Source organism: Hippopotamus amphibius, chromosome 6 (genome assembly GCF_030028045.1).
Source record: "Hippopotamus amphibius kiboko isolate mHipAmp2 chromosome 6, mHipAmp2.hap2, whole genome shotgun sequence".
Lineage (NCBI taxonomy): Eukaryota > Metazoa > Chordata > Mammalia > Artiodactyla > Hippopotamidae > Hippopotamus > Hippopotamus amphibius.
In genome coordinates, this window is record NC_080191.1 from 74,982,447 (window position 1) to 75,054,535 (window position 72,089).

Here is a 72,089-nt window from a genome sequence, read left to right on the forward strand (position 1 = left end):
ACATGCAGGGAGATTGAGGGAACTTTCAATGTATTGGTTTAATTTGGAAGAATTCCATTAGACTATTTCTTTCCCCTCTAGTCTCCACTCACTTTCCCCATCTCACCATCTCTGTATCATTTTAAAAAGACATTAGAGTGGCTAGCACACTCTAATTCCCAGATCTACCATATATTTGCATATGACTTTAAAGGGAAGGAATTCTCCAGTGATTCTCCTTTAAATGTTTATAAATGGCAGTATCTAGCTGTGTAAATGGCAGGTAATGGCCATTGCCTGATGGGTTTTTAAAAAGCATTGTGTTTGTACATGACTTCTGGCTTCTTTGGGTCAAAGAATTATATCAATTAAAACAAAGATTCTGACATAATACCGGTTATTACTGGAAAATAGAAGAACATGCCTACAGTAAGAACCACGGAGCTCAAAGGGCAAATGCATTCCATTGTGTGAAACTGATAAATTATTGGAGAACACTTTTCCAAAAGAGGAAAATGTCATGTATATAAACAACAGTATTATTATTAACTTTAAAAAGATACAGAATGTCTCACACTGCAGCCTATCACAATCATCTTTCAAACATCTTCATTCAGAAACAATGAACTACTACCATGTTTATTTAGAAACCGAAATTCCCAGTGCAGAATAAGCACTTATCTCATTGATGAAACTCTGGAAGCTTAAAAGGCATTATTAGATGGAGGTGGTGAAAGCAGCCTACTGACCTTCTCACAAATGAGATCACGACATGCCCAGGAGAATTACCAGAAATGCCGATGTCTGGTCTGAAGCCGAAATTGACAGTAGATCAGAATCTACATTGTAGACATATATTATTGAAAACATAGGCTTTATAGGATAGTATCATAGATTATCATTTACTATTATCATTTACAATAGTGCCTAGCCCATATAATTGAAGTTATTATTTTAGAATGTTTGCACTAAGGTAAAACTGATAAGTTCAATATGTTATGAGGACATTTGCAGTCTAATAAAGGATCTTGTTAATCTGAATTCACTTCTAATTGGAGAAGTCACAGCTTCTCTTCCCCTAGCAACCACTCATTCTCCTCATCTCATCTGTGGGGTCAACATCCTCCACCTTTTGCTGCCTTGCAAACTAGTCCCGTGTGGTGTAAAATGCAGAGAATCAATACAGTTTCTTAGCAAGAAGTCTCGTGTCACTTAGACTTCTCTATCCTAACACCTTTACCAGTGACTTCATGTCTCATGGGACTTGGTAAAGATAGTCGTTTTTGGAGGTAGAAGTGAATGTTAGCTCGAAGCTAATAGATGTTCAAAATGCAAGGAACTGTGGGCCCATGACTGCAGGGGATCACTTATATACTATAAATTATCCCAGAACCATATAATCTCCAAGGGGCTTTGAGCTGTTTCCCCAGTGTAGGCAATGGATTCGCACAAGTATGTGCTGAATGAATAACATATAAATCAACAAATAATCAGATTCTGTTGATTCATGTCAACTGTCATTAAGGAACAGAGTAAAACAATTTGGTCTTTGCACAGGGCTTTAGCCTGGCTAAAAAATCAAGAACAATGTACTCCTAGCAATAAGTAATTACTCTAACATATCATAATGGGATAATTGAGAGCTAGGACTCATGGTACGTCCTGGGTTTTTTTATTTGTTGTTTTTTTGCTTGTTTGTTTTAGCTCCTTATTGGAATATAATTGCCTAACACTGTTGTGCCAGTTTTTGCTGTACAACAAAGTGAATCACCTGCATCCATACATATATCCCCCATCCCCTCCCTCCCACGACTCCTTCCCAACCTCCCCATCCCAGCCCTCTAAGGCATCACCCATCATCAAGTTGATCTCCCTGTGTTATCCAGCAGCTTCCCACTAGCTATCTATTTTACATTTGGTAGTGTATATATGTCAATGCCACTCTTTCACTTTGTTCCAGCTTCCCCTTCTCCCCCCAGCCCGTGTCCTCAAGTCCATTCCTTACATCTGTATCTTTATTCTTGCCCTGTCACTGGGTTCATCAGTAACATTTTTTTTTTTAGATTTCATATATATGAGTTAGCCTACGGTATTTTTTTTTGTCTCTTTCTGGCTTACTTCACTCTGTATGATAGACTCTAGGTCCATCCACCTCACTACAAATAACTCAATTTCATTCCCTTTTATGGCTGAGTAATATTCCATTGTATATACGTGCCACATCTTCTTTATCCATTCATCTGTTGATGGGCACTTAGGTTGCTTCCATGTCCTGGCTATTGTAAATAGTGCTGCAGTGAACACTGTGGTACATGTTTCTTTTGGGATTATGGTTTTCTTAGGATATATGCCCAGTAGTGGGATTACTGGGTCATATGGTAGTTCCATTTTTAAGGAACCTCAAAACTGTTTTCCATAGTGGCTGTACCAACTTACATTCCCACCAACAGTGCAAGAGTGTTCCCTTTTCTCGGCACCCTCTCCAGCATTTATTGTTTCAAGATTTTTTGACGATGGCCATTCTGATCAGTGTGAGGTGATACCTCATTGTGGCTTTGACTTGCATTTCTCTAATGATTAGTGATGTTGAGCATCTTTTCATGTGTTTGTTGGCCATCTGCACGTCTTCTTTGGAGAAATGTCTGTTTAGGTCTTCCACCCATTTGTGGATTGGGTTATTTGCTTTTTTGATATTGAGCTGCATGTGCTGCTTGCATATTTTGAAGATTAATCCTTTGTCAGTTACTTCGTTGGCAAACATTTTCTCCCATTCTGAAGGTTGTCTTCATGTTTTGCTTATGGTTTCTTTTGCTGTGCAAAAGTTTTTAAATTTCATTAGGTCCCATTTGTTTATTTTTGCTTTTATTTCCATTATTCTAGGAGGTAGGTCAAAAAGGATCTTGCTTTGTTGTATGTCACAGAGCATTCTGCCTATGTTTTCCTTTAAGAGTTTTATAGTGTCTGGCCTTAGATTTAGGTCTTTAATCCATTTGGAGATAATTTTTGTGTATGGTGTTAGGAAGTGTTCTAATTTCATTCTTTTACATGCAGCTGTCCAATTTTCCCAGCTCCACCTATTGAAGAGGCTATCTTTTTTCCATTGTATATTCTTGCCTCCTTTGTCAAAGATAAGGTACCCATACATGCTTGGGTTTGTCTCTGGACTCTCTATTCTGTTCCCATTGATCTATATTTCTGTTTTTGTGCCAGTACCTTACTGTCTTGATCACTGTGGCCTTGTAGTATAGTTTGAAGTCAGCAAGCCTAATTCCACCAACTCCCTCTTTCCTGTTCTGTGGCAGTTATTTTCACCATTCTATCTTCCAACTCAATTACTCGTTCTTCTGCCTCAGTTATTCTGCTGTTTATACCATCTAGAGTATTTTTAATTTCAGTTATTGTGTTGTCCATTACTGTTTGTTTTGCTCTTTAGTTCTTCTGTGTCCTTAACTGTTTCTTGTATTCTGTCTATTTTGTTTTCGAGATTTTGGAGCATCTGTACTATCATTACTCTGAATTCTTTTTCAGGCAATTTTCCTATCTCCTCTTCATTTAGTTGGTCTTGTGGGTTTTTATCTTGCTCCTTTGCCTGCAAGTTATTTCTTTGTTTTCTCATTTTGTCTAATTTACAGTATTTGCTGTCTCCTTTCCCTGTGTTGCCTAGTAGTAATTCCTCTTGTCTCTTTTCTGTTTGGCTTGAGGTATCCAGCACTGCAGCTTGCTGACCTTTGGTTGGATTTGAAGCTTGGTGTTGAGAATGAGACCTCTGGGAGAGCATTTGCTGATTAATATTCCATGGCATTGGGAGTTCTCTGGTGGTCTAATGTCCTGGACTCAGTTCTGCTGCCTCAGAGGACCAGGTTTGACTCCCAGCTGGGGCACCAAGACTCTGGAAGCTGTACAGCATGGAGAAAAAGGAGATGGAAGGAGAGAAAAGAAAAAGAAAAAAAAAAAAAGGAAGAAAGGGAAAGGACAGACAAATCCCCAAGACTGGTGGTAAAAGCAACTCTAATCAGTCAAAATCACACAAAGAGATGTGCACACTTGCACTTGCAAAAAGAGAAGAAGAAGAGAAAACAAAGAGAAAGAGAGGGAACAAAGAAAACAAAGAAGGGAGTAATCAAACCAATAAACAAACAAATCCACATACAAATATATACAGTAAAGATTAAGCTAACAAATACATAAAACCAGGAACAAGTCAAACATACCATCAAATACTTCTAGGTAGGTCTCTGCATCTGCTGTGGGGAGAGCTGTGCAGAGCCCCAACTGTGATCTGGTATTAGTTCTGTGTGTATTTGCCCCCACCGTCCACAGTTGCCCCCTAAGTCTACAGCCTCTATTGTAGAAACAGTCATCTGTTCAGGTGATCCACAGATGCAGGGTCTATCAAGCCTATTGTGGGTGTTAAATCTGCTCCTACTGTGGCTGTTTCCCCTTCTCTTCTTTGGTCCTGCAGTCCTTGGGGATCAGTTTTGGTTTTGGTCGCTTCTTTGCATGTGGGCTACTCTCAGGAGTCGTTTCCCTGCCCAGGCAAGAGGGGGTGAAAGAGGGTGATTGGGGCTCACTTGCAAATTCAGGCTGGGGGGAGGGAGGGATATGGCTGTTGAATTGAAATGTGTGGGAGTGCTTGCAGCAGCAGAGGTCGGCGTGAGCCTGAGGTGTGCCATGTGTTCTCCCAGATAAGTTGGACCCTTGGCCTTGGCGGGCTGCACCTACTACCAGGAGGGTGTGGCCAATGACCTGCCTTACACACAGGACCATTGGTGGTGGCGGTGGTGGGCGTGGCTGGGGGGGGCACAGCTTTGGGGACAGGCTCCATGTTTCGATTTAGCAGCCACGGGTCATGGATGGTGCTCGCACGGGCACTGCTCTGCAGCTTGTGAGTTCACGGAGCAGCAAGCTTCTCTTGAGTACCCTGAAACAAAGGTCTCCTGCCTCTCTGTCAGGCCCAGGCTTTTCCCCAAACTCTCTCCCAGCTAGCTGTGGTGCACTTGCCCCCCAGGCTATTTTCAAGCAGCCAGCCCCAGTTCTCTCCCTGGTCTCTCTTCTCCAAAGCCCAAGCCTCGGCACCCAGCCCCCCCTGCCGCCGCGGGTGAGCAGACGGGCATCTCTGGCTGGGGAGTGCTGCTTGAGTCCTCTGTGCGGGAATCTTTCCTCTCTGCCCTCCGCACACCTGTTGTTGCTCTCTCCTCCTGGGGCTCTGACGCTCCCGCTGTGTATCCCCACCATGAGGGGGCTTCCTAGTGTGTGGAAGCTTTCCCCCCTGCACAGCTCCCTCCCAGAGGGGCACGTCTCCTCAGGATTCCTTTGTCTCTTTTTTCCCCTTTTTTCTTTTGCGCTATCCAGTTACATGGGGATTTTCTTGCCTTTTTGGAGGAGAGGTCCCCTGCCAGCATTCGGAAAGTGTTCTGTGGGAGCTTTTCCACAAGTAGATGTACTTTTGATGTATTTGTGGGGAGGAAGGTGATCTTCACATCTTACTCCTCTGCCATCTTCCTGTCCCCCCTCCTTGTACATCCTGCTTTTGAAAGTCAAATAGACAAGCTAAGTTTTTCAATCTGTATTCCCAAAATTGATTCCCCAAATTAAATCTCAAATCGGTACTGAAATAGTGTTATCAATTACACAGAGAAGTTCAAGTATAATTCTAACTCCAATTATAGACTACCAAATGTAAAATAGATGGCTAGTGGGAAGCAACTGCATAACACAGGGACATCAACTCAGTGATGGGTAATGACCTAGCGGGGTGGGATAGAGAGGGTGGGAGGGACAAGAGAGAGAGATATGGGGATATATGTATAAATACAGCTGATTCACTGTTGTACAACAGAAACTAGCACAACACTATAAAGCAATTATACTCCAGTAAAGATCTGGAAAAAAATTTTAAAAAGAAAAAAATAACTCTAAGTCCACTGGGAATTGTCTATTTTCTTTATTTTCAATGTCTTCTATTTTTTACATATATATGATCTTTGGGGGAAAAATAACATTTATTGCAAAGTGTTTGACTTTATATATGAATTCTGTACACAGAGATTGACTGCTACTGAGTCACCCAGAAGGCTCTGGGGAGAGCTAGGTGGCACTGAATTTGATCATAGGAGACAGAATCATATTTTAAAAATAATTCTCCCAGCAGTTCAGCCACATAGCAGAGGTTTGCCCCTTTTCTCTTCAGTGTTGGCTGCAAACACTACACTCCCCTCCAGGTTGTCAGAGCTCTTGGAAGTAGGCAAAGAAGGTGAGACAGAATAAAGGGATTGGCCCTTATTGCAAACTTGTGGGAAGACACACAGTCCCTCGGACATGACTTGCAATGCTGTCTCATTTTCTAAACCCTCCCAAATAAAATCTTATGTGAATACAACATTCTATAGACTTATGTAGCCACAGAAATGATCCCATTTAATCACAATTCTAGCCCATTGGTTCTGCAAAAGAGCCAGAAGAACAATTACTGAGGCCTCATCTATGGGGCAGGAAAGAAGTACAGCCAAGCTTAAACTCAGCTATTGAGTCAGGTCTTGAACCTGCGCTTGGTGTCCTTTCCAGCACAGCACAGTGGCTTCACAGAGTCTCTGCACCTTTCGGCAGCCAGGGAGAGAGGGCGCTGCCTGATGGTGACGCCCTTTCTGGAGAGCCTTGCGAGAGGTCCAAGGCCAGGCACTTAGCCTCAGCACCCAGTGGACACGGACAAAATCACTGCTAAATGGAAGTAAAATCCCCTCTGGCAGGCTCCTGCCTTGTTTATGGTCTTCTTTCTGTTGCTTCAGAGCTAATTATGTGGTCTGCTGAATGTCTCTGCTCCCAGACCTCGCGCTGCCCGCTCCCCGACCATTTGCCTGCCTGTTATTCCTGGCAGCAGACAGAGGTCAGCGAGAGAAGGCCTCAGACTTTAATCAGCCTCCTCTCCCACTTGTTAGCATCAGTGGAAAAAATCTTTACAGAATGCTTCATATTTGGCTCTCAAGGATCTGGACATCCGCGGATTATTTATGGATTTCATTACTCACTTCATTCCATTCACTATTATTGTGAAGAGCTGAGGTTTGCCTACGTTCCTAATGCAATTTCAAGTTTGCAGAGGGGTCCTATGCCCTGAGGAACTGAACGTATTCAGTTCGTTATATCCATCCATGCAAACAATTTCAGGTTACAGAATACAGAAGGATGCAAGAGACGCTTGTGTAGGATGAGAGAGTAGGAAAGGTAAAAAAGTTTTAAACTATAAGAACATCTTCCTTTGAACTTTCTGAAAAGTTATTAAAAATTGGATTTATGCAAAACTACAATGAGGTACCACCTCACACTGGTCAGAATGGCCATCTTTAAAAAATCTACAAATAACAAATGCTGGAAAGGGTGTGGAGAAAAGGGAACCCTCTTACACTGTTGGCGGGAATGTAAACTGGTGCAGCCACTATATGGGAAAACAGTATGGAGGTTCCACAAAAAACTAAAAATAGACTTACCATATGATCCAGCAATCCCAGTCCTGGGCATATACCCAGACAAAACTATAATTCAAAAAGATACATGCACCCCAATGTCCATAGCAGCATTATTTATAGTAGCTAAGACCTAGAAACAGCCTAAATGTCCAACGACAGATGAATGGATAAAGAAGATTTGGTAGACATATGCAATGGAATACTACTCAGCCAGAAAAAAAATGAAATAATGTCATTTGCAGCAAAGTGGACGGACCTGGAGATTATCATACTAAGTGAAGTAAGTCAGACAGAGAAAGACAATTTACCATATGATATCACTTACATGTGGAATCTAAAATATGACAGAAATGAACTTATCTATGAAACAGAAACAGACTCAGAGACATAGAGAACGGACTTGTGGTTGCCGAGGGGGAGGTGGGGTGAGGGAAGGATGGAGTGGGAGTTTGGGATTAGCAGATGCAAACTATTATATATGGGATGGATAAACAATAAAGTCCTACTGTAGAGCACAGGGAACTATATTCAATATCCTGTGATAAGCCATAATGGAAAAAATTATGAAAAAGTATGTATATATATGTATTATAACTGTATATTTTGCTGTACAGCAGAAATTAATGCAACATTGTACATCAATTATACGTCAATAAAATAATATTTTTTAAATGGGTTTTATGAACATTTAGTTACATTTGGAATCCAGCAGAGGGGTGAACAACTGAAGGCACACCCTGCTGTGAGCTCTTTTGCAGGTGCAAAGGATTTTTGTGAGGAAATAATTCCCTCCCCATTTGTCTTTTTTATGAATTTGAATTAGAATCTATCAAGTTGTCTTAAAACACCTGTACAGCTAAATCTGCCAAGATGCTTTTCATTGACTACCTGGTAGATGAACTAACTTATTCTCTCCCGGGAACATGAGAAGCTGTCTGGCTGTTGCCACGTTCAAAGGTGAGAAGTACTTATCGCAAATCAGACATAAGGTTTTTAATGGGCCACGCATGGTTAGGTTCCTACAATTTTTGGACACATTCTCTGTCTATAGGAGAAAAGCAAATGGACCAGTTTATACAGCCAGGTTTAGAAGCTTCTGCTTTATATAATGTTAAATCTATTGGTTATTGTGTTTACATATATTTGGGTAAGAAAGACCTATTTGTTTTTAAGTTTCTAAATCTAATACCTTTGCAAATACTTTAATCCCTTGCTTATGGAATTTTCATTAGGCCCGAAGAGTTATATAAGCTCATTTTCATTCATAAATTGCATTTTCTTTTCTGCTTTTTATACCTCATCTTTACTTTCCTAGCTACAGAAAAAAACTAGTGTTTTTAGCTCCCATTTTCCAGATAATTGCTGTCTTTGCTGTCCTTTGTGCAAATGGCTTCAGAGTTCCAACACAAACATATAGTGCCATGAAAAACAAGACAAAAAAATTTGTAAGAGTTTAAAGTATAGCAAAGCTGATTTTCCCCAGAGTTTTCATCTCTCTTGGCCCACCAAGAATCACCTGACTATTCTAGCCCTGGACACAAAGGAAAGAGCTTGCTTTTTAGACTGGTTTGTTCCATTTACTGTCAGAGATGACAGCAATGAGAATAATGGCATTAAGCCTTGTTGCCAAGTCCCTTGATTCATGACTGTTCCCTGGCATTGGTGTTCATTTCCATCTTTGCAGCTAAGATAAGAGGTCATATGTTGGTTACATGCTTAGTCACCCTTAGAAGCAGCCCTGGAAGTGCTTTTGGTTGTCCTTCAGCTTTAAGAAGGCCAGGCTGTCCATAAGGAGAGCTGTGGAAGCTGATTTCATTGGTGGCCAGTGCATTTTAACCATAGTGTTGCTTGTTTGTAGCCTCAGACTATCAAAAGTTGTCTGGGAATACATCCACAAAGCCTCAAGAAGCTTCCTGTTCTCCTGCAGGCATCTCCTGAGGCCACCTTGTTAAAGAATTTACTTTCATAATCAGTTTCTCAGAATCAATATTTCTTTTCCTATTTCCCTCCGCTTGGACGTAATGTGATTAGAACAAAGAACTCTCGTGCTTTGGGACTTATCGGAATTGTTGTTAAAGAAACACTGTCCAGCTGTCCTTCTCTCACATGTGAACTCGGCTGTCCTCTTTCCACACAGACATGGCAATGGTTGTGAGAGCAGGGGAGCTCAGCCCAGCAGGCTTGGGACTGGGGTTCTAGGGGAAGCAAACGTGCCCCATCTTCTCAGAGGGGCCACGGGGAGGCGCAACTTGTGCCAAGATCTTTGGGGATTCATATTTGCTGTAACAGCCACACCCTCCAGCTTGCTTGTCCCTCCCTGGAGGCTGTCCTTGGGAGATGGTGGCATTTTATAATGTGTGACCTATTCTGGGTCATTCAAAGCGATATTTGAATTTATCTATGTCAGTGGAAAATGCTGACATACGTAGGGTTTTTCCCCTTGTTAGGAACTGGAGAGCATTTTCTAAGGCTTTCTATCTCTAATTCTCAACCAGTGAGAAGGGATTAATATTGTACTTGAAAGTATTTGCATTGGATGACCAAGTAAGACAAATTGTTCATAGCCACCCATGTTAGAAAGATATGGGATGTAACAAGCAATCAGAGGCTGAATTGAACGGCTAAAACGTCTCTGTCCCTTTCTAGAATAATCAGAGATTTGAATGAGGCACAAACCAGAAAAACTGTTAAGTTTATAAGTGCAAGTAAATAAAAGCTATCAAAAAATATATGACAAAGCTCCCCCCCACACACCTTAAAAAGACACAAAATTTCTTTGAGTAGATTTTGTGAACTTGAAAGGATTAATGCCAGAATATTTTAAAGCTTTATTCCCCTCCCCACAGCATAACTCAAAGATGTTTTCAGTTTTCCCCTTCCCTTTATAAACTCAAACGCCTCATTGAAAAATCGTCTGTGTAATTCAACATGAATGAAATAATTATACTTGCATCAGGTGTAGGGCTGGGTTGCTTCGGACAGTTTTAAAAGATTCTCCCCCTTAGTCCTTATCTATTTATTCCCTGAAGGATTTCTATATCTCTTTGGGAAAACCAGGCAGTAGCAGCAGCAATAATCTTATTTACAAAGAGGGCAAGAGGGCACAGGGTTGGAGACCCCAAGGGCTGGCGTTCAATAGCGTCCCTGTCATCCTGAGATCAGAGGGTTTGCCCCAGCCCAGGTGAATAATGACCAGGAACACTTTGTGACTGATGACGGCTCTGTTTGGGGAGCTAATTGATGTCCCTCAGTTCCTAGTGAATAATGCTCTTTCTCGCAGTGACAGTGATGTCATCAAGAGGGAAAATATGTGGCCAGCTAATGAGGAAACAGGATACAGAGCCCCCACCCCCACCCCTGGGTGCTCTACCGGGCCAAGCAGGAAGTCACACGTTTACATATACTCTCAATGCTTTGTAAAAAATCTCTTTCAGTCAGCAGGACTAGGGGAAGAGCTACCTAAAATCTGATCTTTTTTGACTAAGATTATGAATGGGCGTAGGTCTCTGTAAATCACAGTGAGGTGCACCAAGAACGATGAATCTCCTTAGCACCTGTGACCCTTGGTGATCTGGTGGTTGGCCCTCATCCTCATTTCTCTCCTATGGGTACCACAACCCAGTAACATCAGACTATGTGTCATTCTCTGGACATATCACGATCTCTTAAATCTCTCATCTGTCTCTCCCACCCCACCCTTATTTCTCTCCCTATAACATCCTTTAGCTCTATTTTTTTCCCTTTTCTTTTTTCCTGGCTAGCTCCCTCTTGGTCTTCAATGTTCTGCTCAGGTATCACTTTTTCCTAAGTCAGTTTTTTGTGCCCTTTCTGGTTTCCCATAGCCTTGTCTATTTTAGTATTGGTTGCATTGCACTGAGATTATCTGTGTAAGATAATCTTTTATTAGATCTTCTTTTATTAGATCTTAAGTAATATGAGGACTTATGGTAGATACTCAATAAATAATAAATGTTGCTTGAATTGAACAAAATAAATGCACAGTACGTTTTGCTAAATAGAGACTGGCTTAAGGCTATCAACTCAGTAATGTAGTGGCTAAGAGCAAATCTGAGCTCTACCCCTGGCCAGCTGTGTGACCCTGGGCAGGTTCCTGTCTGTCAAATGGGGATAATGATACTTCACAGGCTGGTTGAGCGGCTAAATGAGATGCTGCATCTCTAAATAAATGAGATCATGCTAATGATTATTGTCAGTGCCAGGTACAATATAGGTTCTCAGTAAATACTTGCTACATTGTATTTCACAATGTTAACAAATTATATTTCATTGACTAGAGGAGTATTATTTCCTAGATGCGGTGTTCTACATACAACTTAAAAATAAAGCACTTTTTTTCAATTAAAAGAATTAAAATGAAAACTTTGTGGTAGGAAGTGGCCAAAGAGGTGGAAAAACAGCTAGGTATAAGTGGAATGAGGAATATATTTGTAGCCTCCAGCTCAGGGGATAAAATAAATCAAACTTCTCAGCCACTGTTTCAGCTACTCAAGGGGAGTGATGATTCATGCTAGGCAAGTGACAAATAACACAAATGTAATGTATTTTGACATCCCGAATGGGTTTGATAAAGTTTCGAATTGCTGCTGTCTGGAGAATGAAGAAAGGGAAACCCAGGTGTCTGATTAGAACTGTACACCTCATCACACCCCATGCAACCTTGCAATGCGGTGGGAGGAAAAGTTTGGAGCCTAAGGACCCGGGTTGGAGCTCCAGAGATTCAACTCACTGCTAACTGTCCACGTGAACTTGGGCAAGACCCTCACCTATGTATGTGGAAATGTGCTGTAAAACACAAGAATGTTGGGCATTATTTGTACCAGGCATTATGGAAAGAAAGGTAAGTTTTCATCTTTGCATTTACTAGCACAGGGGAAGTTTTCGATAAACACATGTGGAATATATGGCTTTAAATGAGTAATGGATACATAGTGGAGGCACTGTGGTTTAATAAAATTAATATGGGGTTTGGAATCAAGAAGGCCTGGGTTCTTAAGCTTGGCTATGTGGTCTTTACCTCACTGAGATTTTGTCCCACCTATAATATGAAGGTAATGTGCATATATGATAGGATTGCTGAGCGTACACACACACACACACACGTATATATGTATCTATATCTATAGATATGGTGCCAATATAAAGTGCTTGTACAATGCCTGTCACTCATGGGCACAACAGAATGTAGCTTCTTTATTCCCAATTACTAGCTAAAGGACTGGGATAGAAATTGACTGAATAAGAGAAAATGAGTTATTTGAACATGGGTTAATTCTAATACTTATGTTGGTATAGCCCTTCATAGTTTTCAGAGCCCTTCAAAACACTTTACATCATCTGATGCTACTGATATTTTCAGAGCTGGCATTTTTATTGATGAGAAAGCCAAATCACAGGTTGTAGTTTGTTCAAGACCAAACGGCTAGAAAGTGACTGCTCCAGAACTACATCCTGGGTCAAATAAGTTCTTCTCCAGTATTCTCACCCGCATTGGGTATCTTTGACATTTGTCATGATTCTGATGCTAGCCTAAAAGATTGTGCGCTGGATGGGAAACATTTGAAAATTTTCAAAATGGATCAGGCTTACCCAGAGATGTCAGGAATTCTGTTGTTATTATTATTAAAATAAACAACTGAAGTGCTGCTTTAGTCATCGAATTTCTTAGAGTTTAAAGAAAAATTATTCCGTTGCTCTACAAATATTTGAGTACCCACGTTCAAAGCAATGAATAAGGTGCTGCAGTTAATACTGGGGAGTCCCAGGATTACATTTGTCTCTTAACCCAAGACTGCAACTATATATTTTAATTACTCATCCCATTTGTCATCCCTTCCTGTCTCTCTCTTTCCCTTTGCATATGTCACAGGGAACTACATATCTTATAATCCTCTATATTCGTTACTCAGCCTTACCCAGAAACTTGTGAAGTAGTTCACAAGTACCCCAACCTGTATTTCTGAGATGTTCAGATGCACATTTCATCACCTACTAAACTAATCAGATGTGTACACTCCAGATTTCCCTTACCAGCATTCCAGGGACAAGGAGCTGAAGAACAATAATGTGTATTGCTCGCCTTCTGTATTCCAAGATTGAGCCAAGAACTTCACGTTATCACCTTCCAACCAGCAGAAACACTTCCTATAGGATATTCTAAAGGGGATGGTGATATTTTTCCAATTGGAATCATCTAGGGGCAGGTACCATGGAGCTTCTTGCGTACCTCATGTGGTTTTCTGTTTCTACATCATCCTTCATGTGCATTTCAATATAGATGGCAACACTTATTACTGATTGGGATCAGTGTTGATTTTCAAGATGCTATATGAAGATACTGAAATAAGTATCTTATTCCCTTCAAGCCCCAGTATAAAATTTAAGAATTAAGAACACGTCATTTGCTCTTTGTGAGAAGCATTCAGCTTATGCAGTTAACTACAGTGTTTACTAACAGAAGAATGAAGAGTTTTAATTATAGTTATTTAAAAAATAAAGATAACCCATTTTCAAATGTTTGCCAATTTATCGTTTGAAAAATTTAGTCTTCTCTCAAAATGGACTGTAAGCATACTTTATTTCAGATGGTAATAATGTGTAAACTTTGTTGTAATGTTTTTTTATTTCATTATAAAACTTTCAAACTATTTTCTCTGACTGTTCAAATAAAAATTATGTTTTTATAAGTTAAGGTGAAAAGTAATTGTTTTTTTCATATGAATATATGATGTTCAGAATATATGATGTTATAAATTCTTTAGATTTATATATTTTACTGTCTGCTAAGTTCCAATTTAATTTGTACATTGCAAATAGTACATTTGCTTTGATTTACTGCAAAATCATTAAATGCTTTAATTAAGTAATGATTTTAAAAGGTATGGCAGGCTTTTCTCCTTTATTATGTAAATGATGGCTTTTTGCATGTTTTTCCTATGTTAAAAATGAATATATTACTCCAATCTGTCCCCATATTTCAAATAAAGTCTTCATTGCTTTTGGGGAACAAATCAATCTTTTAGAACTTAAACCCCCAGTGTTTTAACATTTGACTGTGAAATAAGGCAGAATTCAAAGACGCTGTATGTTCTTTGTGATAATCTAGGATTTTTATTTGATTCCAGGTAACTTTGGACAATAGACATGATGGGATGTTTTCTCTTTGAATAAATAACAGTTTAATTACATAATTGAAATAAAATATAGCATGGGCTTAATACATTGTAAATATTACAGAAATACTACTTCACTCTAGTAATTTAATGACTGAAGCTACATTGAATAACAATCTTACTAGTACTTGTGTACAAAGTTTTATTACTAACAAAGATATTGCAGCGGTTGCAAGGATGTTACCAGCTCAACAAACATCTAACAATACAATATTCTTCTAAGAGGAAAAGTAATCATGTTTGATTTACAGACAATCAAGAGTTATGTTTTCCACTTGAAACATTGGAAATAAGAATGCAGATCATCTGGTATCTTGCTTCATATTATTACAAGAAAAGGTTTCTTTTCTTGGGGACCCTGGATCCCCAGCAGGCCTAGTACACTAAGCTTATGTGACGATAGCTTCAGGAAGCCACAGCAGCGTAAAGAAACTCTCCTGTCTGAAAAATACTGATTTGTAGGCCACTGCCTAAACATCTGACTTTTTTAAAACCTATTTACATACATTCAGCCCAAATCAGCAGATAAAATGTTTTGTCTATATTACATTAGGCATCGTTAACATTTCATCAGAAGGCCAGTGCAAGACAATTGTTAATAGCCATTGCCCAGCATTTCGGAGATTTTAAAATATCATACAAATATACAGTTAGATTGTGAGAAATCTAATTTTGCGCATGATATTGGTGGTCTCTTTTACAGACACGGGATGGCAGAAATTAATCAACAGGACAGTAACTAGAAGCTACTCATCAAGGGCCTAATTCTCAACAGGCTGGGCCTGTTGCCTGCAGTGTGAGTGTAGACAGCCAAAATCCCATGCACTTAATGCCACATAGACCTGACTCAAGTGACAGGGAGGCTTGGGAATCATCTCGAGTGTAGGCCTATGTCTGTAGCTTCTTCCAGATCCGTGTTTCTTTTACATTTATTTCATAGGTAATGGAAAATTAGGGGTTCTTGGAGACAGCCCTCCTTTTCTAAACGAAACTGTTGGTCTGGGATTGAAAAGTTCATCGTTACTCTGAAGAAATTGAGCAGGTCATCAATTTGGCCCTTTCTGAAGACATATATGATGGTGAAATGCATGATCAGGACACATATGTCAGCCTCAGAGGAAAGCAGATAACTCTGAAGTTAGACCTTATAAAACTTACTGAAATCTAAATTATACTTAAATCAGTGGGTCTCATTAAGGGACTAATTAATGAATGACACTAATGAATAATAATTCTAATGAGTATATTCATTGGGGAGAACATATGAGTCACTTGGGTTAGGAAATGATATTAAAAGTGTCAGAGTGAATCAAACTCATTTAAATGTTTTAAAATGAAGGTGGTGTAACATGTACATGATGATATTTCACAGATATTTCTTAGAATATCAAGAAGCACCAAGTTTAGTGCTGTCAGCCCCTTTGTCCCTTAATTTATTAAATATGATTGAGATCTTGTAAGCACAACACACTATAAAATCTACATTGTATACACACAAATACAGTTTCAAAAGTGAATCCTGGAATTTTTCTACCAATAACAAGAATTTCATCTTCACGGAGTCTTTGTAGCTGTGAGAAGAACATTGGTACTGCCTGGTAAGCTCTGAGATCTGTGGATTAATCTTCAGGGTAATTTGGGACAAAAGAGTTGCAATTCTTCAATGGAAACTAGACCCTGGTGAGTTTTTTCATAAACAATCTTTTCTCCTTCTAAAGAGATCTTATTAATCCTCTAGCACCCTGAGCCCTCATCTGCATATCACAAAGTGGTAAAGTGGGGGAACCAGTAGGCAGATTCGAGCTGTATAGACAATTAAAAGCATCTCAGCTTGGTCCATGAGCCACATTCAGTCTTACACTGCAAGAAAGGACACTGACCCATCAGGCTGCTTGGGTACCACACAGCTAGCAATCACCAGATAATGCTAGCTCTCCACTTCACATCAGGCTATGCAGGCCTCCCAGTCCTGCAAAAGCCATGCTTTATCTGTTCAGGGAAAAAATAGTTTGTAAGTAAAATCTGTCAGAGTCAAGTGGCTTGTTAAGCGTTATCAATGCTTACTGGGAAAGGGCCTAATTCAGGGCACCCGTGGCATCATTAAAGAGTATGAAACTGGGGCATAAGAAGAAAGCAAGTCGTGCTCATCTTTATGCTTTAGCACCTCTTGCTAACCAGGAGCAGAGGAGTGGCCTCGTCTTTAAAGAGACCAAACCTGTACAGAAAAAGCTGAGTGCTAGGTTGTCACCAAGGGCATCTGTGTGAAGCACAGAAGCAGCCACATGACATTCAGGCCTCAATCATGAGTGTGTCAGTTCCTCACTGCCCTCCTCTGTCTCACCCACTGTCTGATAGGCCTTCTTACCACATGAGCCGGGTCTGGTAGCCCCACTCTAGTGAGTGGAGTATCGTGCTACTTAAACTGGGATCACTCTGCCTATACACATAACTGAAATATGTAACCACTGGGGAATTTTTAGAACCACTTGCCTTAGAATGACTTACATCTCCATGGGCTTGATCAATATTAGGTGCTTAGAAACCAAAACACTCCCATTTCCCGACATGAACACTATAAATACAGACCTTGACTTGAAAGTTCATTAACGATGATTCCTTGCTAAACACTGGTCTTGTGAAATACCTAAAGGTCAGTTGAGTGATAACTGACCCAATTTCAAAGGGGCAGAGTTCCAAAGGTTTATGGTCAGTATTTTTATCAACAAGATTTCCAGAAGAACTCAATTTTAGAAACTGAATTCATGTGTAAGAGTGCAGCAAGGGGAACAGCTTACACATGGTCACAGTTTTCTCACTTTAGGACATTACTAGAACAGTCACAAGATAGAAACACACACATACACACATTTATATTCACACTCACACACGGTATAATTTTACTGATCCAGACAATACTTCTTTTCAATTAAGAAAAAATGAAGACTGTTGTTTGGACACCCAGGCATGAAATCTACGTAAACCTGGAATATAGGGATGCAATACTCTTCAAGTAAACAGTGATTGCACAGTGATAACAACATACATTAAGATTGACACATGCTGTCTTGAGAAGTCCAATAAGAGCTAAAGACTAAAGAAAGTCAGAGATGTCAGCCAAAAGTCAATATGCCGTCTCTCTTCTGTTCTGATTGTAATCCATCACCCAACAGAACAGCTATAGTCCAGAAGATAATACAAGTCCTCGTATGAAAATGCAGGACTAAGAAATTTTTAGGTGTCAATGAATTCTGCTCAAGACTTTGGACAGTCTTCAATTCTTCTTGTTGGATTAACAGAAAAATAAACCTTTATGGTTATTTCAATGTCAAATGTAAATAGAGATATTTGAAAAAATATTAAGGTTTTTAAAGTCACAACATGGGCAGTAATGTTTTAAAAAGTGGTCTCATTGGCATATATCCACTGCTTCTGTTCCATTGTTCTTGTAGAAGCCCACCTCGCAGTTTTGCTGGACTAGACAAATATAAATAACACATAGTAAACACTGATACACATCTCACAGGACACACTACGTTTTACAAAATAGCTCTACTTTAGTACTATAACTTGTAAAAATGGACAGCTCTGATACTTCCAGACAAATACATTTCACATTATAATGAAAGTTGTGATCACAAAGGCCTTTTTCTATGGGTACTTGGGCTTCCAGTTGTGTAGCCAAAAGTTTCTCTCCTATTTCACTGAAACTTTGAAGGACCTTCCAGTCCCCTAAGCAACAGGCTTTCTTCACTGTCAGCTCTCGGAGATCTGAGATTGAGGACCTACACTATGGAAACGTTAGAGAACTGAAAACTGATCACGGTGACAATCACCTTTTCACTGAGCGTGGTCAGCTTAAAAAAATATAACCGATGAGACGACAGACTCTTCTGGGTTTTTGAGCTTAAAAAAAAAAAAGAGAGAGAATTTCTTTTCCTGTGCTGCCAGGGACGCGTCTGGCTCACAGAGCCTCGGCAGACGTGTCCGTGGACACAGACATGGTCACCTTGGCAATCTTGACCGTGCTCTTGATGCAGCTCTCCGCGGCCCTGTGGACGCTGGCTGTGTTGTTGGCGTGTTTGTGCAGGCAGTCCGAGTCCCCCATGCTGTTATCGAGAGGCTGCGCGGTGCCTTCGCACGAGGGGAACATGCTCCGGAAAGCATGTCTCAGGTCCTTGCTCCGCAAGGCGTAGATGATGGGGTTCACGGTGGAATTCAGCAGACAGAGCATACTGCAGAAGGCAAACACCGTCTTAATGAGCTTGTTCATCTTCCCAAAGACGTCGTACACCATGATCGCGAGCAGGGGGCCCCAGCAGATGATCAGAACCACCAGGATCAGGACCAGGGTCTTGGCCAGCCTAATGTCCATGCGGGCTTGGTCCGGCCGGGTCACCTGCACCTTGCCGTCCTCGGACGTGTGGATGATGATGCTCTTCTGGGTGCCGCGCTGGATCATGCGGACCGCGTGGCTGTGCGCCTTCCAGAGAATGTACATGTAGGCGTACACGATGAACAGCAGCAGCACGCTGGTGACCCCGATCCAGAACATCAGGTAGGTCTCGTCGATGAGAGGGAAAATGTCTGAGCACACGGATTGCAGTTTCTTGCAGTTCCAGCCCAGGAGAGGCAGCACAGCGATCACAATTGCGATGGTCCACATCAGGCAAAACGCCACCACGGCCTTGGGCCGGGTGACGATCCTCTTATAGGCCAGGGGCCTGTGGATAGATATGTACCTGTCGATGGCCGTGAGGAACAGGCTGCCGACGGAGGCCGTGAACGAGGCCGTGACCCCACCCAGTTTGAACAGAAACACGTTGGGGCTGTCTTTGCGGTGGAACACGTGGAAGTCGACGAAGCTGTAGACAAAGATGACGCTCCCCAGGAGGTCGGCCACGGCCAGGCTGCCGATGAAGTGGTAGGAAGGCCGGCAGCGCAGGCTGCGGGAGTGGAGGATGACGCACAGCACTAGCAGGTTCTCCAGGACCGTGAAGGTGCCCAGCGTGAGGGACAGCACGGCGATGGCCAGCTGCTGGCTGGGGTTCAGAATCATGAAGCACTCCATGTCCATAAAGTTCTCCCCGCACTGAATGTTCTCGTCATTCTCCTTGTAGGAGGACAGAGACTTGTTGTAAAATTCGGTGAGGTTCACCTGGTCGGCGGGGACTAACTGGGGGCTGTCACCTGCAGTCATCTTTTCTTGGAAGGGACTTCCCCTGAAGGAAGTTAAAGGAAATTTCTGAGGGAAGTACCCTAATTTGGATGCCATGTCGCCTTTGATGTCTTCGTACTGAATGTCATTGGCGCCCACGTAGAGGAGGTCTGTGGTGATGGTTCGAAAGGTGGTATCTGCAAGGCCATCAAGGATGGACTTCATCCCCTCCGTCTTCAATTAGGCCACACTCACAGTGACTGAGGAAGAGCCCCGTAGCCGGGAACCCTGATGGGAGGGAAAACAGAGAAGCTGAATGGGGAGAGGACAGGGAGAATTAAAACACACCAAAAACTCCCACCCTCTCCCACCCCCTGCCCGCAATGATTGTAAACACCCCAAATATGTACCCTCCTGTTACTTCATTTCTGTCTCTGAATGTAGGTAAAATCCTTGCCTGAGTCAGTCAACAAAATGAGTCCGTCCCTTAGTTTAAAAAAAGCTGTCCAGGGAATTCCCTGGCCATCCAATGGTTAGGACTCCACACTTTCGCAAACAAGGGCACGGGTTCGATTCCTGGTTAGGGAACTAAGATTCTGCAAGCTGCACCAAGCAGCAAAAAAGATAAAATAAAGCCATGCACTTGATCAATGTACAGAAAAATATACTATATCTAAAACAAAAACACAATTAAAAAAAACAAAAATGAAAAGCTGTCCAAAGTTGATGATGTAGGGCACATACCCAACACATCTGTTTCTTTCATTACTTAAGCTCTCTGAACTCGAGTTGCTGTGTGAGTCCCACGTGGACCTGCAGGGTCTGGTGGTTACGTGAAGGCAATGTGTCTTGGGTGTGGCTGCATTTCAGTTGTGTTATGGAGTGTTTGCCCCCGGCTTCTACGATCACTCACACACAGAGTCCTGATGCTGGTGAGGAAAGCAACTACATGTCACACAATCTCTGCTCTTCAAGACTTTACTGCCTTGTCACACAGGTGAGACCAAGCATACAAGACAACCAAAGAACAAGAGAGTGTGGAGTCAAGGACCAAGTTGTGTGACCTACATGTTGAGTATAGAGGAAGAGGAAGACATTGCTGGGAACTCTAGGAAGCACGTGGCCATGATGGGAAGATCCAGGTTCTAGCCCTGACTCCATCAGGCAAATTTCCTCACCCAGAGAAGATGTCTGAACTGAACCATGGCTTAGGTGAACTTCTAGAATGCCTACGCCAGCCCAGAAAAAAATGTTATGAAGGGTAAACTTGCACTGAGGCTCACAGGAAGAGCAAGATCTTTAACACTGGAAAGTAGTGACAATGGACAGTCCTTCCTGACAGCGACCTCCACGGGTAGTGGGGTGACACCAGCATACACTGGAGAAAGGCCTGATCAGCCAAGGCTTTCCAGGTGGACGGCACTGGAAATAAGGATGGCTAAGACTAGAGGCCAGATTTTCAGGGCTCTTCAGTTCTCAGCTAGGCAATTTGGTTCTGTTTCAAAATAAATGGCCAGAGAATTGGTTCTACTATTTATAAATGTTTGTTTAAAATATGGCTATTGGGTTCTTTAACTTACAAAAAATATTAGAAATACTGAGGGCAGTCTAAGATAGTAGTGTAGAAAGATCCCGAACTCACCTCCTCCCACAGGCCCACCTAATCTACAGCTACAAATGGAGCAATTCCCTCTGAAAAAGACTTGAAAACTGGCCAAATGGCTCTTCACAACACATGATAAAAGGGTCACATCAAGATGTGTGGGAGAGGCAAATGATGTCGTACACCTGAAACTAAGATAATGTTCAGGGTCAATGACCTCAATATAAAAAAAGAAGAAATATTAGTATGGAGTGATATCTATAATCATTTAAAGAATCACAAAAGCCAATATTTTACTTACTAATTGTCTTTTTGTTGTTCCTAAACATTTCACACTGTATTGAGGGGGAAAAATAGTCATTAGCTTGGATCCAATTAAAATGTTCTGAATCCTCCTGTTAAAAGACAGAGACCCCACCTCTCTGAATTAATAATTCATTTATTCATCCATTCCACAAATTGTGGAGCACCCACGATGTGCCAGGCACTGTAACTGGGCACTAGGAACAGATCAGTACCCGGGAAGAGCCCCTGACCACATGAAGTTCAGTGTAGCAGAGGAGACAGGCAAGCTGGCCCTGTAAGTATGGGAAAGCATGGTGACAACTACAGTCAGGGACATACAGGATGCTGTGGGAGCAGCAGTGCAGGGCGCTGAAGGCGGCTTCCCCAAGGAAAGGATGTTTATGCCAAGAGTATGTAGAATTAATGTGGGTGGAGACAGGACACGGAGACATAAAAAAAAAAATCTTTAATGAATACCTGAAATGTCATGATGTAGTCTTTGTTCTGTTTGTTTAGTAAATAGGAATAAGCACAACATGCTAAATGTGGCCCAACTTCCCACATTCTAAGTCCAGGCCACCATCACTGTTCACCAGAACCCACACACAAGCCTGGTGGTTGGTTTTCCCACCCTTGTCTGGACTGATCCCCTTTTGATCACTTGCCAAATAGTTGCTGTGATAATCTTCATAAAATAGGCAGCCCATTATGTGACTCCCATTTCAACCTCTTTGCCTTAAAGACCAAGTTCAAGTTCGTTCACGAGGTTTCCCTTTCAGGCCCATTGCTCTCCAGACCGTCCCACGCAGCTCTTCTCTCTGCCTTCAATGTCCTCCCAGCTGAGGGCTTTCCAGATCTGAACCTCACTCCCTTGTACCCAGAAGCTCTCCACAATCTGTTCTCCCTGAGCAGGATAGCTCTCCACCTCCATCCCCACACCTGCAGGATGAAGTCCAGTAAAAGGCCTCCTTCCCAGGATAATCTAGCCCCTGCCTGTCTCTCCAGCCTTCCTGTCACCACTCCTGGACTTGCCACTTGTACCAGATAATTCAGTCCCATGAACACAGCAAATCCATAGCTTTTCAACTGGGTGCTTTTGCTTCTACTGCTTTTCACACTCCAAACAAACACCTTTTCCCTTCTTCCACCTGGTCAACTCCTTCCCCTCAGTTTGATGTCACCACCTCCTGTAGCTCCCCTGCTCCCGTGATCAGAAGAAGTACCCTCTTTGGGGCTCCTAGAATATCCAAGAGGATACAGCATGGCGCTTACTCAATACTTTAATATTTCTCTGCGGTTACCTCTGTTTTGCCCCTCCCTCCCATCTATTAGATAGTAAGCTCACTGAGGGAAGGAACTTTATCTTAGTATTTAATCACAGGATGTAGCATAAAGCCTAGCATATCGAAAGGGGCCCTATATAAGTTGGTTGATTGAATATATGTATTTCAAGATAGAAAAAAAAAACCCTTTCCTATTTAAGGTGGGGAGGGGTTCTCCCAATCATAATGGGAATAAATAAGCATGTAGCTTGAATCAAGGTATCTATCCTAAAGAGCTATCCAATTCATTTGTGCTAGGAAAACGCTCTATGTAGATGAGGTTATTGACATTTTAATTGAAACCTGCCTGTGTAATGATTCCCTAGCCTAAATACTCATGGAATGAGTCATAGGAAAGGGGCAACTTTGGCTAGATAGAGGTAAACAAGAATACTGGTGATATTTTACCAGACGATGAACAAAGCGAGTATGACAGGTAAGTCAGGAGGCCTCCCATAGTCCTTTCAAGGTCCTGCAGCCCTTCTGCATGATCAGTGTGGCCTCCAGTGGCAGTACGGAGGCATGACCATTCCAAGGGCCCTGAATCCTCCATGGCTAACTTCTGGCATCACTCAGGAACGTGCTGCTTCTTTTGGGAGCCAGTTCAGCCCACCCTCCCGCACTGGTATAGGGCAGGGCACATAGAGAACTGCTTGACCAGAGGCAAGAGCACTAGTGCACGGACCACACAGGGACACCCAGTGTGCACTGAGAGTCTGGTAAAGCCCAACCAAGTGTGCCAGGGAGGTAGGCTAGTTGTGGAGGATATAGAAATAAAGGAGGTGGAAATGAAAGACTGAAGTCCAGTAGGTGCAATGGTTGCCCTGGTTCCTCTATTAAAATCTCTCCTGAGTCCCCAGCTCAGCCTGGCTCCACCTGTTCACTCTCAAGTGTTCTCAGGTTCCCTGTCCAGCCATCTGTCTGTTATATCCTTCCTCACATCCTTGGCTCTTCAGAAAATGTCCTACACGCGCCCACCATTGGGTCACATCTCCTGAATCAACTTTGCTCTTTGTGAGAACTTACATTGGCTCAACTACTCCACTTACATATGGAAGTTTTCATGGAATAGGAAGGACACAGAAGACAATCACGATCTGTGAGAGCCATTAACGGTCCTGGTACATCCTCAAATCTTACTTTTGCTTCTCAACTGCCACCCATACTGAAACACACAGCATCTTACTGGCCTGGAGATGATTCCCTGCTCCTTGAATCACTCTTGCATGTCTTCCTCCTACCCCTTCCTCTGTCTGAAATACTCATCTCCAAGCTCTCTGTTAAATATCTTTCTGAGACCTCCTTGACCTGCCCTTCCCACCAGGCAGAACTATTTCCCCCAATTTTCCTGTCTATTATAAACCTCATCATAGCACTTACTCATAAGTTTACATGTTTATTTCCATAACTAGAATGTGCTTTCCTAGCACAGGAATGGTTTGTTTTTTTTTTTTTTCCTTATGTGATTCACCGGCCTGATAACACGATAGCAGGCGAGTGGGGGATGGGGAAGGCTGGACACCCTTAGAAATCTTCCTATGAACCTAATACGGTGGCAGTTGAATTTCATTAACTGATGCATGAAAGCCATGATTAAATAATATGTTTAACTGCCTTTTCTTAAAATTAGAAAAGAGAAAGGTAATTGGTTCAATGGACATTTGGCCTGAAGACCAAAACTTGAGCCCAGCATTTCCAAGCAGCTACTGGGAGCCAATCTATGACCTCCAGCCCATAAATCATCTTCTCTCAAGCAGCTACTTCTCCCTTCACACTCCCTAATTAAAAACTAATTTATTTGACACTTCGATTATTTATATGTATATATATCCCATTCATACAATTCAAAATGTACAAAAAGATATACAGCAAAGAGCCAGTCTAACCTCTCCCATTCCGATGTTCCAGCCAGCCAGCTTTTCTCCTCCGAGGCAAGAAGTTTCTTGGTGCTCCTTCCAGCAATATTCCATGCATATTCAAGCAAGTATATATACATGTATTCCCTCTTTACTTTCTTTTTAACAAACACTAATATACGTGCTGTTCAGCACCTTGTTTTTCCACTTAAAAGTACACCTGAAGACAGGTCCATACCAATACACAAAACCTCCCTTGTCATTGAGCAGCTGCCTTGAGTATCTGTTAGATGGATGTGACCAGCCTCCTGCAGATGCAGGTTTAAGTTATCATTTCTTGCTGTTGCAAACAATGCAGTCATACTGTTTTTCACATTTCTTACGGTATTGTGAATAATCTTTCTAGTTGCCCAAGCCCCCACCCCAGACTTATCCTGGATTCCTCCTCCTCCTTGGCCTCTATAATCAGGTAGACCACTAAGTCTTGCTGATTTTCCCCTTTTAAGCATTATAAAGAGCTTATTATATGTGGGTGGCCCTCTGAGCCGCTGATGTATATCAAATTATTTTCACAGTAGCCCTGTGAGGTAGGTGCCATTATTATCCCCATTTTACAGATGAAAGGCACAGAGAGGGTAAATAATTTGCCATTCACACAGCTAGTAGGGGCAGAGCCAGCACGAACTCAGAGGTTCTGGTTCCAGAGCACTGTTGTCCAATAAAAGTGGAATGCAAGCCACATAGGCAATTTTAAAGTTTCCATCATCTAGATGAAAAGAAAAAGGTAAAAGGTGAAATTAATTTTAATAATATATTTTATTTAAGCCAATGCATCCAAAATATTATCCTTTCAACATGTGGAACTAGCCACATTTCAAGTGCTTAATAGTCACATGTGGCTAATGGCTACCATATTGGATACTGTAGGTCTGGAGCTGCTTTTAACCTTTATGATGCATCATCTCCCTAACCTAAGACAGGGATGCCACTATCTCCCTTCTTGCATCCACTGATTCCAACCAGTCAAAGCACTAGTAATGGAGAGAACATTGAATTAGGAGTTAGCAAACCAATATTAGTGTTAGACCTGTATTTGGGTAAGTAGTTAATCTTTCTAAAGCTCCTTATTTCATCTGTAAAATGGGAAGGAGAAGGAGAAGGAGGACAGGGAGGCTGTCTCAATCATAATATTGTTCTAAAAATTAAATGAAAAAAAAAAGTGCATGTAAAGTACTTATCATAGTGCCTGGCACAAAATTTAAGCCTTCAATAAATATTAATTATTATTATCATTACTTAGTATAATGGCTCTTTGCCGTATATTATTAATTATACTTCCAGATAATTCATTGCCTTAATTAGATCATAGGCTGCTTACTCAATTTTTATTTTTGTCTCAGCACTTAAAGCACGAAGCACATAGAAGATACACACATGGGTGAAGGAGGAGGAAACTTCATTGCATGTCTATTACATTCCAGGCATTTGAGAGATTCTGCATATATTCTATCATTAAATTGTCATGACAATTCTATCAGGTGCTTATTTATAATTCCCATTTTGCAGATAAGGAAATGGAGACCATTAGACTTTAAATAAATTTTCTAGAATATGAAGAGTTTGTAGCTGAACCCATGTATATACTCTTTTAAGGACTAACAGTAACTAGGATAAAGCCATTTTGCATCTTATAGTATATTCTAGTCTTCCAGCTTCTTACAAGCACGAATTAAGGCATTTTGCCAATAGTAATTAAGACTACCTCCTACTAAATCACTCTTTCCTATCCCAGCCCATCTAGGTAAATCTGCCTGCTGGCATGTCCTCAAGGATGAAAATTTTAGTCTTTGGAAGAGCTATAAAGCTTCTTCAGTAAAGACAAAGGATTACAAACATTATTTCAATAATTCAAAACATGTGTGCCTGTGATTGACTCTATATTAAGATCACCACATATGTGATCACAATTTCCCATTTTAATGTGACCAAGTGCTTTCATTAAAACAAACTAGCTCGTTAAAACCTGAGCCAGGGCACAGTTTGGTTATGAAATATAGAGTAATTTCTGCCCAATATAAGCCAACTTTAATTAAAGAATATGGTTAAAAATATACATGGATTTTGTGCAGTTCAAGGATCTTAGTAATGTCAAAATGTCACTGTGCACAGGCTATTCGAACAGTTAATGGGATCATGGCAGGAAAACTGTGCTCTGCATTTTGGTAATTCCTTCCTTTATTTCTACATTTGGATTATTACAGTAATTTCCACCTGATTATTTATTTATTTATTTCACATTGAGAGTTTTCTTTGAGAGTTCATTAGTAATATAGTTTAGGCTTTGGGGGATGCAGCTACCATCAATTTTGTTTTTGTGTGCTACTGGGAAAATCACAATTGGAAATTTTCAGCAAGATGCGTAGATGTACCTATTAAAGAAGCAGTTGGTTTTTATTACTATTATAGTAATAGAATGATTGAATAACATTTAAGGGGATTTTCCTAGAATTCTGCTTTTAAAATATAAGCAACATATTCTAACAATTTAGACTGTAAATCATGCATTTATAATAACAATAATAAAAATAATATATTGAATCTCTTATTTTAAAAAAAAACTTCAGTTTTTTAGAATAACATCACCTGTTCTTTTTGCCCTTCTCTCTCTATGCACACCTGCTTCTCCATCTACCACCTCCAAACTTATACATCATCTAGCAGGACATGGGATCATCGAGAAATTTTTATGGGCTTGGCAGCAGTATGGTCTTTAAAAAGTCTACGCAAAGACCATGCCTTTGTTTCTATAAACATTAAGGGTATAAAACATACATGTTCTGATTAGGACAGGCATGGAGTGAGTCCTCAAAACAAGACTTCAAATAGAGTCTTTTCTATACCAGTATAATTTAATAGTAGGGTATTTTAGTATTCATTGCCCCATTGAAGACCTTTGTTTTAGAGAAACACTTCAGTAGTCTAGATATTTGTCACTGTTGATTCTGGAGTCAAAATCCTTGCAGCATCTCTGGGGGAACAGGCACTAGATAGTATTTTCTTCCTGCAGGATGTCATGTCCAGGAAGGCAGAAAACCCTCCAGAAGCATCAGAAGCACTGGGGCTCCCAACATAGTTACAGATTGTATCAGCCCACCAGGCTCCTTTTCTAGATTCTAAGTTTGTAAATGCTTTAAGGAAATAATGCCAAGCTCATCGTGTCTAGATTGATAGGCGTCCAGGGTACCAAATGGAGGAGCCCTAGGCCTTTTCTTAATCACGTTGTTTTCCTGAGTTTGTTGGTTCTGTCTTGTTCTGCTTGGCTAACCTTATAAGAGAGTCTTGTGAATGGTTCAACAGAAGGAAGGTGCCAGTGGCTATATTAGTTTGTTATTTTCCATTTGTTTCTGGGAACAAGTCTGGTTTCTCTTAATTTGATCAAGAAAAATAACTTGCTAATGTATGTCTCTAAAAGTTAGTAAGGAAAATTTTAGCTGACTCTGATAACTGCATTGTCTAAGGCATGTCCTTAATATACACTACAGACATTATGGCCAACATGACAACTCGATCAATGAGGCTTTTGTTACAGCTGATGGGCAACTGAGTCTCCTCTACCTCTTGCCTAACCAGTTGAGTTTTGGAATTCTTAAAGTAGTTTGGTCACTTATTGCATCATCTTCACTAGCAAAGATTGACTTAATTATCCTGATAATTCAGGCAAAAATACATAATTCTTCTTCCTTGTGTTAATGTTCGCTCTCTTTCCCATATATAAAAGAAAATTCCATTCTGCTGGTAATGCTCGGTTGGTTCTGAAAGGCTTAGCTTTTCTTATATTTTGTAACATAGAGCAGGCGTTATTAAATGTACCCTTTTCTCTGGTCTATTCTTACTAACAATATAAGAGATTTTTCATTAAAATTATAAATTAATATGAACTAAATAGACATTAGGACACTTATAAGGCTATACTTCTGTTCAAATTTAACCTGAAGTATGCCTAATTATTTAACATTTAAAGGCTTGTTAAAACATAAAGAATTTCAGGGCTCAAGAAATGACACCTTTAAACTACATCAAATTAAGCACTCACTGTCAGAAGGAAAGCCCAGCACAAAAGCAAATTAATGATACAAATGAACTGATTCCTTACATTTGTTGACTTTTATAACCAATCCCGTTAATCATTTAATTTTGCTGTGCTGTTTTGATGTTTCCTCCTACCAAGTGGCTTTGCTTTTTTGGGGGGAGGGGGGCAGCGGAGTAGGGAAGATACCTTTTCTATAGAAGCTGTAAGGAGCATAATTGAAGCAGCCTTCCCTTAAAATAGATTCTGCAAAGTTTGCAATTCAATAGAAGCCCTGGCCCATATACAAAATACTCCATAAGACTGTCTTTATCTTGCATATGAGGTTTGATCAATAAAGGCTGAAAGCAATATGCAGAACCCAGTAGGTAGGTTATCTTGACAGTTCATTGCCAAGGACAGCAATGGTTTAAAGTGTTCTACATGTTGTCCAATGGAGCAGCAGACCTTTCAGTGTCTTCATTCACCTTGCAGCAAAAAAGTATCTTCTCTTTGAATTCGTGAACAGACAAATGAAGTCCAACTAAAAAGCAAGTCTTGTCTGCCCAGGCTCAAATCTCAGAGTGACTGGGTGACTAAGGTGATTAAATGCACAACAGAGAAAATTCCAATTCCCAAATATTTTCAATCAGAAACATGTTTATGTGCCAAGTATCATGTTAAGGATATGTATTATTTTTAATATTTACACGAATTAGGAGCTATTACCATTCACATTCTACACATGAGAAAACGGAGGCTTAGAGCGGTAAAGCTTTGCCCAGTGTTTCCCACTATAGAGGATGGAGTTGGAACTTCAACCCAGGTCTGCATAACCCAACGTCCCTGCTCTCAACTTCGAGGTCCAGGAACCATTTAACAAGACACTCTTCTTTCCACTTCTAAGGAAAGGGGAGAATCGATTTTGAGAAAGGAGGTAATAAATACTACTTAATAATTTTACACAGTGAACAGCTAAAATCTGAAGGAATGATCTGTTGACAGTAAAAAGGTTGCCCATAGCACTTACAAATCATCCTTGTCCCATGGGCTTTAGGGATGAAGTATGACAATTAACTATAAGCTATAAATCCTAGCCCTTATTTGCAGTGGCTATTGGCAAGTAATAAATAAAATCTAACTTGTCTTTGCCACTATTTTTAAAAAGTACGTAGATTTTTTTTCTTCAGTAGTCAGTTATAAGGATTGTGGGTGGTAATGACAGTTTTCACGACACCAGGGAGGAAAGGAGAGGGCACCTTCTTTAGGTCTAATGAGACATGATGGTTGTTAGTTGACAAAAGCTTGAAACATCTATTGCCCATACAGAGATATTCAGACTCAATAAAAATCACTCCACTTGAGCAGCGTGGTTTTCTTATGCCCAGAGAGAGGATGCCTCTCTGTGATCAGTTCTTAAGATTCTGCCTGGAATCAAGACAGAAGAAACTATGTAATCTTCAGTAGGGCTCCAAAAAGGGAATGCGTGTGACTGACTCTTGGAGCCTAAAGGGCACAGAGCTGTGTTACTACAGCAAGGTGGCAGATGGATATAAAGTTATAGGCCCCTTACATGCCTCGTGTAACATATTTTTATTGGGCATGTGCTCTGCGCTAAGCACTGAAGACATTGTCTAGCCATGTATCACACCTTGATAACGGATATGGGTCAACGAGGCAAGGGAAATGATTCTCCACTGCAACCAACCCATCAAATAAAGCCCATCCATCTACCCTTCCCTCCCACAGAAGACAGAATTAAGTAGGATATGAATACAGGTAATAGGCAGATGATACCTCATCATCAAATAGTACTGGCTTGGGTAAATCCCCTCCCTGTATGTGTTTTGCAGTTTTCTCCCTGGAGAGATGGCAGGCAATGCTGAGTCATCCCGTAGCCATCTTTCTTGTGTCTAAACCTTTCAAATCATCAACACCTTGCGAGTAGAGACCTGTATTATATGGTCTTGAATGTCCTCTGCCTGGTGCAGTGCCTGGTACTCAATGCCTGTTGACTAAATGAACGTTGGCAGTAGAGCAGAGCCATCCCAGCAGAATGACTTTTACCTGTGGACAGTTTTCCTTGGCATAAAGTCAGCTGATCATTCGGGAGGTAAACCTGAGTCTTGGTCTCCTACAAACATCCATCTGAAAAGGACTGCCCAGCTGTAAAATTTACATGAAAAGCATCAACAACTGTTTATCCCAGGACCTTTGATCTCAGTACCAAACAGAAATTATACTGACGGTGAGTATAAGTTATGGAGAAAGATCAGGTATTTACTTTTTATTCCGATTCTTGTTCAGCCTGGGTGTGTATTATGAACCTCGATGTTTTGCCACATGACAACGACATATAAGGAGATTTTTGTGAGGTGCACAACTGTGGATTAGGATTTACTGCGAGTGAATCCTAATTCTATGCTGTTGATAGACCTTTAAAGACAGTGTATGAAATTATGATTATAATGGACTTTTTCCTTCCCTCAAATGCCTGCTATTATGCACTGATTTTTCCCAAGTGGGTTTCTCCATGTGCAAGTGTGTTTTCAAAACAACTTGTCAAGAGAAGTTATGTGAAAATTCAACTACTAGATGGAGTGGCTTTTATAAGCCCTCAGGAATCAATTTGTTACTCTATTCAGCGGACATGGTTCTTGCTTTGGTTGAACGACTTCTCCTGCTAACAACATTTTATGCATTTCACAACTGAATTAATTTAAACGTAAATAAGAAAATATGTTATAGAGGGTTAAAAATGGGTGATTACTATTGCCTACTAAAACGAAACTTCTAATTGCTCTTCTGAGGCAAAGGGCATTGAGAAAATTTAATATATTGATAAAAATTAATTGTGAGTATTTGGAATTGTGCCTCAAGAAAGTAATTAAGAATGAGTAAAGGAAAGTCGTTATACTGAAAACAAATGACATGTTTATGCCAAGAGATGCTAAAAGTAAGAAGGGAATGTCTCAGGAGCCCAAAATCAATTCTAATAACAAATTCAACTCATTTCTATTTTATGAAACATTTGGCTTTCCAATTTTCAAATTCGAAATCACCAACACAGGTCATAACTCTGTGATGAAAAAGAATGGAAAATTATTTTCTATTATTACAGAAGCTAAGATGGAATATTTCACAAGTTAATATTTATTCAAATACTCATACAAATCAAGGATACAGTAGTTTTCTAAATCATTCAATTTCCTTCCTATCACTTTCTCACTGGAATAATTTTAAACATTTTTATTATTGTGTAAGTTCAGGGCTCCATTTAAACATGATTTTAAAAACTAGGTACTTACATATCACCTACTTCAGTTGAAAATCACCCACTTTAATAAAAAATTTTTTCAGTGTGTACGAACAATACACGATATAAACAAAAAATATGCTTTCAAGATGCAAATTATAATGTACAAACAGAGCTAGAAGAACTTGGTTTCAGTAATGATGTGAAATATGCTTTGGAAATGTGGTAACAAATTGGATGCAAGTACAGAATTTTTATGCCATTGAAACCATGAAGTAGTTCTATTATACTTCAGAGTTTGACCTTGAATCAGGGTTTGTGTAATACAACTATGTGATTTTGAACAGAGTTGAGGAACTAAAAGTATTCAGAAAAAGTGACGTGAAGAACTAGCAAATAAGGTAGTTGAGCATAGGCTGGACATTCCAGGGTACATCTTAAAGAACAGTCTGAGAAGTCACATGTGGTTTGGAAGTGCAGAGTTAGTTATTTTATAGGTCAGTGGCTCTCAAAGGATGCTCTCCAACCAACAGCATCAGCATCATCTGGGAACTTGGGAGAAATGCAGTCTCAGGTCTGACCTGAGACCTACAGAATCAGAAACTCTGTGTTTCTGGGTTGGGGCACATCTGTGTTTTCACAAGGCCTCCAGGAGATTCCAAGACACTCTAAAATTTTAGGACCATTGTTAAAGATGACGGAGATCTGTGAAAAAGACTAGATAGGGGAGGAAAACAGAACTAACCTTTAAGAAGAACAGAGGTGAGATAGGAAGAAAGAATATTCTATGAGTATAGGTTTTTCCATCATTGAAATGGATTGCGAAGAAAGCCCGCTCATGATAAAGTAGTCTCCCACAGAAGATCTTCAAAACCAAGCTTTTCCTATTTGACTGGAATCGAACAATGTAGTCTAGCCTGAAAATACATATAAGGAGTGAAGAATCTCTCAAGGATTTTCAGTCTACAATCCAGAGCTTCTCTGCACTTTTTCAGGAAATTTGTTTGCTAGATCTTTTGTCCAGCAAAGAAAAGTGGCTTCAAGACATAACATGTACTTACCCAGCATGCAGACGTAAATTAAAAACTGCACACTACTTTCTCTGAATTCTATTTGCAAAGTCTATGGAAAGTTTGATAGGACTGCTAACTATGTCTTTCAACATCATTGTGAAGGAACCTATGATTACTGAGCATAAAAGAACAGGAAACAAGTAAAAGTAAGTCACACTCCAGCTTATTTTCTTGTTAAGCTGGAAATGTTTCAGTTTGTTCTTTTTTTCTCAAAACCATAAAATAATGTATCACGGGAGATGAACCCAGAAAATGACAAACTAAAATGGAAATTTTGCAGTAGGCCCGAGTAATGCAAATCTACTGCAAATTATCTTACAGAGTTACCCTGGTAATTATGCAATTTGCATTGCTTATAGCTGGCAGGGATCTTTCAAAAATACCTACAAGTTATAAATATATGGAAATATATCCTAAAGCACTTAAATATATGATTCTGGGCAGACTGTTCCCTCTCTAATTATTTCATCAATAAAAATGGATCATAGATTACTCATAATTAGTTTCCTCAGCCAAGGACTAAAATCATTCAAAGATTTCCCGTTTCTTAAATTTGTATGAACTTAGATCTAATTTCCAAAAGTAGTTGTGCATTTTCCAAAGTCAAATTCCCACATAGGCGAAGATGCAGAATTCTTTGGATAATCTTTTGCTTACTTTGCTTATGAGTTAAGTTGTTTAATTTTTTTTCTTTTAGGTGTTTTTTTTTTTCCTTTTTCTCCACATGCATATCATTTGTTCACCACAACTTGTACAAAAGCTAGAGAAAACATTTACAAATTCTGGTAGCAACACATTACAATGAGTTGAAAATATGGTCCACTTAAGAAGTAACACTGGAATAAACCAAAATACACAGATCACAGTGGTATTAAAATAAGCCTCTCTTACAAAGAATAAATCAAGTTAATTTATTTTTAAATATAGCTGAGTTAAAAGCAAACAAGAGTGACAAAGGCATACTACCTACGATATTGGTTCACTTGCTCTATTAGAAACATCTTTTTTAGCTACCTGACCAACAGAAATCTATGTTATAAAATTTTCCAGAACAAATGTCCAATGTGAAAGTAGAATTTTTTTTTAAAGCATACAGGAATTTATCACCAATTTAAATGTAAAACTCCTTTTAACTCAATTTACAGAACTCCTATTGACTCCAATTTTCTTCTCTAAATATATGGTCTAAAGAACCAATAAAGAAATGATAAAGGAAAAAGGCGAACCCTCCCATTTCAATGTAAACTTTGAAAAACATTATTTCCTAATTATATTTTATTTTAATTTTATTTAAATATACTACTGACATACACAGTGTGTGAAAGCATTTGCCATATTCAACTCCCACAACAGATTGCCTGGCACGTCTTTGAAAAATGCTTCTGCTTTTCTTTAAAAAGCAATAGCATGGAATTTGCTAGTGGGGATGAAAAAAAAATAGATATTACACTGTCAAATTTTGGAAACTGTGCTGCACTTTATCTCCTGAAATTAAAGAAGAAAATTTTTAATTCTATTCAGAGTTGATAATGGTGGTAAGGAACCATGCCAGAGGTATCAAATTTCTCTTCAACGAATCCAAACTCTAAACAATTAGGACTCCAAATTAGAGTGGTAAAATAAGACGTTAGATAATAAAATATTGTACTCCTAGGGAAAAATGATGTGCCATCTGTGTTAGGAGAAAAGGGAACTTAAATCTCTTATTGCATTCAAAAATGCAAAATTTGCTTTAAGAAACTTATTCAAAAATACAGACTATAATGCAATTATAGAACAGGGGCTTAAGAAAAAAAAAGAGTTGGCTAAAAAAGCACTGATTCCCATCAGACCAGTCTCAACTTGCATGTTCAATAAGAATAGAAAAGAAAACAAACAAACAAAGCAAAACTTTGAAAGCCTTCCTAAAGTGCAGGTGTGAACACTTCTCCAGCTGGGGCTAAAACAGAATTCATGGTATTTCGGAACAACTGCTATGACGCTGACAGACCCATTTGCTCAGGTTCGGGAAGTAAACAATCCTTCCCTCAAAAACCCACGTGAACACAACTCTGAACCTTAGAATCCCATGCTCACTAAGTTATGAAATTAAACTGTCCAAATGAAACTTTCAGAGGATATCCCAAAGGTATTCACCAATAATCTGTATGGAAAGTACTTCAAATATATGGCAAATAGCTATAAAAACTAGATCCAGAATACATTTGTTATCGCAACTGCCCTAGAAAAACTGTTATAATGAAATGCACTTTATTTTCTATGAGGCACCCTGTTCAGTGAAGAAATATGACCCAGGAAAGCTTTTCAGTAAATATTTTATGGTAAGAACTAGAGGTAATCACACTGATTACCTTATGTAATAGCTTTGACCTCTGATTACTGATATGTCATAAACATCTATTATCAGTGCAGGCTTGTTTGAGACAGAAGTTCATCTAACCTCAAACCATTTGAAGAGTACCAAGAGAAGCACTGGAAAACCACTAAAACTGCCTTCCCCTTTCCTCCTCACAAACTTCCTATAGTGTTAACTTGCTTGTGATAGCATTATAACGTGTTATATCCAACAAATATACTTATATTAATATACATCTTGTGACACAGTAATAACCTAGTGTATCTTCTCCCAACTTTCTTTCCAAAATTAATACACAATCAGCAAGATTGGTGAAAACTGTGTTAAACACATCAATCAGTGTCTATGAGAAAACTATAATCGAATGTGGTTCTGCCTATTCTGTCATCTTTGCAAGATTCTTAGAACACAGGAGACTGGAACAGATTTCCACTATCCTGGAAAATAAAAACAGCCTTGTTTTGATCCAAGGTGGATACTTCCTTTTGCCTTGAGTCTTCCACGTCCATCTGCACAGCTGCCGTGAATTTGGACGTTTCCCCAAATTTGTAGTATTTATTTAAAATCTGCATCATATATGCAACTACATCAAGGCAACGTCTCAATTTTTATTTTGGTCTTGATATACATGTACAAAAAAGTTTGTTCAGATATATTTATAAAAGTGTATTTATACATCTTGGTCACCTTAAATTATGCAGTATATAACTTGACATTATATATACTCTGGATGATATTTACTGTTTCTTTTAGTCCAGAAAATATTTGGGAGAAATCTGAGTTGATCTGTAATATGTTATACAGTCAACCTAATCCAATCTAAGAATATATGGATTAGTGACTTAAATGGTTATCAAAGCATTAAATAACAATTCAGTTACAAAGTGTTGAACCTTCCAATCCCTCAAAAACAGCATTCATGGGGTTATAAGGTTAACATTATCAAGGAGACAGGACTAGGAAAGAGCTGGAGATTCAGGGGGGGAAATAGGAAGTTAAAATTTTGCCAATACAAAATGCATCCATTGGTTTTGATTTCCTCTTATTCTTTAACTTCTCGGCCAACTTTCAGTCTAGAAAAGCAAAATCAGCAGAGCTTTCAGCCCCTCAAAATATAGATATGCGATATATAAACCTGGCCTTGGCATAGCTTTCCACAACAGTGTTGGGTCCGGGTCATTGCAGAGTCAGAAGCAGAATTATAAATCATTTAAACTCAAAGGCTGGCTTCACTCTAATTTGTTAGTTCAATTAAAAAATGATGACTACGAGAATGAAAGAGACAGGCTTACACTGGTGGAGACACGGCATCCCTTTTTGCAGGAATGAAAGCTCTCATCTGTGTGCTTCATGCAACTGAGCTAACATCATTACCCCAAGAATAACAGGCAGCAAACTAACAGACAGGCTCCATCTTCCTAACCCAATTCAAGACGCTATAACCAAATCTCGTTTTTCTCATCATGTGTTGTTAAGGTATTTCCAAATTTGATTTATTACTCTTTTTTGCAGCATTCCTGGAGAGCTAATTATGGGAAATAATCCCTTTCCTTATGAGGCCAACTGTTTTCTGGGAAGAAACATTTGGTAAGCCTGGTGAACCCTAAACTGCTATTATAAGTTCCATTTCATACTAGGTTATTCTAATACAGCCAAGTGTTCCAATTCCAATTCCACATACTAATATGCAAGCTAACCTAGGAGCTTGTCTAAATTTCCTGGTGGTTCGTATTAATTCAGAATCAAAGCAAAGAAGAATGTCACACAATTGTTTTGAGTGAGTTTTTCAGGCTTTGCCTTAGTAATTAATAAGCTGACACCGCATACTAAACACATATCAACACAATCGCTGGGGCTGCTTCTTTCTTGAGAAAATAGGTAAACCGATTTGAGGAGTTTTCTTTTGGAAGAGACTGTGATAGGCCACAAATATAGTGGTTCTTCTGGAGAATTTCATTCCCAGCAGTTTCATCTTGGTAACATTTAACAATTTCACTATTTTAACATTTTGAAATGCCAAAAAGAACACACTGATCCTGCAGCTAGGCTTATTAGAGAAGAACAATCTCACAGGCGAGACAGGGAGGCACGTGGTCCACTGGGAAAAGGGTAACAGAAAAAGACAGAAAACAGTGGATAACAAACAAAGCCGAGCACTACTCCAACGTGAGATCGGATTTTTCACCAGAAGGAGAAACTTCACACGCCAAAGTAAATAATATCACCTACAGCTTGTTTAAGGGACTAGGCATGATATTCTTTTTATATGCACATATACCGATGCTATCTATTAAAAGTGGGGAGGGGGCACAAATACAATTTGCCTTCCTAACAATGAGTATGCAAGCATAGTAATTTTATTTTTGAAAGGTCAGAACTGAGCATTTGCCCCCTGTGGCATCATTTTACCCCCAGGGAGACCTAGGAACACAATGAGACCTTTCCCCATCAGACACTGGATACCTACCTCAGCCAAGATTGCTGCTTGCCTGGAATGGGAGACATCCTTGGAACAAAAAGAGTCCGTTTACAGTAAATTCTCTTGATAATCTAAAATGGATTAGTTTTTAAAAACCACGTCCAAGCGTCTTGCCCAACTGTGGTAACTGCTATTGTACCTACAGTAACCGCCTGCAGTATGCAACATTTAAAATTCTGGAGGTGCGTGGATTCTGTTCACATGTAGATAATCAGAAAATAATCTGTCTCACTTAAGAAACTATAGGTAGCCGTTTATTTTGAGAACATTGCTCTTAACTGAGTTAGAGAGTGGGGGAGGGGCAAGGAGTACCAGGAGAAAAAGGGACAGAGAAAAATCAATCAGTATATCTTCTCTTGCAAACTGTCAGTAGGGTGGGATTAGAAAAGCAACACTTTAAATCAGATACAGTCCTATGGGAACCTTAAAGGTTGGTTGCTCTGAGCTTCTCAATATTCTGCAAAATAGATTGATGGCAGTGGTCACCCACTAATACTCAGTATCCACTGAGTTTCCCTGGAGAAACTGCATTTCCCCCTTTGTTCACAAGACATTAACTTGTAATAAAAATGAGAAGAAGTTATGGGATCCACTGAGATACATTTCAACACCTTTAAAACCAGTAGATCCGTTCTAATCTTTGATTGGATTAAATGCCCAAGGATGCTAATATATCAAGAAAGCAACAACAAAGGCAAGAATAGCACTTATCTGAAGGAAAATAAGAAAAGATGGGAGACAAAATGATTAATAGGTGACTAATTTTTTTCTCATCTGTTCAACTGAAAATTAAAATCAGAAACATGCATGTTGCTTTTAAACTTTCAAATGACCAAATGACAGTTTCTCGCGTCTGTCACAGCAACACATTTTCATTCAGGAGCTGATCCATTCGTGATTGTGAGCCTTGGCAAGACACGTCTTTTAAAAACACATCAACTTTTTTCATCTAATGGCTAGTTCTGAATTGAATGGTTCCATCACCATTCAAATTTAGATATCAGTTAAATGCTCATTTATTTTTCCTCAAAGAAGAGTGGTTCCTGTAGCTACATTTTTCTACGCAAAAGTTTATTATCTGATATATATTTCTTTATATGACATTTTATATTTGACTTCAGACAGTTTCTAGGTTTGGTGCAGACATTGATGTATTTCTCCGGGGAGACTTAGTTGCTGATACGGTTTAGAGGCATTTAAGCACCAACTCAAGCGCCCGTTTTGCAAACATGCACAATTACACATTTTCCACAAACAGACATCAGTGCATACAGAGAGCCAGGTGCACACACGTTCAGTAACTAGTAAATGGTAGAAACCTCCAGAAGTAGCAGAGACCACAGTTAACAGGGGCTATAAGGCTTAGTAAACACCGATGCACAATTCGCTCACACGGAATAAGTACTCCACGAAGGACACTTGGGGACCACACTGGTCAGCACCCGAGCGGGCAGGAGGCGGAAGTATTTACACACGCAGCTCTGCCAGGTCTTACCCTTCGCATCCCCCGGTCCTCGCGGGAGAAGCTCCCTCGGCACCTCTCGCCCAGCGCAGGGGCTGCTTCTCTGCTAGAAGGAAACGTCCCCCCTGACTCTACGGAGAGCTCTGCCGGGAGCCGAGGCGCCCCGCCCGGGCCAGGGGAAGGCACTGGCGCCGCGGGAGCCGAGGAGAGGCGGAGGCGAAGAAGAAGTAGAGAAGGAAGGGGTGGCTGGGGGGTGTCGCGAGAGGGAGGCGGCGCCGGCGCGGGGATGCGGGCGAGGCGGGGTGGGCTGGGGTGGAGCGGGGTGTGCCTCCGTCTGTCGGTCAGTAAGTCAGTCGGTCCGCGCAGCCCGCGCGCCGGCGTCTCCTGCCTCCAGCAGCGCCCGCCCGCGACAGCGATCGGGACTGGCGCCCCCTCCGCCCGCGAGCCTCGCCCCTTCCCGGGGCTCCTCGCTGGGTCCTCCCGCGAGCCCCGCCTGGACCGGCGTGGGGCCGCCGGTTTCCGCCGGCCCGGGCGCGCGTCGCCTCGGCCGGCTCGCGCGGTCCCTGCCTCTGCCTCCGCTCGCGCTCTGTCTCTGGCTCCCTCTCGCTCCGGTCCCATTTATGAAGCGCCGTCCCATCACGTGTTAATGAGCCTTTGTCCTGCCCTGGCAGCAGCGGCGGCACAGACCCCGCCGAGGGAACTGCGCGGGGAGGGAGCGGCGCGCGGCGCCCGTGGCTCCAAACTTTGCTGGCGCGGGGGACCCGCCGCGGCGCCGCCCCGGGGCCAGAGGGGACGAGCCTCTCCGGTCGGCGTCACCTACTTCTCTTCCTCCTCCTCCTCCGCCGCCGCCGCCGCCGCCGCGCTCCCGGGGGCCCCCATTGGCATGACCTGGCTCTCCTCCCGGATACCCTCACACCCTGGCCGAGCCAAGAAGGGGCTCGCGCCCGCACCGTCCCCGACCTCTGGACCATTAATCACGCGCGCCCCGGCAGCGCGCAGCGCCAGCACCTTGCGCGGGGGTCACGTCTGGGCCAGCGGGCTGAGCTGGAAGGGAAGGGGGGACGGGGGAGGGTGGCGAGGCGGCGGGTGCGCAGGGCCCGGGCGGGCGGCCTCGAGCCCCACCCACCCCCGTTCCGGGTCGCCCCCGCGGCGGGCGGCCACGAGCCGGGCCCGGGGGCAGGCGGAGGCCGGGGACCGCGCCGCGCAGCCCCTGAGCCGCTGGCTACCTGGCGGCGGCCGCGCGGCCACCTGCCCTCCGCCCCCGGGCACCGCCCGGCTTCGCGCCGAGCGCCTGCTCCAGCCCCCGCCGTCCCCGCCCGGCGCGGACCACTGGGGCGCGCCCCACCCGCCCGGCCCCTGCTGCAAACAGTTGGGCTCCGTAGGCGGCTGGCTCTGCGCCTCCCCGCCCGGCGCGCCCCCTCCCCAGCCGCCCGGGGGGGCCCCGCTCCTCGCACCTTCTCGCTGGAGGAGGCCGCCCCCCTCCAGGGCCGGGCGGGGGGCCCGCGGGGCTCCGGGGGCAGCCGCCGCAGGCGTCTGGGGAACCGCGGTGCGCCCGGCGGCCGCGGCAGGAATTAGGGGACATGCTCGTTAATTGGTTCCACTATCAGCCGCCGTCTGCCTCCCGCGAGCACGGATCAAACCTTAATTGGTCTTTACATTTATCATGGTGAATTGCGAAGCTACAAACAAGCCGCAGCCGCCGCTTCAGCGAAAAGGCGCCTCCCCACCCCCCGGGGCCCGGGCAGGGTTGTTGCGGCGGCGATCCTGGTTATTTAGACATCTTTATCTCACTGGAGTTGGGCCGGGGGAGGACGGCATGGTATCCACCTGATGGAGCCACGTCACTCCGGTCCCAGCAGCCCCGCCGAAAACACTTGGTTCGGTTCCCAAGCTCTCCTCTCCGTGGCCGCTTCAGGGTTCATCTTATGACACACCACTGGCCAGTCCTCATCCTGCATCCGCTCTGATACCGACCTCCACTCTCCTCTTGCCCAAGCCCAGAGCCCAACAGCAGTCGTAACAGATCTGGGCCCCATGTTTGGACTACGTGGTGAGAATCCGGAAAAGTGAGCTTCTCAAAGAAGGGAGGAAAATTGGTGTGGAGGAAGCCCAAGGATGGCGGGTGCAGAGTCCTGGAGGAGAGACAGCTGTTGAGCGCCTTTTGGAAACATGAGGCCAAATCATAGAAAGGCACAGGGCGCCACTGAAGTCTTTGAAAATCCCCCTAGACTGCTTGAGATTAGAAAAAGTATTTCCCACTTCTCCATCAGAAAAACGGTCATTTGTGATAGAGTCCATAGCTGAAATGATTAATTTCTACTAGGTAGGTAGACGGAGTAAGTTATAAATAAAATCTGATGGACCCGTCAATCGATGGAGGTTGGGTAGATGTGGGATTGAACATGTTACCTCGGGCCGACTCTGCTCCCTGCAGAAGCGTCTTCAACCCACTGGCACTGCAGAGACCGCTCCACCTAGAGATTTAAACGGGGCGGGGGAGGCGGGGGGGTCAGCATCTGTTCCTTTTTTTTTCTTTTTCTTTTTCGGGGTCACGGTTGTTAATTTTACCTTCACCTCACACCCTTAGCAGGAGGAAATATTCGCCAAGTTTTGCCCCCCTTGTGACCTTACAGACTCTAATTTCCCAAGTGACCTAGTGACTTGACAAGAAATAACTTCAAAGTCTACCACTTTCTGGTAGTATAGGTTCAGTTGATCGCTAGTAATTAAAAGAAAGGATCTAGGCAGCTCTTCTTTTGGCTCTGATGAGGTCATCTTTCAGGTGACAGAAAAGCTAGGGAGCTGGGCTCCTGGAGGGCTGTTAGGCACCAGGGTTTGACATGGGTGCTGTCACCTTTCCCTGTAGCCTGGTGATCTGTGCTCTTGGGGTGGCTGAGGTGTTTAACATCACTGGGATACACAACACAGACAAATCCTGGCTGTGTCCCTTATAGAGCATTCTCCCACTTACCAATCTATGCCTTGGTGGTCAACATCCAAAATCTAAGGGTGGAAACCATTTACAACCTATGGAAGGAATTCCATGGAAATCTCATATCTCAACTCAGCCACACAGACTTTTGCTTTCTCCTAAAGAGGAGCAATCTAATGACCTTAATTATCTCTAAGTCATCCTAAATCTCTTTGATGGATGGTGGATCTCTTCATGGAAGTCTATGAAATTCCAAGCAGAAACCTGGGATCCAAAATGACTTGAAGTCTATTTGTTGAGTGACTGACCGAAGTGACCTGTGGACAGAGCCAGTCATTAAGAATCTCATCAAGTAGTGACTCCAGCAGCTATAACTGTTTAGTTTGCTATTCCGTTGTTGTTCAGGGTGGGGGGAAGGCTGGAGCCTGACAGCTGGTGAATTGTACTGACTTTCCATTTACAGCTCAAGGATAACGGTCAGTAATGGAGTCAAAATTTGACTTGTGACCTGGGATTTTATCACCACGAGTGAATGCTTTGTTGAAACTGAGAGAGTTATTATGTTGTTTAGAAAGTGCCGTTTTTGTGGGCATGCTTGTACGTCTTTAAAATTTAAAGTCCGTCCTGGGCTCATCAGGGTGTTAGACTGTCAGTCAAAGAGCCACTATATGTTCCCCTTGGAGCTGGAAGATGGGCAGACAGCAGACAGTGTGGAAGCAAAATGCTCCTTAGTGCCTCAGAGTTCACATTCGGCAAGGATCACCTTTATATGGCAGGGAAGGATTTAGTTTCCACATGTGGTTCGCCAGCCACTGTCCTCATGAGAGAGTCAGCAAGAATGACGAATGTAAGCTGTCAGCGTCCCTATCGGGAACATTCTGTTGAAGGCACATGTACATGTAACCTAAGACGTTGAATGGTCCTTGGTCATCACACACCTAGGTTGAATGTGAACCCGTGACCTTCTGGGGAAAGACACGGAGAGCCCTTTAGTGGGCTTCACTAGTCCTCGCATTGCTGCATGTGAGGCTGTCTGGTTTTTTTCGTGTTTTCTCCTTTTAAAATTAGAACAGGGCTATGATGAGCCAGTTTACTGCCGTGCTGTGTAATTTAGGTTATTCACTCAGTGAAATGTAGAGGATGAGAGCACAGTTAAGGCTGCATATTTCAACTTCAAAGAAAGATAGATCTCAGTTTATTTCTGCCAAAGTATTGATACTTATTCTGGACAAAGAACATCAGAGAAGCATGTTCTGCCTCCCTGAGATAGATGCTCATCTGAAAGACGCCGTAATCCATGGTTTCTTTTTCTATTTGTAAATTTGGTTGGTCGTACCTCTCTCCCACTCCCCAAAGGAGTGATCTGTTGGGAATAATGAGTAATGGTTTCTTGGTTTGGGAACTGGAAGCAAAAACATCACTCTCTTTTAGAGTTTTGGGAGTTCTGTCTGAGTTTGGCCTTCATGTGGTTGGCTTTTTGTCTTTGTTTGTTTGCTGTTTTCAGTGCGATACTCACACCGCAGGACTGGAATGCTCGCTGATTAAAGACATTTTCAGAATGACGTTATGATGACACGATTCATTCTCATTTGGAATGTTGCTTTAGAGTTCGACAGTTATTATTGGCTCTCCTTTGAGGCATTAAAGCAGTTTGTTTTTCAGTGGCTCTGCATTATGAGATGGGAATTTATTCTTCATGCCTAATCTAAAGGGTAAGTGTCAGCAAGCCTGTGGGCTGGGCTGGGGCTCTGTCATCCCAAGCTTGAGATCTGAAATGTTCGCTCATGAGATGCTCAACCAGTAATGGAAGCAACCGAAAGACCCTCCTGCACCACTTCTGGGTGTTTCTCAAGAGCTACAAGCTGCTAATGGAGAATGACATTCTTTTTCACTCCACCATCAGAAATTGAACTTTATGATATCTGTTGTAGGTGGAGAAGCTAGTTGCAAGGGTAGAAAATGAAGAGGTGAGGAAGGAAGGATGATGGGCTTCTCTGACCTTGGGGGACACTGCGTTATGTCAGGCACAAAGAAAATCACTGCCGCGTCTCAGTGATCTTTCCATATAACTAAACACATGCTCATTAGGGCTTTTTTTTTTTCACCTTCTCACCTTCTTTCATTAAACCCCACTCTTGAATGTCCCAGCTGAGCAGCGGCAAGGAAGGCTGAGAAATGACAGGAAGGCATTTTTCCTTTGTTCGTATGTTTTGTTTTGTTTTTCATCACCATGCAGAAGATCAGTAATAAGGAGATGGATCATCCTTTCATTTCAAACCATATGAGGAGTATGTTCTAACATAAAAAATAAGCACATAGGCAGATAAGGGGAGTGAGAAAACAGGTTAATAAAGCTTTTGTTCCCCCTTGATTGTCTTGCAAAATAGTTATCAAAACTCTATAATTAAAAAGGCTGCAAACATGATATGTCTAAATATTTCCTTTTAAAATATAGGGTAAGCAGCAGTATTATCATATCAAAATATGGCAAATAATAGAATAATAGTGTTAAAAATATGCACATCTTAGTCACTTGGTCTACCTTCTGAGTTAACTCTCTTCCCAGTGTTCTTCATGGTTCTTTCAACTTCAGGTGGGAATTTAGAAAAAGAAATGACCATCTATCCTGGATTATGAGGATTAAAATAAATAATAAACATAAAACTCCTAGCCTGGTGCCTGTAATTTAGGCTCTCCATAAAACATAGCTATTTTTCTTTCTCCCAGTGTAACACTACTGTTACATTGTAGCTGCATCTGTATTCCGTATCTGGAGAGGGCCACAGTATGGCTGGAGGCTCTTTAATTCTCAAACCAGAGGGTGGGCCACTGATTCGTAAACAAAGTGCTCACATTTTGAGGGTTTCTAGGGGCTCAGCTGTGACTTCTTTGCTGTCGCTCCCATTCTACACAGATGCCGCCGATTATCTGCTTTACACGGTCGTCTGGATGTACTGATACCCAGAGAAGTCCCCATTCGCCATTGCCTGCAGTTCACTAGCTTTTCCCTGAACTGCAGCTGCCAGTAAAAATGAGAACTGGCAAAAGCCAATGGGGTGTATGATTAGTCTTTGGGTTTGCTGTCTTGTGTGTTGAATCTAAAACACGTTAAAGACACAGGTACAGCTCAGACTTTATTATTTCAACAGCATCGAAGAATTGAAAGGATGCTATCATTTTCTAATTTTAGTTTAAATAACTATTGATTTAGACAGGATGTAGTTTAGATCTGAGACCAGAACATCTTGGGGATATAGATCTGAATTCCCAGCTATGGCATCCTTGACCCAGGCTATCACTTACCATTTCTAGACCTCACTTTTCTATTCTGTGAGATGGGAGTACCACTAATTTGCCTAAATTCTTTTACACTGTCTTTGAAGATGGCTAATAAGACAGTAAAGGTAGAAACACACTGGAAAAAGCTTTAAGAAAAATTCAATGAAAGATTTTATTACCATTAATAATTTGTCTGATATAACAGTCCACTAATTTCTTAGTTGCATAAAATTACATAGAATATTTTAATTACTCTGCTCATGTCGAGAGAAAATAATAAACAATGAATCTTAGAGCTGTGAAGGCATTGATTTTGCCTCTAAGGTCCAGAGAAGAGGAAGTAGTGTGCTAATAACCACATTGAAGACTCTTAGGCAAGAATACTGGACGTAGTAATAGATAATTATGTACATTGAAAGGAATTTCAGTCCCTGGCGTGATGGTATGTCTTTCTATGCTGGTAAATTGAAGGATGCACCTGTGTTTATTGCTGCTGCATGCTGCAAATTGTTGTCCACTGGGGGTTACATTTTCCACTCGAGGAAATATACTTTCCTTATGCATCAAGATCTGGAAAATGTGCAATTTATTCCTCCTTTAAAAATATAACTTTCCTCAAAACCGGTTGTTGGGTGTTAAGGCAGCCTAATTCAAATCCTCCCTAGAGTAGGGATTGAGTAAAATAAAAGTAACTTCATCTCTATGTTGTGTGTGTTTTTCGTGCATCAGAAGAACAACTGTAAGGGCAGACATCCCATATGGGAAGTTAATCTAAAAGCTGTTAATAATTTGCCAGATATGATTGAATGTATCAACTCAACACAACAGTCTAGAGAAAGAAATCATGTGACAATTTTATATTGTCAAAGTTATTAAAGAACATAGAAGGGTAAAATGAACTACCAATAAATGGCATTTTTTAAAAAAAGCTTCAGTTCTATTTTTATAAATTTATTTATCTTTATTTTGTTTTGGGCTGCTTTGCGTCTTTGTTGCTGTGTGTGGGCTTTTCTCTAGTTGCCGTGAGCAGGGGCTACTCTTCATTGCCGTGTGTGGGCTTCTCATCGCAGTGGCTGCTCTTGTTGAGGAGCACAGGCTCTAGGTGCGCAGGCTTCAGTAGTTGCAGCATGCGGGATCAGAAGTTGTGGCTCTTGGGCTCTAGAGTAAAGGCTCAGTACTTGTGGCACACGGGCTTAGTTGCTCCACGGCACGGGAGATCTTCTCGGACCAGGAATCGAACCTGTGTCCCCTGCATCGGCAGGCGGATTCTTAACCACTGCACCACCAGGGAAGTCCCAAAAGCTTCAGTTCTGAAGTTTTCTATCATGATCTGTTATGAGGAGAATCCCAATGTCAAGGCCATGCCTCCCCTACTTTGTCACCTTCTGGAGGAAGGCTTTTGTTCCCCTTTCTCTAGTTCTTTCTTCTTTTAGTAGACATTCTTGTTAATAAGGAGCCTGTTGGGTGGGTAGGTGGGAGAGACAAGAAAGGAAAAATAAACAGAAGGAAAAAAGAAACAGGAGGAAAGTAGAAAATAAGAAAGATTTCTCTAGAATATCAACATCTCTTAGAATTCCTTAAATACTGAAAATGAGAAATTTGTGATGGTCTGTGAAATTTGTGATCTGACACTAATATGAAGCGATAATAGCCCTCAGCTTTCACAGGCAGCCCCAAGGGTCTGACTTTGGAGAATTCCTGGCATGTTCTGTGTAAGCAGCTCTTAACTAATTCATTTCTGCTCTAAGAGACCTCAGAGAAACAAACTGGTCTAGCAATAACCCTGAAAGTGAGAGCACACTGAGATAAAGTGTGGACATTTCATTTTGTTTTATTAAGAAAATGATTCAAAGGCAATACAATGTCAAGACGACATCTTTAATGACATCACAGTAATATATTGGGTCTAATGTGCTCGACGAGTTGGATCATCACTCAAGCTGATCATTTCATTCTCAGCCTTTATTATTATTTTTGAGTAAAAATGGCTTTTAAAAAACAACCATTTTCCTAAAAGTGAAACATACTCATTAAAATGAAAAATTATGTGATAGAAAGTACAAAGTCCCCAACTCATACCCCAGTCTCCTAACTTCACTCAAAGGCATTTGCTGTTAAGAGTGATATATATCCTTTTATCCATTGTTTGTATATAGAATTGCTTAAGTGAATGAAAGGACAAAGTCCTAGAAATGGAATTTTGAAGTGAAAGTTTTATGTATTTCAAATGTTGGAAGAAAATGCCAACTGTATACTGAGACTTTTAAATGGACAAGATCAATCCATATAGATACACAGCTGGAGTGAAGTGAGAACCCAGTCTGGCCCCATCTCTCCAAAAGCACTGGGCCAGCTCAAAGCTGGTAGACCAGTACTGCCCCCCAGGGGCTTTGGAAATTTGTAGGAGAAATGGTATTCTGCTGTCACCATGCTTGGGAGGGTGGAATACGGGGCTGGGACTTTAGACGTGCTGCAGTGTGTAGAGCAGTCTCACTCAATGAACAATCGTCCTGCGTCTATACAACTTACCAATGTTTTGGTGGGCCTTCATGTTGGTGGAGAATCTTTATTATCCTGGGCCCAGATCCTGGCTATGTTTCACATATAAATTCATCCAAAGTTTTTTTGTTGTTTTTTTTCCTTTGTCATATTTTTAATATACATTGAATTTTCCAGGAATACAGCCACGATGTAAATCGAGAGTTAAACATTTTGGAAAATTGCATCACTGTGGCATTTTAAATCCTAAACCAACATATCTTTATTGGTGTCTATTTATAACTAGTACATTCACAGTGATTCTATGTATAACCTGACTATGCCACCACTATGCCCAAGCTTATTCATAATGATATGTGTGTTTATTATATAAATCACTTGCCTTTTGGTTCTTTTTATATTGTGTTTAGGTTGTGATGTTCATTTTTTTTTAAGTGTGTAGTAAATTATATCATCTATGAACTTTACTTCACTTTACTTAAGGTTATACTACAAAATATTTGTCATAAAAGGAGGCACTTAGTCTGCCCGGGATGAAACCCACTGTGCTAGGGAACATGCACATTCCCCGGTTCAGGTGGGACCTGCTGGCGTATTTGGCTTCTGAGTTTGCTTAGGCTCTGGGATCCCTTCTTCACCCTCCAGGCCCCAGAACCCACAGCAGAGAGTTACTCCAATCATACACAACAGCTCCAGAGAACCAGCCCAGGCAAGACACTTCTGCCATGGGCTCTCCAAAGGGACAGTTCAATTTGTGAGCAGAAGAGCTTCTCTCTGTTTCTAGGAAAAAGCAAATTGGCCAATCTAGTGGCCATGAGCGTACTGAGGAGGAATACTAACATGAAGATCCTCGCTCACTGCCCTGAGACCTGCCCAGTATCTAGAGAGCATGTGTCACTGGTCACCCAGGGGACAAGAGGCTGCGTAGATCCGTGAAAATTCTCACCACTACTAGCGGCAGGTGGGTAGTAAAAGCTTCATAGGCAAGCAGAGGATTGTTGTTGCTATTATTATTATTTTCAATTGGAAATAGTGCCATAGATATTTTTTTCTCATTAGGAAAGTAATAAATGCTCATTGTAAAAAAATGGAGCATATAGAAAAGAAAGAATAATAAAATTTAAAGTCATTTATAATCTGATTACCCAGAAATGATCATTAATATTTGGAGCATATTTGTTCAAACTGGTTGCTCCAACCTTGTACATAATTATATGTGTGTATTTTATAAGTGTTGGTAATATCATACAATCTGATTTCACTTTAAAGGGAATCCATCACATAAAAAATACATCCTGGATATTCACATAATTGTATATGTTAATGCTAATGACTTACTGTGTTACTTTTTTCATTTATGGTTGCTTAAAGTTTATCTCATGCTTACCATACTTCTAAGAATATTTACCCCTGTTTGTCTTCTAAGTTCCCTAAAAGCACATTTTTAGTACAGAGACAATTCCTTTTTATTTGTTCCACTCCACTAGGACATCAGCTCCCACTTGGGAGTAGGAACCTTGTAACCTCAAAGCCTAGAGTAGAGCTTGCTAGGTAGGTGCTCAATAAAAGTAATTGAATTAAAATATGTATCTATCTATTCACCCCAAAATAAGACATTGCATTTCTTGTATAGGAACATAAGGAAATACATTTCTTTTATCTCATGTAAAACAAAGCATGAACAAAATTCACATTGTGTGGAAATGTCATCTCTGAGAGAGTTAAAAAAGCCACGATGTAGAATGAGACTGGATATTCAGGGCAGCAGCACCTTGATGGGGATCCCACGGGCTATAATCTGCCCCTTCACTCTGCATGATGAGAAATATCAGCTTGTCCTTGGGTCCTTAACTGATCCACAGAGATGCTGTCTTATGGCAACCAAACTCACGAGAGACTGATATATGTGAGTTAAAATGGCCATGAGTGATGAGAACTGCACACTTGTGATTCTTCCAATCAGCACAGTCTCTTTCAGAGCATAGTTAGTTAAATTACTATGAGAAGGGAGTTGGTAGGCATGAGAACCCAGGAAGGTGGTTTGGTGACCTTACCAGCAGCTGTCATGAAGCTAAGGAAGCCTAAAACACCCACATCCATTACAAGAAACTACTGATGGAGTGAAACAGCCCTGTCAGCTGCCCAGGGCACCTCTCTCCTGGACCACATTCAGAGAATCCCTTCTCGTTCAGGCCTCATACAGCTGCCCCACTTCCTGGTAACAGAAAGAGAATATGTGATATAAGTAAATGATGAAACATTAATAAAATAAATGCTTATGAACATAACTACCCAACTTAAGAGCCAGTCAATTTACTTTTTAAAATGTCTATTTGTACTCCTTTCCTGTCCCATATGCTGTCTTCCCCATCAGAAAAACCAACATCCTGACATTTGTATTATCATGCCTTGCTTTGTTTCTTCTTAAATAAATTTTAATCACATATTTAGAATCAAAAATCCTGTTTTCAGTATTTATAGAAATATGGTACTGTAGATTGCATATTTCCTTCGGCATTATGTAGACAAAATTTATCCAGCTTGTTTTTTTTAATAATTGTATTGACTTTTACTTCTGAATAGTATGTCTTTGTATGAATACAACACAGTGAATTTAACTGTTTTCTTTTGACAGATGCTTGTTGCTATAAACATTCTTGTGCACGTCTCCAGATAAGAGATTAGAGTTTCTCATAGAAACTCTACCTGAGAATGGAAATGCTGGGTTATAGTGTATGGACATATTCAACTTGTGTTTGTAATGCCAGATTATTTTCCACAAATGCCCGTACTCTTCACTTTCCTATATACCATGTAGAATACTTCTGCTTGCTTCATATCACCAGCAAAACTTGGCGTTGTCAGATTTTTAATTTTTTTCTAATTTAGTAGGTATACTTTTTAAAACATTTCTATTTCATATTGGAGTATAGTTGATTAGCAATGCTGTGTTAGTTTCAGGCATACAACAGAGTGATTCAGTTATACATTATACATGTATCTATTCTTTTTCAATACGTTTTGATATTAATATGACTTTTATTGATGACCATTGAGGTTGAACATCTTTCATATGTTTGTACACGTTTCTATTCCCCCTTTTGTGAAATTCCTGTCCATGTCTTCTGCTCATTTTTATTGTATGTATAGGATCTACTTTGTTGTTTTCTTCTTAATTTGTGGAAGGGTGATAATGAGGGAGAGAGAGATTGATTCTGGATAATAATGGGTTACTGGTTACATGTGTTGCAACTGTCTTCTCCCATTTTGCAGCTTGGCTTTTTACTTTCTTTACAGTCTTTCAATACACGGAAATTCTAATTTCATCCTTCTGTAGGAATGTCTTGGCTATACTTCATGCTTTGCTTTCCAATATAAATTTTAGAGTTAGCTAGTCAACTTTTTCTATATACTTTGTTGCCATCTTGAAGGAATTATATAGAATGATTAGTTTAGGTAAATTTCTTCGTGGGTATTTTATACATTTTATTGCTACTATAAATGTCTCTTTTTTTCAAAAAAAAATTAACTTTTCTGTGTATTTACAGAAATGTAATGAATTTTATATATTGATTGCATATCCAGCCACTTGCCTAAACCTTCCTATTTAGCCTAGTAACTTGTCTGTAGCTTCTTTTGGATTTTCTATGTAGACAGTCACATCCTAGGCAAGTAAGGGTGGATCTGTTTATTTTATCTCCAGTCATTCAGCTTTTATTTCTTTCTCCTATTGCCATACCATCTAGGATTTCCAATTCAGTGTTGATGGAAATGAAGTCTTCCTCCTTGCCGCAAACCTAGTTTCAATCTCCAGAAACTATCATCACTTGTTGTCGCCTATCTTTAAAGACATTTTATACATATAAATGTATAATCTTACCTTCTACGCCATCTTGATCATATTATTTATGTGATTTTTCACCATGCTTTTTTAGTTTTATTTATTTATTTATTTGTTTATTGGCTGTGTTTGGTCTTCGTTGCTGTGGCAGGCTTTCTCTAGTTGTGGCGAGCGGGGGCTACTCTTCCTTGTGGTGCACGGGCTTCTCATTGTGGTGGCTTCTCTCGTTGTGGAGCACAGGCTCCAGGCACAAGGACTTCATAGTTGTGGCACACGAGCTTTGTTGGTCTATGGCATGTGGGATGTTCCTGGACCAGGGATCGAACCCTTGTCCCCTGCATTGGCAGGCAGATTCTTAACCACTGTGCAACAAGGGAAGTCCTGCTTTTTAATTTAATAATAGATTGTAGAGATTTTCCTTATTAGCAATTATAGCTTTATTTTTGTGTCTACCTATTAAATTTCATTAATTTCTGCTCTCATCTGTGTTAGCTCTTCCTATCTACTTTCTTTGAATTTACATTTTTCACCTTCTTAATGGTGGATACTTAACCTCTTAATTTTCCAGGCTTTTTTTCTCTAATAAATAATTTAAAGCTATACAGTTCCTTTAAAGTACATGTTCAGTGTATTCCATAGGCACTGATATGTTGTTTTCATTTTCTATTATGAGGGTGAGTCAAAAATTATCCGCACTCTGGCTATAGAATTTACAGAAGTTTTAGTATAACTGGAGTGCGGGTAATTTTTGACTCACTCTTGTATTTCTACATGCTTTAAAATAAATTTACATTTTTATTAATTTTTTGCACTATGAATTTTTAGAACATTGTTTACTTACCAAATATAAGAATGGAGTTTTAAAAACTGATCTTTTTGTTATGGATGTCTAACTTAACTGTGTTGTTTTCTGGTCAGAGAAACTGATTATATGACACAAATTCTTAGAAATTTGCTGAGACTTGTTCTATGGCTGAGAACATGGTCAACATTTGTAAATGTGGTAAGTAGTAGGCACATTGTATTATATAAGTCCAAGACCAAGCTTGTTAACTTTGGTGTCCAAGTTTTCCATAGCTTTACTAATTTTTTGTCAGCTTGTTTTGTTAATAATTGAGAGAGGTGTGTTGAAATTGTTCACTATGATGATGGATATATCAATTTCTCCTTAAAATTTATCAATTAAAAACAATGATTTTGTTGCACTAAGAACGCTTCACATGAGGTCTACCCTCTAAACAGATTTTTCAGTGCACAATACGGTATTGTTAGCTTAGGCACAGTGTGGTACAACAGATATCTAGAACTTAATCATCTTACATAACTGAAACTGTATCTCTCGATTAGGAATCCCTCATTTCCCTTTCCCTCAGCCCTTGGCAACCACCATGCTGCTCTCTGCTTCAATGAGTTTGACTATTTTAGATACCTTATATAAGTGGAATCATGCACTATTTGTCCTTCTATGACTAGATCATTTCACTTACACGATGTCCTCAAGTTTCATGTATGTTTTCTCATATGGCAGGATTTCCTTCTTTTTTAAGGCTGAATAATGTTGCCTTTTATGTATATACCACATGTTCTTTATTCATCTACCAGTGGACATTTAGGTTGCTTTTTGATGTGACGGTAGATGGGACTGTTTCCTTAATTTCTCTTTCTGATATTTTGTTGTTAGTATATAGAAATAGAACAGATTTCTGTATATTAATTTTATATCCTGCAACTTTACCAAATTCATTGATGAGCTCTAATAATTTTCTGATGGCATCTTTAGGATTTTCTATGTATCATATCATGTCATCTGCAAACAGTTTAACTTCTTCCTTTCCAAACTGAATTCCTTTTATTTCTTTTCTTCTCTGATCGCTGTGGCTAGGACTTCCAAAACTATGTTGAATAAAAGTGGCAAGAGTGGGCATCCTTGTCTTGTTCCTGATCTTAGAGGAAATGCTTTCAGCTTTTCACTGTTGAGTATGATGTGAGCTGTTGGTTTGTCCTATATGACCTTTATTATGTTGGGGTCTGTTCCCTCTATGCCCACTTTCTGGGGAGTTTTTATTATAAATGGATGTTGAATGTTATAAAAATTTTTTCTGCATCTATTGAGATCATCATATGGTTTTTATTCTTCAATTTGTTAATGTGGTGTATCACATTGATCTATTTGCAGATATTGAAAAATCTTTGCATCCCTGGGATAAATCCCACTTGATTGTGGTATATGATCCGTTTAATGTAGTGTTGGATTCAGTTTGCTAGTATTTTGTTGAGGATCTTTGCATCTATGTTCATCAGCGATATTGGCCTGTAATTTTCTTTTTTGTGTGATATTTTTATCTGTTTTTGGTATCAGGGTGATGGTGGCCTCATAATGAGTTTGGAAGTGTTTTACATGCCATTTTTAATCAATTTTTGTATGGTTTTAAGCCCACAGATTGGACAGCATCATTATTGGTATTATCAATTTATGCAGACAATATATTTACAATATATTTATGTATTTCTTTGTCCACTGCTTATTATTATAATAATGTAGTATTTTCTTTTGTCCCGAAATACACCTTCATTTAAACTCATATTATACCTGAGTTCCAGCCCTGGAATTGGTATTTACTAGCTGCATGACCTTGGCTCTTAATATCTCCATAAAATGTGAATAATGAGAGTGGCTACTGCACAGGATAATTTTGAGGATCAATTGGTTAATAAATAAAAGGAACCTGGCACCTAGTGAGTGTTATGTAAGTGCTGGGTGTGGTTTAGACATCAAATGCTCCTTTATTGAAAGTCTGCTTGTGAAAACTTTCTCAGGTTTTGTTTGTCTGGAAATATATTTATTTCACTTTCATTTTTGAAAGACGGTTTTCTTGAAAGATAATCTGGGGGAGTCCTCAATTCACTTTAAAGGTAAATTACACTGTCACTGGCTTCCATTTGCTGTTGAGAAGTATGCTTTGTCTAGTTGTCATTCTCTTTTAAATGATTACCCTTAAGGTTACTTCTAAGACTTTCTCCTTTTCTCTGACATTTGTATTAGCTAGAGTTCTCCATAAAACAGAATTAATATAATTATAGGAATTGGCTCATGTGATTATGGAGGCCAAGAATTCCTATGGCCTGCCATCTGCAAGCTGGAGACTTAGGAAAGTCAGTGGTCTAATTCAGTCTGATTCCAAAGGCCTGAGAACCAGGAGGTGAGGGTGGTAATGATGGAAGTCCTGGTCCAAATTTGAAGGCCCAAGAACCAGGAACATCAGTCCAAAGGCAGGAGAAAATCATGTCCCAGTTCAAACAGAGAGAGTAAGTCACTCTTCCTCCTTTTGATGTATTAAGGTCCTTAATTGACTTGATAATGCCCGTCCACATTGGAGAGGGCCACCTGCTTCATTCAGTTCGTGAATTTAAATGTTAGTCTCTTCAGGAAACATCCTCATAGACACACTCAAAAGTAATGTTTTAGCAATTATCTGGGCATCCCTTAGCCCAGCCAAGTTGACACATAAAATTAACCATAACACTATTCTACACTTTCACTACAGTGCTTCTAGCTATGGACTTGTTTTGTTTATTTATTCTGTTTAAATCATACCTTCTCTTTTTGTGGGTTCATATCTTTCATCAAATCTGGGAGTTTCTCCAACATTATCACTTCAAATATTGCCTGTCTTCTATGACCTCTGTTCTCTCTGTCTGGGATTCTAATTAGATGCAAGTTAGACCTTCTTATTCTATTCCCCAAGTCTCTTAACTTTCCTTTTATATTTTCCAGCATTTTGTTTCTCTGCACTGCATTCTGGGTAATCTCCACAGATCTATATTTATGCTACCTCATTTTCTCTTGAGCTGTGTCTAATCAAAAGTATAGGGGACTTCTAGGTGGCGCAGTGGTCAAGAATCTGCCTGCCAATGCAGGAGACACAGGTTCGAGCCCTGCTCCAGGAAGATCCCACATGCTGCAGAGCAGCTAAGCCTGTGTGCCACAACTATTGAGCCCATGTACTGCAACTACTGAAGCCCACATGCCTAGAGCCTGTGCTCCACAACAAGAGAAGCCACCGCAGTGAGGAGCCCATGCACCATGACAAAGAGTAGCCCCCACTCGCCACAACTAGAGAAAGCCCATGTGCAGCAACAAAGACCCAACTCAGCCAATAAACAAATAAAATTAATTAATTAAAAAATATTTTATGGGGCTTCCTAGGTGGCGCAGTGGTTAAGAATCCGCCTGCCAATGCAGAGGTCACGGGTTCGATCCCAGCTCCAGGAAGATCCCACATGCCGCGGAGCAACTAAGCCCGTGTGCCAAAAAAAATAAAAAAAATAAAATAAAATAAAAAATATTTTATTAAAAAAAAGTATAGCTCACTTACATTTGTTTTTATAATTTTCTTCTAGACCTTGTGTTTAGTTCTCTAAGTATGCCTGGTGTTTTGGATGGTTCTTTTTACTTTGCTCCTTTTTTATTTCACTTCCATAACTTAAACATATTAATTATAATTATTTTACACCTGTTGCCTAATAATTCTAATATCTGAAGTCTTGGATGGCCAGTTATCTTTTATATGTTGTTTTTTGCTCACTTTTACTCATTGTACTTTGTTTCCTATGGTTTGTTTATTTTTAATTGAAAGCTCATATTCTTCAGAATTTAATCTGAGGAAATTTTGAGGATCTAAATTGAAGATACTTTCCTTCAGAGAGGATTTGTTTTAGCTTTTGCTTTTACTAGAAGTCAGGGGATGCTACTGATTTAGATCTACTTTAATCCTCTTCTAAAGCCCTGGCTTAGTATGAAAATCTTGAGTTCTGCTTTCTCACTCTGAAGGATGTCTAAGGCTCAGTCTTCAGATCTTAAAGTTAATACCCTCATATATAATATCCTCACATATATATGATAGATATATCTCTGTCTATCTATCTATCTACTTATAGAGAGACAATTTTTCTTCAACTTATGCTGTGCAATTTGTGCTTTTTTGTAGTTTTAGGTACGGAAGGAGAATGCAAGTGCCAGATATATATGGCTTACTATACAAGGTGCGCCATAGCCCAGACTCCCATATTTTCAGAATGAACTTAACTATTGTGTTAAATTACATAATTAAAATATTATTCAGTTGTACTTTCAATATTTTTCAGTCTCTCTATTATTCTCCAAAGGTGATTTATTACTGTTTACTTTCTTTTTACATAATGTGAAAATCCACTTGCTAAAATGTCAACTATCTGCAATATTACCGTAAGACTCCAAAATTTAAAAAAAGAGTTAAGAAACCTATAACCATCATCAAAATGTCAGCTCCATCTACCAGGATGCAATTTCCATGTATACAGCATTCTGTATGTTTTGTTCAATATTTTAGTCCTAGCTCCCAGAATAGGACCTATGAGATTCTCAGTAACACTTACTGCATTAATGAGTTGATACATTCTATAAAGAACCTTTCCTTTCTTTTGAGATTATAGGGAGATGTGACAGATGTTACTCTCATTTCACATGCAACCATGCTTGAGTTTCAAAACTCAAAAACCTTTCCTTGTAAACTTTTATTTAACCCTAGTCTACTAATCTACTCTAATGGTCATGAAGAATCAGTATGGTCCTGGATCACTGTTACACAGGAATATTTCAAAGAGTTATGCATGTTTTCCTAAATGGGTATAATCTAGGATTCATGAAATCCCTCTAACGGCATTTCATTATTGATACAGGTTTTGTTTTGTTTTTCAGTCTTTCTGTTACAAATCAAATCTGTTATTCTTGTTTCTCTTCTAAAGCAATGTAAAAACTGAAAGTCCTCTTGTTTGATGACTGATAACTGATAAGATGGTATTGTATTGTTTAGGGGGGTTTGGTCCATCAGCTTTGTCACCTGTGTTCAAGAGTGCCCTAGAGTGTGTCAGGCAATTTTCCTTCAGCCTGTATTGTAACCGGTACTTTTTGCAGTTTGTGTACTGCGAGGAGAATGCATGTAGCAGTGGACAAATGACTTTACAATGTTCCAAGCCTGCTCTGCTTTATCAAAGGTGCATGTTTGAAAGACTGGTTCTCTATCCCTATGGTAGATAACATATTCCACAGATTAGCACTTAAATCAAAAAGGTCGATATAAGAGTATTGATTGATTCCAAAGGAAATGGAAAATAACAACACTTTTCCTGTGTGTCTTCATTTATTTATCCACTCAAAGTCAAGGACTCTGTACTTTTTCAACTTCTTGTTTAAACTCACATCCTTTTGTTCCACCTTCAGTACAGTCAGAGATCATTCAGTTTTTTTTTTATCTCATTCTTGAAATGTTTCCTTTACTTTACCTTCTAACTCAAAGAACATTTTGCTTAAAATTAATACTGTACATGAAATTATAATAAAATACAGAACTAAAATTTGCATAGCAACTTTGCAGTTAAAATGCACTGTTGTCCCCTTCTTTTGAGTTAGATAAGGCAGACTTTTCAGATAAGAAAACTGAGACTTTGTTTAAATGACACACCCAAGTCATACAGCTAGAATGCTGGAAGTGGGACTTTGGTTCTACTCTCACAAATCAGTTTGCTCTTTTCTTGACACCATCGCGCCTCCCATGGCCTATTTGCAAGTCAGATGACTCATTTGCATATTTTTTCTCTCCAAGTGTAGAGAGAAAGAATATTGATTCGGGACTTAGAAAACAATGGCATTTTAATAAAGATGACACTTTGGGCCTTAAAAATATTAAATTCATCTTTTCTTTAAACCCACAATTTTGTAGAGTTGACAGTGTGTTACAATAATGAATATTTAAAAGTTTGGTTTTTTAATATGGAAATTTCTTTCAGTGACTACGGTAAAAACTCTTGAACTTTGAACTCATTCATTCATTCATCCATCCATCAAACCTGTTTTGAACCAGATATGGTGCTAGTAATGCACAGAGGAATAAAACCTGGTTTCTGGCAGCAACTCAGGCTTCAGGTCACTTCTGACTTGCTTCCTGTTGGATTCTGCTGCTATCTTCTGAAGCCCCTTTTCTTTTCTTTTTTTTTTTAATCCAGACCCTGATGGCCCTCTGAACGAAGGATTTGGACAGAAACGCACACCAATCTCTGATAGAACATAACTTAAGTAAGCCAAAACTGGGAAGCACGTGGTACCCTCTCTGAATGGTGAGTAACAGGGGAATGTCATGTGGCCTACAGAGATATTTTTAAACCAAAGGAAAGTAGGGAGTAATCCAGCTCAGAGAACTGCCATTTTCAGTCAACTGCTTTGAAAAATATTTGATTTGTCTTCTCGTTAAGATTCAAGAGAGATTGCATTTATGTAACTTGAATAAATAACTATGAAAATCTGAAGTAATGAAGGATTGCTTGCATTTGAAAAACACAACTGCCAAATTTAAAAGAGATAGAAGCAGCCAACAGAAGGAGAATATTGCAGGAAATCAATTAGTGAAGTAGAAAGAATTTGCAAAACTCTCCCAGAACACAGAAGAAATGGATGAAAGATTAAAGGGACGATGGAAATAATTTTTAAAATATGGGGAAAAGACCATGGAGATTCAACCAAGGAATATAGAATTCCTAAAGCAGATAACAGAATAGATGGACCAGTACCAAGATCAAAGAGGTAATGGAAGAAAACTTTGCTGATCCAAAGAAATTCAGTCTAGACATCAAAAGATCAAAGTACGAATAATATTCCCAGTCAAATGCCATAGCAAAACAACCATACTCAATAATACTTGATAGCTTTCATTCCCAAGAAGGGTATGTAAAAATTCTAGGCATTTGCACACACACACACACAAAATAAAACCAGAAACTATGCATCCAGTTATCTGCTGTGTCATTTATGATCACTGTAGGAAATGGTAACCACTTCTGATGGTTCAGTGAAGAGACTTTACCACTTATGGAGAGAATTCAAGGTACAACAAAAGGAAGGTGAAACACTCAGAGATTAGCAATAAGGGGAAAAAGCCAGAAGAGAAAGTGGAGTTAGCAGAGTCCAGTGAGCTGGACCGCTGGAGGAGGAGCCCTGTGTGAGTTCTAAAATTGTAAAGGGACACAGCCACTACCAGAGATGCTGCACTGAGCAGAGGGGAATGGGGAAAAGCTAACTTTGACCTCTGTCTCCCCTCCTACCTTCTGATCTCCTGTGGGTACCTCTCATTGGCCAAACTCCATCAGGAGCCAGCCAGCAAGAATGCCAACCAGGGGTAGAAGATAACTGTCAGAAAACAGTGTCAGAAAAAGGCAGAAAAACATGGAATGGATGAAGAGGATAGGATGAGGATGTAAAGAAGGAGAATAATTGGTATATTTAACAAGAATTAAATACCAGTCTAATCAAGAAATATCCAGTTAGCTTTTGGTGGGGAAAGACTATAGCACAATGGATTGTAATTCCAATTACTTTGTTGTTCATGTGTGAATGAAGTGAAAAAATAGTCAAGGATAAGCAGATTTAGGGAAACTTCTAGGAGATTCAGTGAGTATAAGACAGACTCAGTCTCTGCTTTCAGTGTTCTTATAGTCATATTAAAATCAGTTTGTAATATACAGTTCCGTGTGTTGAGAAGAAAAACACTTCTACCAACTTAGGTCAGACTAGTCAAGGGCCTGAAAGTTAACAGAAAGATTAACAGGAGAAAAAAATTACTATGCATGCAAGAGTACCCTAATAGATATAGTAGCTCTTGGAACAGTGAAGGGTAAAAGTGTATATACCCACTTAATAAAGGCTGGGATGGGGAGGAGTTTAAGGGTTTCAGAGGATGGAAGGTTCTGATGAGACTTGTTTATACAATTTTTTGGAATATCCTGGTGCCAAAAGTCAGTGTCTCCCTGCCTGGAGATCTCCCTGGAGGTTGGAGGGGGGAGGATTTGAGGCAGCTGACTCTCATAAGGCTCCATTCTAGTCAGATAAGAGAAGTTCAGATAAGAATGTTTTCTGCATCTTCTGTAACTCAGATGTTTCCACTTTGAAGTAGTCTCAATACCAGTTTGGTGGGTTGGCCCCTCTTCACTTGGCTTTGGAAGCAGAAGCCCAGGATACTATGGGAACACCTTGGAGGGGAATAACCTAGTCCAGGAGGATCAGGGAGACTCCTGCTCTTAGCTGAGACTCCAGGTCTTGGTTGAGACTGAAGGAGGAGTAAATGTTGATGAGGCAAAGTGGTTCAGAAGAAATCTAGGCTAAGGTGTCAGCTGTGTGCGTGATCAGGTTGCCACTCAATAGGTATTGAGCAACCATGATATAAGTTAATTAAAACAGCCTAATTCAGAGTTCCAAGAAAATTTTTACAGAGAACTGTCTTGGTCTGTGTAGGCTGCTATAACAAAATGCCCAAGACCGAGTGGCTTACAAACAACACACTTTTATTTCTCACAGTTCTGGAGGCTGCGATGCCCAAGATCATGACACCAGCAGATTCAGTGTCTGGTGAGAGCCCACTTCCTAGATGGTCATCTTTTCACTGTAATCTCGCATGGCAGAAGGGGTGAGCTAGCTCTCTGAGGTCTCTTTTAGAAGGGCACTAATACCATCTCCCAAAGGCCCCACCACCAAATACCATCACATCGAGATTAAGTTTTAACATGTGATTAAGTATATCAACATTCAGGTCATAGCAGGAACTGGTGTCATGTCTACATTTCAGAAGCATTTACTGAAGTAAATAGTCAAGGATAAGCAGGTTTAGGGAACCTTCTAGGAGATTCAGTGAGTACAAGACAGATTCAGTCTCTGCTTTCAGTGTTCTTATAGTCATATTAAAATCAATTTGTAACACACAGTTCCATGTGTTGAGAAGAAAAACACTTCTACCAACTTAGGTAGAAGTAGCTGGCACTGGGAACACAGAAACATGTAAAAATATATTCAGTTCCATGCTTTTGACTGAGCAGTCCCAAAGGGAAACAGGTAAGCATAACACCAACGTGCTCTGATGAAAGCTGTGCGTTCAAAGCACCACGGGAGAATGTGAAAGCTGGGAGGCGCACCGTCTTCTCACTTACAAGCTGGCAAAAGTTTCGATTTGAGATGCTACATCTGGAATCAGATCATCTTGTCCTTACAACTTGGATGCTGTGTTTAAAGGGACTCTAAATAAAAAGTGCCACTAGTAAATTTCATGTTCATATTGTCCTTGTCAATGAGGGTCTTATTCTCTAAGGTGCGTTAGCAAGTTGGCAATACCAACTCTACTGTCTCATTTTTCATCTCATCACTAAGTTTCCCAGAAGTTTTAATAAGTTGCTTAGAGAATGCCTTGTGAAAAAAAATTTTTTAAGTTTCTTCAAATGACAAGGACATTGGGAGTTCTTCAAATATTTCTACATAAAAAATATATCATGTATTGGCATGCATTTTAGTAGATACCATTCTTGACAATTCTTTAGGACACATACAAAGGAAGAACAAGCACAAAGAAAGCAAATAGTTACAAAAATATACCTAGTAATAAGCTACATGTAGCCTGAAACTCAGATCAGCAATTAATTAGAACTGTTCCAAGTATTTTGCCCCTGGAAAAACAAGACTTTTATTATATTTATAATTCAATTTATAATTAATACTCTATACATGTCATATATAAAGCCATGTTTATACAATGTAATTTTAATCACTTTTATATTATTTCTCAATAAAAATAAGAAAAATGCAAGAGGACTGTGGTGTTTAATATACAGAATCTTAGCTCTCACATGCTGTCACTTTTGTGGGAAAACGTAAACTGATCAAATAAGAAATATGCTGGTTTGGCTTACTTGTAAGTTATGACAATAGTGTGATTTTTTGTTAGCCCTGAAAATAGAGTAATGTCTAATGAAATATACGCATGAAGGGAGCCATTAAGTCATACTTTATCTTCTTTATCTAGGCTTGTGATAAAATGTTCCCTACTGGTAAAAAAAAAAAAAAAAAAAAGAAAAGAAAAGAAAAGAAAAAAAAATGCTGTGAATTGAAGAGCTGAGTTCTCTGTCAAGGGACTAATAATTCTTGTGTTAAAATGTAAATGGAGCAGCCTTGAGTGCTTTAAAATGTGGGAGAGAAGACTGTGGGATTGTCATGACGTCATCACTGTGGTTCCCCCCAGGAGCCGCTGTAAAGGTGGGGGTGGGGTGGTGAACTGAATCTCTAAGTGCCAGGGACTCTTCCTGCAGAAGATCTCTGAGGATTTGAGGATTCTGGGAGATGGCAAGTGAGGAAGGGAGAGTGAGGAACACGTTTTAGAGGCTCAGGTTAGACAGAAAGATCAAAGTTAGGGGCAGAAGCCCAGGGCAACTGACTAGGTGTGTGAGGCTGGGGCTGAGTAGACTGTATGATTCTTTTAGAAGTCAAACTGGATCAGTCTGGAGGTAGGCTCAATCTGGGAAGGACTGTATTCTTTGAGAAGCAGAAAGGGGCTCAGTCTTTGGACTGGGAAGTAAAAGTGGAATGAAAGTAGAGGTCCATGGCCCAATGGAATTATGTGTAAAAAATGTGTATGTCTCTGCATTTTTCCCGGGGAGAAGCTCAGACCCTTAGAAGGCATCAGATTCTCAGAGAGAACAATGACTCCTCCCTCCTCCTTTCTTTCTTCCCCTCCATAAGCAAAAACTAACCCAAAACAAAGTAAAACAAAAAACAACAAAAAGCCACTGACCTAGAAATGAAACTTTACACACAGGGAGTTCTTATCATCTGAAAGTGAAATGTCCTCAGGGACCCCGTGAAGGCATTTGTTGTTTCAGATTTGTGCCAAGAGGATTAACCCGAGACTATATTTGTGACTTTTTCCTCACTCAACTATGTTGTTTATTTCTAAATTCCCTCACACTTTAGTGAGATTTAATTGTGCATTTGAAATGAATGTGCTAAACTAATGGAAAAGATGGAAAGAAGGCATATCTTCTGAGAAGAAATGAAAGCCCAGAGCTTTCATCTAGATTAGACCTTTAATCCATTCTTGTACCCCTCTTCCTCCTCTCTCCACCCCCACTCTCCCTGTCCAGGTATGGTGTCAACAAAAGCCAGATTTTTCCTACCAACCTGTCCTACCCACATGCCTTTAATCTTTACTTGTGAGATTCATTTTCCATTTTTATATACGTATATTTTGAACCCTTCTCCCTCTGTGCACATCCTATTTAATGTGGAGTGACAGAACCTGGGTACCACACGCGAACAAGGTGTCATTCTCAGTGTGACATTTGCTGTCCATGACAGGTTGGTTTGCTAGATAGTTTGCAGTCCAGGCATCTGACAACTGCTCTTCATGCAAGTTTTTCTCACTTCTAAGCCACTTTCTTGGGAGGCAGGTGGCATCAGAGGCCACAAAGAAATGAAAACGATGGGCACTGAACTTGGTGACTGGGCTCCATTTAGATTAGTTAAGGATTTCTTCATCATCTAGCCGGAGGGGAAATGTATACATGTTCTCAATAGTTATGAGTTAAATGCCAAAATATAGGCATATGTTGCTGGCAGTCTTTTTAACGATAGGATGAAAAGCTTTCAGAGATGAGAAGGTAATGGTGGAGAGCAAGAGACTGTGATAAAAATAGAGACTTCATAATTTGTCTCTCCTCCACACTCCTGAATTAGAATGTATGGGAAATTGACTCTGGGGTAAAGTTATTTCTGCTTTTCTCTGTGCTCATTCATTTGAAAATGGATGAAAATGCATTGTACAGATGAAAGTGCTGAAAAATTACGAACCCCCAAATTTTAATACGCCATGATGCAATGAAATATACCAAAAAATGAGCAAGGATGTCTAAAACATGTTTTACTTGATACAAATCTGATACAACCAGGAAATTTGATAAGGTTGAAATTAATCAGCCTATTATTCTGGAAAACCGGACTCGTTAGGCTAAGGATGCAGTGATTAATGTAGAAAAAAAGCCTTTTTCCCTCTCTGGAAATACTGTTCTTCAGAATAGGCTTTCCAATTTTTAAAAATGAAAATTGATACTAGAATTTTATGTACACATATTTTTCATGTGTGAAGATTTTTAAAGCAAAAAAAAAAAAAAAAGGAATATACTCCCTGAATTTTATATTTCTTACAAAAGATATTAAATTAAGTGTATTTATTTTCCATGGAATTATGCTTTTCCAAAATCATTTTGTGGTGTATACACTTTTTCACTCTATATTTTTACAAAATATAATTGTATATTTATTTTGGTATAAGATAATTTTGTATTATGGGCAGTTCTACCTTTCATAAATTCATTTGTAAGATTTTGAATATGCCTTTCAAGTGAAGAGTTTGTTTAAAGGAGAGACTTGTATCAGAAGAACAATTGTTCAAGAGGAACTCTTTTCTCATATATTATCTCCTACTACTGTAGTTCGAAGTTTGGAAATCTCTTTTTTAAAATTTTAAAGTATATATATTTTAAAATTTTTAATTTTATATTGGAGTATAGTTGATTTACAATGTTGTGTTAGTTTCCAAGAGAATAGCAAAGTGATTTAGTTATACATACACATATATCTATTCTCTTTCAGATTCTTTTCCCATAGAACTTATTACAGAGTACTGAGTTCCCTGTGCTATAGAGTAGGTCCTTGTTGATTATCTGTTTTATATATAGTAGTGTGTATATGTTAATCCCAACCTCCTAATTTATCCCTCTGCCTCACCTTGAAGTCTGGAGGTCTTTAATATATCTATCACTCTAGAAGTATAAGTTAAAATAGTCTGTTTAAAAAATCAGATCACTTGAGTAAAATATATAAAAAGTATTTAAAATATTTGCTTATATTCTTAAAATAAACGTATTTCATATACTATCTCTAGCTACTAAAAAGGCCTAGAAACAGTGACCAACCCAATAGCAGTGAACACCTGTTGGACCCAGATTGTGGTCTCTAAGTAACCATTTGCCACTAAAATGAATAAGGCTTGTTGGAGAAATGGTTAATTTCAGGTCAAGGGCAAGGTAAGCCTGGCATATCACATGTGAAAGCCAGGAAGCTATTAAAGTGTATTGGAGTTATATCAAAAAACAGGAACCAATGTGAAGAGGCCCCTACCCTCTCACGCAAACATGGGATCATTGGAATATTAAATATGTTAGATGCTCAAATTAAAACATGTCAAACACATTTGAATTCTTTCATTCATAAAGACACTGAGTGGAAAACTCATTGGGAAAAAAAGCTCATTGGTCAACTTTGCAGAAGACTAAGGAATCAATTCATTATTTTGAAAACTGGTAAATAAAGGGAAAGAATCAAGCACTTCTTTTGATTTTCGTATACAAACTACCACAGGGCAACCAAATGCTTGAAGAGGGTAAGTTTCTTTTTACAAAATTGCAATCAATAATTGTAGAAGAAATAATGGGATTAGAATATCACCGTTTTGCAATCCCTAATGAAATAATAGATCTAGGCAATGATTATTGTGAGTTGCTAACTTCGCAAAGAGACAATCGGACATTATGTGCCTCCTGATGGAAGTCACACAACCAGTCGTGAAGTATTCCTGCCAAAAACTGAACCTGAATCCAATTAGCCTCTACATACAACCACCAAATTTCAGGAAATACAAACATAGGAGAGGGGAACATGTTAAACTACATCACAGGGATGCAATCAGCAAATCGAGAAGCTAACTCTACAGGACAAATAAACCAAAGCTCTTTTCAATAAGTAAATTGCAAGGGAAAAGGAAAGGGAGAGGCACTTATTAAAATGAATGAGATTTGAGGTATCAACTAATTGCAGTGCATTGACCTTCTTTGATGCTGATTCAAACAAACCATTTTAAAAATTTTGGGTGAAAGAAATTTGAACACTAACAGCAACTTTGATGATAGTAAGGAATTGTTAATTTGGTTAGATGGGATCATAGTATTCTGAATATAATTTTTTCAAAAGGTCTTATCTTTTAGAATGATATATTTTCAGGTAAGGTTTACTTCAGAACAGTCCTGTTGGTCAGCAGAGGTTGGAGATATGAGGGGGGTTAGAGATGAAACACGTTTGACCTTGAGTTGAACATTGAAGCTGGTTGCTTGTCCACGAAGATTCACTATTCTACTGTCTCTACTTTTATGTGTTTTAAATTTTCCATAATTAAAACCTTAACAAATATTTGAAGATTTTTCTTAAAAGCTGTTTAAGTATCTTTTCTTACCTATGTATATTGAATTAAAAAAAAATACAACCAGGTAAGATGATCTCAAGAAGAGATGGCTCAGAAATCTTATTTCTATTAGATACTAAACAGTCCAAACTAAGGTTTATTTCTGAAACTCTTTTTCCTCTGCCAAGACTTCTGTCAGTCACTGTGAACCACGAGCAGTTAGAGAAGGCATGTACTTTTGTACTTTTCCAAAGGGAGACAGGCTGGTTTACAAAAGCAAGCTCTGCTACTGTGACATGCAACATTTTACTCTCCGTTTTTTTCTCAGGAGGTGCTGAAGAGTAAGGATAATAATTTAATAATTTGTTCACTTAATAAATGCCCATTTATTTAGAAGTCTTCAGAGGAAAATTTTCAAAGGGAAATATAAATATACTAACTAAACTCAAAATTTCAAAATGTCATAAGGGAAAACTTTGCTTATGTATGTATTTATTTATATATCTAACCACAAACTTTCCTTGAGTACCTATGGTATTGGTAAACAACATAAAATCTTGTCCTCAAAGAACTCAAAGTCTTAAAAAAAAATCAATGATTACAATTTACTGTTATGAATATTATAATAGTGTCTACCTTTTCACCATTTTGCACCTAGCAATATGTGGCATGTGAAGAGTCTAAATAAATATTTCATAGATAGATGGATGGATGGATGGATGGATGGATGGATGGATGGGTGGTGTTATAGAGGGATGTGGTGGGAGATAAAGCAGGAGAGAGAGAGGAAGCTCAGATCAAAAAGGGCCAAAAATATCCTGCTAGGAAAATAATCTTGAGTTTTGGAGACTAGGGTTTATTTGTTTTTAATAGACTTTATTTTTTAGAGCAGTTGTAGGCTCACAAAATTGAGAAGAAGGTAAAGAGGTATCCCATATACTCTCTGCCTTACATGTGCACAGCCTCCTCTGTACCACATGGTACACTTATTACAATCAGTGAATCTACATCATTATCACCCATAGTTTACATTAAGGTTCACTCTTGGTGTTGTACATTCTATGGCTTTGAAAAAATGTATAATGACGTGTAGTCACCATTATTGTAACAAACAATGGTTTCACTGCCCTAAAAAATCCTATGTGCTCTGCCTATTCAGTCCTCCCTCCCCTAATCCCTAGTCGGCACTGATTCTTCCACTGTCCCCATAGTTTTGCCTTTTCCAGAATGTCGTACAGTCAGAGTCACACAGTATGTAGCCTTTTCAGATTGACTTCTTTTACTTAGTAATGTGCATTTAAGTTTCCTCCACGTCTTTTCATGGCTTGACAGCTCATTTCTTTTGAGAACTGAAAAATATTCCATTGTCTGGATGTACCACAGTTTATTTATCTACCTACTGAAGAACATCTTGCTTGTTTCCAAGTTTGGACAATTATAAATAAAACTGCTATAAACATCCATGTGCAGGTCTGTGTGTGGACATAACTTTTGGACTCATTTGAGTAAATGTCAGGAGTGGGATTGCTGGATCATAAGATATGTGTAGTTTTGGAAGGAACTGCCAGACTGTCTTCCAAAGTAGCTATACCATTTTGCTTTCCCACCAGCACTGAAGGAAGAGTTCCTGTTGTTCCACATCCTTGTCAGCATTTGGTGTTCTCAGTGTTAATGGATCTTGGCCACTCTCATAGGCATGTAGTGGTACCCTATTGTTGTTTAAGATTGCAGTTCCCTGACGACTTATGATGTTGAGCATCTTTTCATATCTTTATTTGCATTGTGTCTATCTTCTTCGGTGAGGTGTCAACTCAATCTTTTGCCAGTTTTTTAAATCAAGTTTTTTATTTTCTTATTGTTGAGTTTGAGTTCTTCGTATATTTTGGATAACAGTCCTTTATTAGATATGTCTTTTGCAAATATTTTTCCCACTCTGAGACTTGTTTTCTTATGCTCTTGACAGTATCTTTCTCAGAGCAGAAGTTTAAATTTTAATGAAGTCCAGTTTATAAATTATTTCATTCATGGATTGTGCCTTTGGCATTATATCTAAAAGGTTATCTCCATACCCAAGGTCATCTAGATTTTGTCCTATGTTATGTTCCAGGAGTTTGGTAGTTTTGCATCTTGATTTAGGTCTGTGATCACTTTTGAGTTAATTTTTGTGAAGGGTGTAATGCCTGTGTCTAGATGCATTCATTTTGCATGTAGAGATCCAGTTGTTCCAGCGCCATTTGTTGAAAAGACTTAGAAGGGATTTTTTTTCTTTTAATTTTAGGAACAAGATGATATCCTTAAAAAACCAAAAGAGAAACTTTTAAACGATCTTTCATTTAATGTTTCAGGATAAAAGTATAATGTATCCTAATCAAATAAGGAACTAACATCAGTATCAGGCATTAAAGCAATTAAGTTCTCTATTCCGGTTCTCTCAAAATATTTATTCTATTGTCCTCAAAACAGAGATGACCTCACAGTTTTCAGGTATACTGGGCTGAAGCATATTATTATGAATTTAAAATATATGATTGAATTAGTAAAGAAACAGTCACATATGAGATTTCTAACTCAAAACAATACAAATATTTTAAAAACTAAACTACAGGAAAACTGTGGATTCACAATATGATTGTTGCTCATAGTAAGTGTTTTAAATAACAACATGAGATTTTAATTTTATTGTTTAACTAAAAATGCAAGCTATAAACGATCATTCTTTCTAATAAATTATTATGGTTAATAGTATAGAAACGTTGGTGCCACTCAAAAACTACAATAAAGGGGCTAATTCTGTTATACTAAGGAGGGACAAAGACATTACCATTAAATACAATTCACGTGCCACCTTGACTTCAGATTGCAAAACTTGAAGTTCACGTTTATAGTTGGTCTAGATGCAATATAGATAGAGCTAGTTCATAACAAGGCCAATTCTTTCTACTAAGATTTGGGAATAGAAAGCAATATTCATTAGTTGATTCAATATTTATTAGCTCCCTACTCCAACTAAATAAATGAAGAGATAGTATTAACAGTAGATACAGAGATGTGTTAACTAGAGTTCCATTCTCAAAGGACAAATACTCTGCCAGAGTAGCTAAGAACCTACAGAAATGACTTACAGTTCAAATAGAAAATGATATGGCGGTAAAAGGGGCACATGTTCATTGCTAGAGATGTCTTCCAGGTGGGAAAAATCAGGATATACTCCATGGAGGAAAAAATATTTGAGTTAAATCTTAGAAAAGGAAGAGATCCTATCATCTCCCACAGCCCTTTTATGCGGAGTCTACTTGTTTTCCAAATCCCAAACACATCCACGTGAAGAGATGGGGTTGGCGTCCTCTTACATCCCATTCTTGCTTCTGCACCATTAGTACTCCTCCATCTTGTAAGCACTCTCTTCCCCTGAAGTGCATGCCATTGTATTTTCTGCCTTATCCCCCTCCTCGTTGCTGTCAACTAACAGCCTCTGGTCACTCTCCTTTAATCACGGCCAATCTTGGTTCCTCGAACATCTTCTTCCTCTTCACCCTGACCTCCTATTATTCTTGCTGGATTCAACACATACAAACAGGGCTGCCACCTAGCCTTTCACAAGTCCAGGGGACTGTCTCCATTAACGTCTCTACCATTGATTTTCTTAGTTATTTTGACACATTTTGGAAAATGATGGTAAAATATGTTAAGGAAGCGGTGCCATTTTCTAACCTGCACAAAGTCACCATATTGACTAGCAGCAGGGTTGTATATGGATAATTCTTTCAATACCCGGCCCCTTTGTTCTTTGACCTCCTCCCCACCAATTACCTTGACCATCACTACACCTCACCCATATGATCCCACAATCACACCCTGGATTTTATCCCCCCCACCCCACCCCAGAGGTTAGACTACCTTACAGTGACTCTAGAGACCCTGTTTTTCTATTGCATCTTCCTGTGATTTTAGCTCAATTACTCAAGTGTTTCTTTGAAACAATTTTTCCTTGGATACCCTTAACTCCATCTCTCGTATATTTTTTTTCTGTTTGTTAGTTTCGGTCATATTTTATTCTTTCCTATCTAGCTTAGATTTCATGATCTACCATTATAACTACTTTGTTATAAATACTCTCAACATTCTTGCCCTCTCTCCCTCCTTTACATTCCCTAGAGGGGAGAAAAAGCAATCCTGGATGAACCCAACATCTGCCTTCTCTGGACCAGCACTCATGCAACTGAACATGGCAAGAGAAAGCCCACAGCCACTGGAGGGCTTTCTCCCTCCCCAATCCCATAGCAGACTTCCCCTCACTCATTTAGTTTCAGCCATACATTTTCTTAGAGCCTACAAACACTCTATTGCCTTTATACATAAAGTTCCTTCTTCTTGGAATGCTTCTCCCCCAAACTCTTAGCCTGGTTGATCCTTACTTGGCCATCAAGCCTCAGCTTAATAATAATACTAATTAGTAACTAATATTTACTGAGCATGTTTTTTGTGCCAGAAGTTTTGTATAAATTAGTTCAATCCTCTCAGTATCATTAGGAGTAGATGGTATTATCACCTTCATTTTACAGAGGAGACAATTAAGAATTAGAGAGGTAAAGTAACTTACTAAGTCACACAGGAAGAGAGTGGTAGCTAGAATTTGGATCCATGCTAGTTGACTATAATGCTTGTGTGCTTAGGTTACCTACCATTCTGTTTCCCTGTCCCGGGCTGTCTCCTACTCTGTGCTGTTACTCCCCCACAGACATATCTTCCCAATGACACTCTAAAAATATTTTATAATAACTTTCTCAATGTAACTGTACATTTATTTACCTCCTTATGCCTCGTATTTTCATTGTCTCCCTCCTCTAACTAGACTTAAGCTCCATGGAGTCATATGTTCATTTCACTTTCACTAGCAATGTGCCTTGCCTGTA

The 72,089-nt window shown here is 39.8% G+C and overlaps 1 protein-coding gene across 2 annotated transcripts; it reads right to left on the bottom strand.

The window, feature by feature from the left end:
- Positions 1-14,550: 14,550 nt before the first annotated feature.
- Positions 14,551-39,619, bottom strand: CNR1 (cannabinoid receptor 1). Of its 2 annotated transcripts, none has more exons than XM_057739845.1 (2): positions 39,579-39,619; positions 14,551-20,075 (listed from the first exon to the last, which is right to left on the bottom strand). In XM_057739845.1, the coding sequence occupies exon 2, from the start codon at positions 20,010-20,012 to the stop codon at positions 18,594-18,596; it is 1,419 nt and encodes a 472-aa protein (XP_057595828.1). In that variant the 5' UTR covers positions 20,013-20,075; positions 39,579-39,619; the 3' UTR covers positions 14,551-18,593. The 2 variants fall into 2 exon arrangements, with proteins under 2 accessions (XP_057595828.1, XP_057595830.1); XM_057739847.1 differs by lacking the exon at positions 39,579-39,619 and having other exon boundaries at positions 18,594-19,851; positions 19,927-20,012.
- Between the last annotated feature and the right edge of the window lie 32,470 nt (positions 39,620-72,089).

What these genes read in the sequence shown, in the direction of transcription:
- CNR1 (XM_057739845.1), bottom strand. Translation starts at nt 20,012, where the DNA reads ATGAAGTCCATCCTTGATGGCCTTGCAGATACCACCTTTCGAACCATC.